Source organism: Leptinotarsa decemlineata, unplaced genomic scaffold, assembly GCF_025532065.1.
Source record: "Leptinotarsa decemlineata unplaced genomic scaffold, Ldec_3_MD MMD2_tig00003335_RagTag_RagTag, whole genome shotgun sequence".
Lineage (NCBI taxonomy): Eukaryota > Metazoa > Arthropoda > Insecta > Coleoptera > Chrysomelidae > Leptinotarsa > Leptinotarsa decemlineata.
The window spans coordinates 86,403-158,491 of NW_027412587.1; positions in this window are offsets into that span (position 1 = coordinate 86,403).

Genomic DNA, 72,089 nt, shown 5'->3' on the forward strand with positions numbered 1-72,089 from the left:
TTAATTCGAACATTTATTGCGCCATTAATTTTTTGGTGAATATAAATTACTGCATTTCAATTTTCATTACAATTATAGTGTTGGTTTTGGATGTTATTATTGCTATCATATTGCATAATTTCCCCCCACCAGGAAACATAAAACTCATAAAACAAGTCAATAAGGGAAACCGTATGGACCGTATGACCTTACTTGCAGATGTTCCTGTGAAGAAATTTGAAAAAGACACAACTAATTTAAAAAAATGTAGAACAATTTTAATAATAAATGTAAAAATGTTGAAGTCAAAAATATATAAATCACCAAAAGAGAAATTTACTTAATTCTAAAAATGTCCTAAACCTACACCGAACTAATGTAGTGTGAATATCGGAAAGCACTCTTTGTCTGTAAAATGTCAGTTGATTATTCAGGATCAATGTGATTAATTTGGTTTGCAAACGTAATTTCTGGATTCAAAGTTTGTTTTGATTGTCCTGTTATTTTATTCTTGGACAATTTCTTTTATATATGAATATATTTTGTTTGAAGTGGAATCGGTAAATACCTGGTTTTTCTCCAATGTTGGTGGGTTGTGTGAGTTTTCTAAACTTCGGAGCTGAATCGTGAAAATTTCACTGGAAATGGGCTTATCAGGTTGGTCCTCTCTATATTAACTTTCAATTTTCCGTATACAATACAATTATATTCTATTTATAACTTTTCTTTATAATAACTTTTTAAATTTCTGGAGATAGAAAATTCACGTGGCGTTCACCTTCGTCGCCTTGAGAAGAATCCGGTTGTTGACAAAAAAGTTGAAAATCTCTTACTTTCCTTAGTTACCGTCTCTCAATTTTCATAACCACAAATTTTTAACTTTAATATTAGAAAAATTATCTATTCTATGATTTTCACATTTATTCTTGAATTTAGATACCATCTTCACTTAACAATTTTGTACAGAAATGGTTAACCTCAGCACTCATGTCTAAATATAAATATTCTTCAAAAGCATCACTTGATGTCCGTATCTAAGGAAATGGTTCACACCAATAATTTTCAATTTTTTTTTATCATGCCTGAATAATTACAATTAGTTTATTATGTCTTTTCCAATTTGATTTCATCTGACATTCATTTATAACCTATATAGGTTACCTGGTTTTTAAATTTAATAAAATTTGGTGCACAAATCTTGAAATTTAAATTTCCCACTCTTTTGTATTTGTTTCCTGCCAAGTTCGTAAATTTCAATACATGTACAGGGTGTCTTCGCTGTACCTCTGTATCTGAACTTTTCTGTGATGTTGTCAATATCTCTTACACATTGTTGTTTTTGAGCCATTTATAACAATATATATATATATATATATATATATATATATATATATATATATATATATATATATATATATATATATATATATTTCTGCTATGAAAAGCAGAAATTAATTTCGTTTGGTCGATCCGTTTGGTTTTGAAAAAACTTTTCTTGATATTATGATATCAATCGTTTGTTACAGATTCTTGAAACGAATTTGAAATTGAATTTTCTGTTGAAAAAACTTGTTTTTTGTTAATTATCTATTGTCCCCCTGCTAACGACAACCCTCAGAAGTCGAAATTTGTCCGAGCTAGGGATTAACAAGGTGAAGAAAAGAGAATTGCGATTCCTAGCAATCGAACAAAATAGAATAAAAACTCTCTCGGCGACCTGTGATGCAACACTTTTGTCTTTCTTATCGAAAAGAACTGAAAATGATAAGTTTTAACGAAAATTTTGTCCGACTTTGATTTTTCGTCACATTCACAACTTATGAGGGGTGGACTATTCACCTTCGCTCTGTATAATAACATCAAGGAATATATTCACCATGATAAAATACCAAATAGATTATTGAGAGAGCTTTGATTGGATGATACGGATGATATTTACCTTGTTAATTATATAGATGGGTACTACGTTACTGAATTCAGACATTTTCATTCCTTAAGGCCATCAGGGCACTCCTGCAGTAGTGAAGTGTATGTACTTTTACAAATGCCACTTACGAGTTAGTTGATACTTTGAATTTTTCATTCAGTATTATAGCGTTTAGAGTTTCATAGTGTTATTTACTGAAATTATTCAAATGAATTCTTGTTCTTACACATGACACCATCTGAACAATTACGTGTATGGTTAATTGCATGTTTTCAAATTATGCGAAATTCTAAATCGCCTATTTTTATTTGATTGCTAACTTATGAGTCTCCCATTTTGAATTATCTGTTCATTCATTAACTCTTAATCGTAGTCAAATCGTTTTTTTAATCAAATTTAGTTGAATCCATTATATGTGTTTTTTTGTTGTCATTATATTGCGTGAGTTGCCTGTTTTGTTTCCACTGAAGTTGACGAATTCGAATTTTGCTTTTCACCGAATTTGATAGTTGCCGTTCCTGAATTGAGTGAAATAATATACTGGCTAATTTGTTATTTATCCCTGGAAATTCCGGTTGTTTTGCCTGATTGAACCATGAAGTTGCTAGTTTTTGTTAGATGAACTGTTTTTACAAAGGAGGTTAGTCTTTGAGAATGCCATCTCAGAAAATATTTTTTTTCCCCATTTTATTGTTAACCTTCTGAATTTGAATGTGGAGAGAAATTATTATATTCACCCTATTGTAGAACAAGCAACCGGAAAATAATATAATCCACATCCATGATAGAGACTGTACTGATACAACAAACTGCAAGTGTGCTGTAATAGAATGTACAAAAATTATTGAGTAACTGGGAGTTTTGCAGATCGGCATATGAGAAGGTATGACCACATAAACTATGTTGTGAAACGGCTCAGACTTTTAACGAAAAAAATTCTATGAATTGAAGAATATCCTGAAGTATGAGAACTTGATCACCATATACCAGTTCCTAGCAGATTCTGTAGTAAGATATTGTATTGATGTCTGGGGTGGTACTTTTAACAATTTCCTCAATATCTTTTCAAACTATCTCAAAACGCAATTATTCAAAAAACCCAAACTGTCCTCTACCAAATGTCTGTATGAGGAAGCGCAATTGCTGAAAACGAGAGCACTTTGTATTCACCAATATTCAACTTGGGTGTAAGCAAACAAATTCACAATTCAACCAACAAACAAAGAAAAACAAACAAGATTCGTCACTTCCATAAATCTATCAGCATTTAATAAAAGTCACACACAGGGATGTATTTTCTATCATGGTCCAAAATCATTCAATCTTCTGGCCGTTAGCATATCAATCTCAATTAATTCAAAAAATCAATCAGAACATCCAGTAAGTTCAATACCGAACTTTTCCATTCATTCGGTTAAACAGAAACGATGTTTAGCAAACTCTTCATCATTACCAATATTCATCAATTCAGTAAATCCATTATTCGACATGTATGTATATAGATATAGATTAGGGTAGTTCATAACATATTGAATACCTTGAATGATTAATGGGAAGCACAACACAAGTACTTCGACTACCTAGGTGCATCCATCTTCACACTTAGGGTATTAAAACTGTATGTAAACTGTAAATGGGGTAAATAATTTTATTTTCAAATGTTTGAACGAAGCTACAGTGCTCTGGCTGAATCATTGAATTATCAATAATTGCTGCAATATAAGCTAAACATACACAATCTTTTTTCTTGAAGTCCTTTTTTCTCGGCACGTGAAATTACTGATGTATTGAAATGTATGCTCACTCATATGCTTAATTTTTTGGTAGATTATGTTTGTCATTGAATGTTAGTCTCCAAATACCAACATATTCACGATCTGAAACTGAGAAAATATTTTGGAAGGGCAATAATAATATAATGGAAGATATAAGGACTCATCCTAATATTTGATTCTGATGATACCAGCCAATTTTTCCCCCAATTGATTATTTTCTGTTGATTTTTTATAACAACTGACGACAGAACCAATAGATTTATTTTTATGTTGTATGTTGTTGGATGTTTTCATTAATATATCATCTAGAGAAGAGAAATGAAAATTTCTATTTCTTGTACAATAAAGTTTGAAAATGTCTGTATAGGACGAAACTGCTGTAACGTAAGTTACAAATAGAAGTGGTGAAAAACATAGAAATTTTAATTACTTTTTTCATTATGATTTCATACCACGTAGTAACGGCTACATCCATCAATTTAATATATCATCTTACTGTATTATAACCATACTATCGTACTCTCACTTTCTATACCATACCAGGTTGAATTGCTAAAAACAGTATTCCTAAATAAAATAGTTGGCTATTCGTAAAATATATACAACTTTCAAAAATCATCTATAAGTTTGTTCTGATTCTAACATCCGAAACTGTTTGGACACTGCGCAAGATATGATGCGAACAAGCAAAAAATCTCAAACAGTCTGAAATAGTCTCAGACACTTGGTTGAACCAGAACGCATTTTGAGGAGACCGCTGTGCCACCTATCATATATATGAAGAGATATAGACGAGAAAATATTTTTGACCATGTCCATTTTGTTATGTAGCGTATCCTTGTAGTCATTTCAAATGTTATCTAACTTCAATAATAATAATGGTAATAATAATTCATTCATTTCGCTTGATGAAAAGTACATAAAAGTGGGTAATTCTATCAGTACAATAACAAGGAAAGCGTCATAAGATTCTTTGCTTTTCATATACATATATTCACACACAAGTATTTATCTGAATATTTTAAAAGAATTGAGATAAAAAGATGAAAAATATATGTAGACAGATAAAAGTAGCAAAATACTACAACAGTAAAATTGAGGGTCATGGTTATAATTATAGTTTAAAATAATGGTAATGTCGAATAGTTACAAGAACGATGAAGAAGACAAAAAAAAAACTAACCTAAAATTCCTCAAGGGCGAAGCAATTTTTTTCTATGAGACCCTCTTACAGTCTTGATTTGAAAATATTGACATTTGGCGGATTCTCTACCGAATCATCAAGCTTATTGTAAAATTTTGGTAAGAGAAAAAGGTGGCTTTTTTGGTATATAATAATAATAATAACTCCGCAGACTCCGCAGACTCTATCCAGATCACTCTGTCAAGATGGTCGTTCTGATTGTTGGAGTCCTTGGTGGAATGATGTCTTCTATACTCTCGAATCTCAAAATCATACCGGCTTCCCGCACTAAGGCAGAAATCTTAGCCGCACAGATGCAGAAGGCTGTCATTCTTGTCTCACTGCGTTTGCTCAGGGCACATGGTTCTCGGACCCAATGATCACTTACCCCACGGTGTGGGGAGTGGTCATTGGTTGATTATGCTGGCGCGCCCTCCCGAATGTATCGGGGCTTCGGGGGATAGGGCCTGACCAGCGCACACTACGGTGAAAAAAATAATAAAAGATAGGCAGGGATGGCCACTAACACCCTTGGCCTTTGGTGAGTTGCGACATCACTTACCTGAGCAACTGGTGCAAAACCGGACCGGCAGCCCATACGCACCCGGGAAGGAGAACTCTATTCTCCCTCCGGTGCCGGCCGTGGGTCCACAGGGCTGACCACCCGGTGGACCCAACACTTGGTGTTCCCAATAATCAAGGAAGATGCCTCCACAATCGACCCGCTCGGAGGGGTCAGAGGCAAGGTGGTGGGGCCCATAACGATGATTTGTCTACCGATGACAACCCTGGCAATGAAAACGGACGTTTTGAGTGGACGCATGAGCTAAGAGATAGTCTTATGCCTCACGGTGTGGGGAGTGGTCATTGGTTGATAATGCTGGCGCGCCCTCCCGAATGTATCTGGGCTTCGGGGAATAGGGCCTGACCAGCGCTAACTACGGTGAAAAAAAAAATAATAATGTGTCTTTATTCTGTCAATCTAGGATACATATAGATTTTTTTACAATTGGAACATTAATGATTCTAGGGCTGACGTCAAAGGCGAAGTTCAAATCTTAATACAAAATAATTGATTTGTTCTACCACTTTACCTCACACATGTTTAAGCCTATAATACAGAATTTGAAAAAAAAAACAATAATAGGTACTCTTAACAACTTGGGGATCTGAAATGTATTATTTGATTTATTGCTTCCACATTCTTATAGTAGTACATTCATTTTTTCAATTCCGTTTGGAATACTCTTGTACACGTTACCGATTTGGTAACTGAAGGACCGTTTAAAGAATTCATGATGGTGAATTGGTGGTGTTAAAATACCTTTAAATAGAATATTGATTGTATGAACATCGGTTCGAAATAATTTTTTTTCATATAAGTAAATCGGAATCTTCGTTACGATTATTCTGTGAAATAAGCACCTTGCATGTAACCACCTACGCATTGCCATATTTAACCAACCCGTTTCATCCAATTTGATTCGGTGCATATGGGGTATTAATAAGTTTTTATAACGGGTCGGGTATTTATGCTGATTAGATATAAAATTATGACCATTCTTTTACATGTATATACATAATTCATAAATATAAATACCCGCAACAGTGAGTATTTCGAGTGCTTTGAAAATGTTTTTACACGATTGCCTCCATCCTATACGAGCAATAGTTCTGATGGCATATTTCTGTAGTGTAAAAACCCTCATTGCAGACGATCCAGTGCCTCAATTCAGTATTCCATATCGTATATGTCAGTGTATTGATCAATAGTACAGATTCAATGAAACTTGTTTACTGCAATGGTTTGACATAAATCTTAGCGCATAGCAATTTCTGCGAAGTTTGTCGCAAAGAGTTTCAATGTGAGGGATCCAAGTGAGCTTGTAGTCAGGTGTAAGGACAAGCATCTTTGTTGTTGAGCAAGATTCAACATACAATTCCTCGTTCTCATAAATGCTAAAATTGTCATAAGCAGAATTCTGCGAGTATTTCATTAATGATGTTTTCGTGATTTTCAGTGATAGTTGATTTTTTTTGCCCATGTTACTACCTGCTCATAGACATTCTCTGTTTTCTCTGCAAGTGCTATTGCATTGCTCTCCTTGATGAGGAAGTTGGTGTCGTCTGCATAAGCAACCACATGCATTTCCGTGAGACTATTCATGATTTGCAACAAGTCATTCGCATATATCAGAAACAGTAAGGGGCCAAGAATGGAGCCTTGTGGAACACCCTGTTCAATGGTTGCTGACTAACGTACAGTTTTTCGAATCACTACTTTTTAGGTCCTGCCATGCAAATAAGACTTCATTAATTTCAATGCGGTTCCCCTCACGCCATATCGTTCCATTTTCTGAAGTACAAACATGTGATTCACACTATCGAAGGCTCTGGAGAAGTCAATAAATAAACCACAGATACTAAGTTTGCCATCAAGAGCATTTATTACGTGTTCGTGGAATTCATACAGTGCCGTTTCAGTACTTTTGTTCTGGGTGAAACCATGCTGATTTGGTGAAAATTGTTCATTAGCATAAAAAAAGGTAGTAATTGCTTTTTAATATGAAGCTCGAAAATCTTTGAAATGCTGGGACGCAAGCTCATTGGTATAACGAGTGCAGCTTTCAATTTTTCGGGAAAAGTTCTTCGTTCCATCGATAAATTCAAGATGTAAGCCAAAGGTTCACATACCTGAAAAACACATTTTTTCAAAAGGTTATTTGAGATTTCATCGCGACCACGTGCGTTGGAATTTTTCAATATTTTTACAAGGTCTACAATGTCATGCCTAGTTATTGGATGTAAGAAAATGGAGTTTTGGCATACTTTTATGTTACTTTCCAAAAAATTTAAATCTATAACTTCTTGTTTATGAGCTACGGAAAATTTGAAGTTGTTGGTCATTTCAATTTCTGGGACAGTTTTATCACCATCGTGAATTATGATATTGTGAAAATTGTTTGCTTTTTTCTGGATTTGGTTAATAATTTGCCACATTGTTTTCGATTCATTGTTCGAATTTGTTATTATGTAATCTACACTTCGTTTGTAATTATTTTTAAATTTTTCTCAATAAGTCTGCGTTATTTGCCTACTAATGTATACATAACGCTCATCAACTCTTACGCAGTCTGAGTATAGGGACACTAAGTTTTTCAATTCTTGAAGTTCTGATGTTAGTAAGCTGGTGTGGAAATTTTTCATTTGTTTGTGGAGTGGCTTCAGAGGAAAGGAAACTTCAATGTAATGTTGAACTATATTATGGAAAATTTCATAGGCTTTATTTGGGCAGATTTTGTTGTAGATATCCTTCCATGAATCATTTTTCAAGTAGAGTTTGAAGTTATTTATATTATTTTCCGAAAACACTCTACCGTAGCTTGAAACGTTTTTCACCTGTTTTTCACTTCTTATAGTCGGAATTCAAATAATTTGGGCAAAGTGATCAGACAGATTGTAGTTCTTGATTGCCACTTTGTACTCAATATTTTCACTAATTATAAAATTATCTAGGCAAGTACTTGAGTTAGCAGTTACCCTTGTTGGTTCATCAACAGTATATTTGAACTTACGATGCACTGTTTGGAACCTTTATTAATCACTTGGTGATCGAAACACGTATCGAGGTGATAGAGATAACGATTTGGTGTTGGGAAAAAACTCCAGTAATATTCAGTATATTTGAGATTAAAACTTGCTAATTGGTCACGAAAGAGGTAGAGTACCCCAATGGCAACAGAGAAGTTTCTGTTGAAGTCAGATGATGATGATGGTATTATAGTTTTGACTCACCAGAGTTAGCATTCTCATGAAAAGTTTAGAAAAATATTTTAGATTACCTGATGGAGGCCTATAAATACACACACAAACCTTACAAAATTTTTTTAATGTAATATCACAAAATTCGGGGACTTCTTCCTCGCAAAAGCCCGCTAAGTCTAGTTCATTAATTTTTAGACAACTTTCATCATGTTCGTGAATTGCTACAACCCCGTTTTTCGTGAACCTTCTGCAGGAGTTTGTACATGAATCAGAGTTTTTCAGTTTTATGACATCTATCTGTATTTTTTTCTGCCTATGTTCAGAGATCATTAACAGATCACAAATCAGTTCACTTTCTGTTAACATCTATCTGAAGAATTTTATTGCTAATGCATTGCATGTTTTTATGACATACAGCTAAGACATTCCGATCCTTTCCACTCGGTTTACTATTCTGATTTTACACCAATTGTGCTCATCTATATTAATCTGATTCATAATGGTGTCATTTTTGGAGCAACCTGCGAGAGTCGTGGATATACAAAATTTGACTGAGCTTCCTCTTCAGGATTTAATATTGTTTCCTGGAGTTCAGTGGCCAGGGTTTCAGATAGTTCAGTATAGTGCATGTTAATATTTTGCTCAAAATGGTTCTCGTGTTCCTGGTTGGGGTGGCAGCAGATTTCTTTCGTTATTATTAATTTCCAAATAGCTCTACCTTTATACTGCTTTCCTTTTGCCGTAATACTGTACCCATTTCGGTGGTAATTTGATTTTCTCAGAATGTTATTACATTCTATTATATTAGTGTTCTATTATTTAGTGTGCACCGTTTTTTTCAGTTGTAGATTCCTTAAGTATATGGAGTTGTTAATTTCCTCGCAGTCATATCAAAAAGGTTATTTGGATCATATATTCAAACTCATTTTGTAATATCAAAAATTTGGCCAAATCTCTACTATTGTGACCCGCCACAACCAGTATTCTATTGCGATCCGTATAGTTTTTCATTGGTGCAATGGTAGTGAGTGTTGTTTTTTCTTAAACTGTAACTGAAGTTTGCACTTGCACATGTTGTATTCCTGATTTCGGCTCATTTTTATTCACCAATACAGGCTTTCTCTCGACTACGCCACTGGCGAGAGATTTCTTGCTCACCGCAAATATCTGATCGACATGAAAATATGTTTGGGTACCGATGTTTTTTGTTTCACATTCTTTATCAATTACTTTTTTTTGTAACTCCTGTATGTGAATCTTTAATTCTTCGATGTATCTATTCTGCTGACCTATTAGGTCATGTAGCTCAGTTTCAACCTTTATAGCTTCTTGAGCGAATTTTTCATTTTCATTTCTCAGTTTTTGAATATGTTTACTTTTTAGTTCCGCTTCTTCCGCCAAATCTTGTATAGTTGTCTCGAGTACACTGATTTCTTCTATGTCATCCTGAGTTTTTTCTTCCGCACAACAGATAACCTGATTATTACCAAGGATTTTGTAGTTTCTCCTAGCCCTATTCAGGCAGGTTATGTGAAATATCCCAAGACACTTGATACACGTTGAGTATGTCAAAACTTTTTTACAACACTGGAAACGATGTTGTTATTGTTCTGCATAATGTCACATAAATGCCAGTCATAAATTATTTAACAGTTCTCAACAGTTCAGCCTCGAGAACAAGAACGATTCGGGACGGTTCAAGACAGTTTAAAATCATTTCGCAGTCTAAACCAGAACAGAGGATTCATCAATCCGAGCTTATCCTCAATAAACCAGAACGCTCTATATCAACTGTGCATGATCCTGACTTCCTTGAACCTGAATTTCGTAGAACCATAACAAACCTAATGAGAGAATTCCGTGAAAATTATTGAATTGAATGAGAACGTTAACAACAAATTAGTCACCGATGCACCAAATCATGAAAAAATTCCCTTCGGATCGTAACTGCATAGCGAATGCCTCACCGACAAAATATGCTGTTCTTCTTCCTAACTGTAAATGGTAACACACGAGTACGGCATAGCCCAAGAAAACAAATTCCGTTAAACGACGGAATCTAGAAACCTACATCCCTTGAAGACCTCTGAACTCCGTGTAATCCGATACAATGAATATCCTTCACAAAGGCCATTAGGTTTAAAAAATTACCCCGGGCCCCGGGCAGCGCGGTGCTGTTCGACTAGATCCTCGACCCATTTGTCAACTTCTACATTGTGTAATATTCATAAATGGGAACACCTACTTGGCTAGAGCTCATTATATCTGTAACATGAGCAAGCGCTCTTGCATAATATGCATGTATAAATTTGCATACTACCTCGGGATCTTCCTCCTTTTTTTGTTACGCTGAAAAATATAGTTGCCTATTAAAACCATTTATGATACCGCATCTAATAAGCAATTATATTATCCTTATACATCATACGCGCGTATGTATATGGTTGGCAAATAAATGGTACCAAATGAGCATATTGTATTGTAATTGTTTCGCAGGAAAATTGCGACGACATCGGCTAATGCTTACAATAATACAGTTCGATCGCATTGTTGTAAGATATTATGTCGATATGTTTGTTCATTGTTAGGTAGCATGAACACGGAATACCTAGTCGAAGTATCTTTCCTAGTGAGTGGGTGATTTTATTGGGGAGGATGAAATAATAATACAACTTAAAAATGTGACGCAATTCAAAATGCCCTTTTTCATCACGTATCTTTTGGGAGTCATCTGATTCATTCTGCTGGTATGTATATTTGACATATTGTTCTGGGCATAATTTGGTTTGTCCATAATTTGTTTATGATTCAGTATCACAAATGTCCTTTCAATGAATAACGAAAAAACAGATTTCAAACAGACATAATGTAACAGTACCTAGTTAGTGACCCAATAATTATTCTGAGCTTATCCCTGCTTTGTTGAAACAGTTTTTCAATTCTCTTTATGAAGGTTTTCCGTGTGTTTTCTGGTATACTTTCCCCGTATTCTCAATATTTCTTTCGATTTCACAATCTGGTTCCATGCCAAAGATTTTCGTAACTCCATATTTGGTTCAGAGCTTATAAATAAAGCTGATAATCCGTGTCACTCAGTCCAATCTAGTTGTTTGTGAAAACATTGATCTACTCATTTGGTAAGGGCCTCAAATTGATGTTGATTGTATAATAAAAATTTGCATATAACTTAGCCTGTTCCGTACGGATATAGTCGAAGTAACCGTGTGCATAAAGTGCATACTTAAAACTGTCGGCGTTCTCAAAGGCCAAAAAAAAACAATACAGAAAAATGAAGCTGCTGCCAATTAGTTCACGTGGACTGAAGAAATGGCGGTTCGTATTGGATAGTTTTTAATAACCAAATTTTATGATTGGCTGAATTGAATTTGAAGTTGTGTTACGGGGATGAAAAGAATGCGAGGATGGTTATAGTATTCGTGTTGCCAATGTTCAGTTCAGGAACTGATCGCGATTTGAGTGTTGAAATTTGATATTGGTGCAGTTATAATTACTGAAAATTTTTGTTATCTGGTCAAAATGTGGCGTCCTTGGACAAGTACTAATAGTAATAACAAGTGTGATAACAACGCAGCCTTTTACCTGTGTAGTGATTCCAATCGCGATGGTGAACAATGCGTAAAAAAGATACCAGTAAATAGGATTCGGATGCATTTGAATATTAAAACACAGAGAGTATGTTTCATTGTATATAAGAATCTACATCTCAAGTTTGGTTTCGAGGAAAACAAACTATTGCAAGCAACATCAGATTTGACCGAGATTCCTTTCTCAAATATACGTAAAATAGTCAAAAACAAACCTTACGAACGCAATACGCGATGTGATACGAGATTTCCAAAACCTTTAGATGTTCATCTGATAAAATCATTGGGAAAAACAATATATGACTGTTACATAACTAAATATAGACAAGAACAACATCAAATTTTCTATTTGGACGAAACTTGGTATGACACTCACGACACAGTTACAAATGGGTGGACTGATGGTTCGAAAATGTGTACGCCTAACATGTCTGCAAAAAAAAAGGGATCGCGAATAACCATTGTCCATTACGGAGGAGGTGAAGGATGGGTTTCGAATTCTTTGAAATTACTGAAAAAGTGTATGCCCTTGAGAGTATTGCTGAAATGTATGAACACACCACACTGAGACCTTCTCTCTATTTTCGTGATTTGAATCCCATAGAGTTGATTTGGAGAAAATTGAAACAAAGCATCAGGCGTAAAAATAATTTTCCAAAATTTGATAAGAAGGTGATAGAGCTAGTTAAAGAAGAAATATCTGATATTATCAAAGAACACTACAGAAAAGGAATAAAAAAGTAATTTGAGTTGAAAAAGACGATATGGAGATCAGGCACTTCCATATTGATGGTAGGAATAAATTCATCATTTATTTGAATGACGACAGTGATAGTGAAACAAAGAATATGATAGAGGAATTATCGGAAGCTTTCGAAGAAAGTTAGTGAAGTGTTTTTGAAGCGATCGATTGTTTATATATGTGAGTAAGTAGTATTAAGAATTATTTTCACTTATCACTCTGCTCAGTTCTCTAAATGAAAGAGTTCTCAAACAGTGAAGTTCGGAGTGTACTGAGTTGAACTCTGAAAGGATGAGCAGTCACAGTCCGTCACATATTTTTGATATATACCGCTCTGGGTGAAATCAAATGTGCCAAGTCACTTGATCAACTTCCATGAAAATATCTTTAAAAAAGAGATAAATCTCCAACCTATCTTCGATGTTCCAGACTGGATGGAATCCAGCAGCTCAGGGACGGCACTCCACACATGAGTAAAATACTGCAACGGTGGTCTAATCGTAGCTTCATAAAGCATTGAAAGTTGCTGAAGTGTGTACAGTTTTCTGGTTCGAAACAGTGTTCCAAGCTTTCCAAAAGCAGCCTTTGTAATCCCAGCTACATGATTGGGCCCTTCTTCATCATTCCTTCTAGGGTCTGCTCCAGCATCAATTCCTGGATTACTGTATTCGCCTTGCCTAGGATGACTGGGGCGTCTGCATAGACCAGTACTTTTTATACATTTTATTTCAGAAAAATGTAGTAGCTCCTAGGTTCTATGACAGAGAGAACAATAATCCCCCGAGGACAAACCTCTTGCTACCAGTGCCGCTATTGTTTCTTCCATAATGTTTTTATATACCAACCTTTCTCTAAGCATGAAGTCTATTCCCCTGTCGTCAGGTGGATTGAACTTTGTCTCAAGAAAATACACAAACAACGTTGTCAGCAGTGTATGTGTGAAATTAACTATATATATATATATATATATATATATTGATCATCACCAGGAGATGATTGCAAGAATTCAAATAATCATCATAATATATCAAAAAGCAGCAATTTTTCTGAAAAAAAAGCACCGTTCTGGTAGTATGTCCATTATCCTAGCCGGCGGTTTGTTTCATGTTTCTGTACAGTTGTTGTCAATGACATTTTCATGTTACCAATATGTATATTGTTCCATCAGTACAATGTAAGCGATGTACGCTGACTTGACGGAATCCCTTCCATTCTTTGGCATTCTAAGATGAACTTCTATAATTTTCCACAGTTGAAAATCCGTTTCTATATCCAAAATTCTGAGAATTCAGCTTATTTAGATATACTGAATATGGAATATATGAAATGAATACATAAAGTCCTTGGAAAAGCTCCATACGTTGTCTTTTGTTGTCAATACTAATTGTGTCATTAATAGTAAATCTTTTTCAGTACGATCACATCTCTTTTCGTACATTCATTTGCTTTGGAGACCTGGAGATCAACAGAAAGACCAAGATCCGCTAAAAAAATATGTGTTGGGTGGTTGAAATTCCTAGACAATGAATAAAAGAAGAACAGCAGCTTCGCCATTTCTAGTTCGTTAAAGTTAACAAGTATATGCTGGAGATCAACAAAACGGCCTGGTCTTCTGTAACTGACTAATCAGAAAACATCTTTGTTAATGAACTATTATTCGAAGATGGAATGAATTTCAATTTTTTATTAAAAAATCAATAATGACAGAAAATATTCAAATTTCTTGGAAAATTATTCAAATGAACTTCCGGATGATATGCTCTTGACAAAACCAAATCATAGTACCTACATGTATGATAGTAACACACTCGAGTATGATTGAATCATCACTTCAACTTTCAACTATTTCTGAGGACTTTGACCGTGTGTGGCATGATGATTTACTGGCCAAACTTTGATGTTATGGCTAATCGGATCATTTTTGTGTATGACTCTCCAGCTTCCTGCAAGTGGTAGTCGATGTATATCTCTCGAATACCTTCACCATCAACGTTCCAACCCTCTTCTTATTGTATATCAACGACTCATTGGAAGTAACCTCAATTACAATATATTGCTTTGCTGACGATAGCACACTTGTCTCGTCATTCCATTTGGATTCCATAGCATCGGCTGCGGATGCACATCTTTACCGCGGCATATTGCATATTTTAATGAGGATCTAGAGGTGATTTCGAATTGGGGTGGAAGTAACCAGGTTTAATTTTAATATAAAAATGTCAAAACAGACAATTCCGCTTTCTGCTTCGATAAGTTTGTTGAGGGTTGAAATGGACAACAATATGTCTTGGCAGAATCATGTAGCTGGAATTGCAAAGGCTGCTTCTCAAAAGCTTGGAACACTGTTACGAATCAGAAAACTGTACACACCTCAGCAACTTTTGATGATTTATAAAGCTCAGATCAGATATTTTTGGAGTATTGTTCTCATGTATGGAGCTTCGTCCCCAAACATATAGTGAAGTTGCTGAATTTCATCCAGAAAAGAGCCATCCGCCTGTTTGGAGACGTAAACATCACGTGCAACCTTGCTAGCCTGGAACATCGAAGAAAAGTTGGAGATTCGTCTCTCTTTCATAGATAATTTCACGGGAGGTATTCAAGTGACTTGGCACATTTTATTCTACCAAGAGCGGTACCTATCAGAAATTCGCGACAGACTGTGGCTGCTCATCGTTTTGAGGTTCAACTCAGTACACTTGGAATTTCACTGTTGAAGAAATGTTTCATATGCAGAAATGTTTCATATGCAGAACTGCGTTTGTGTGGAATAAACTTCCTGAGAACGTTTTTCCAAATGGATTTAATCTCCAGTGACTGAAATCCAATGTTAATCGCTACTTTCGCACAGGCACTGCTCTGAGAACGCCTTTGTCCTTAAAAAAATATTCCGCAGTCTAAATGCATCATGGCCTCGTTGGGGAGAGTCGATTTTCTCGCTTGTGGTATTGAGATGGATATTGTTGACTTTGCTTCTATTATGACATTTACAATTATTCATTCTACCGTCTTATCTTTCAACATGACAACCGTCATAATTTAGCAAACCCAACGTTGTCAATTTGCCCAATCTTCAATGTTTTCAGTGATTTTATAAATGTTTCAATAGTAATTCTGCTATTCCAGGCGAAGACAAATCAAAAGTAATGAAAATCGATCCAGCGTTCTTCAGTTATGTATGATGTAACTTAAACGATTTTGCGACATAAATGTTGGTTGATTTTTTGAGAGTGACTTTTTCTTATATCAATGTAAATGTTAATGATTCCTTGAGAACTGAAGATACTGATTGAGGTTTTGAAATTGATTATTCATACAAAGTCAATCTAAGTTTTACTTTGTTGCTGTGGTCATTTATTCACCCAGTTATATTAACTCGTGAAATTCATCTACGAACTTGAACTGAATGAATTTTTGAATTTCAATCCGTTAACTTCAAGAGAGTACAGTAATATTCTTATCTGAATTATAACACTAGGTAAATTAGAAATTCTCCAAAATGTACTAGTGTAATTTCGTCAATGTTCAATTTAGTTGTGATGTAACTGTATATAATAACGATTGAAATTCAATTTGATTGTCGGTTCATTTCTTCTTGTGGTCGGAAGGCCTTATTTTACGCGCTCTTTTGGTATTTTGATATTATGAGGTGTTATTGCCTGGTTTATTCTTCAAATAACTAACAGTCTAATTTCACTTCTTATTTGGGACTCGTATAATAGCTCGGATGTTTTTCGAAGACAAAAGGATAAATAGGCCAAAATGGCTATAACTCTGGGTTTAACCTCTTACTTTCAGGTAAATTTAGTGAGATACTAGTTTTGTACGTATTCTGAAGTAGTAGCAGAGTGATTCAAAACAATGTATTTTGTTGAGGAATGAACAAGAATTTAATCTACATCACCATGTATTAGGTTTTGTTTTATTGATAAAAAAAAGTTGTTGATAGAGTTGTCACTGTCAAATTACTTGAATCAATTTTTTCTGAGATTTGCAGATTTATTTTCATTAAGTTGTTTACTGTTGAATAATCCTGTGCTCGACCTAAAACTCAACATATTTGTTCATTTCTGTGACTACTCAACCTGATGACTATTCAGAATAACAGCACTATGTGACAAAATATCAACTGAAGATTGATGAAGGCATATTTTCCAAGATAGATTAGTTTATGGAAAAAAACCTTTTTGGCTGTCTACTTGTCCATTTTTCAACTCGAAAAATTTCTAAAAAACCATGTGTTGATCATGCACACATGCAAACTGGAAGGAAACCTTCCATTCGAAACAACTACTTTCAAAAGTGTGATCAAACAATTACACAGTTATCACTATGTCTTATTCATTTCGTAATCGAATGGATGTGAGAGATATTCCATTCACAACGTAATATAAGAAAGATTATTTCTATGAAATTTCACTTGAATGGGAAACTGTCAATTTCCATGTAGATCTAGAAGTTTCAGGTGGAAATATTCGTTGACGACTGAAGACAAACTTTTTCCCAAAAATCGGCTACAAACTTATGAAAGTGGCTCTATTTGTAGGAGAAAAACGCTATTGGGAAGACAATGTTTTCAGTAGTTGTCATCAATGAACACCTAGATGGAAAGAAGATCTACTTCCGCCAAAATCTTTCAGGATTGGTTCATTCCAAGGCGTTCAATCACCCTTCGAAGCTTGAAACCAAACAGTTGTTGAACTACTCTCTGTCGCACTGAGTACATACTTTGTGCCTGCCCCGTTGCGGACTGAATCAGGTTTTCAGAGTTTGTCAGAGCCGCACTCTTACCATCTTTTTTGAAAAACTACTCACCATATAAACTAATCGGCTTCGTTAGGTAGCCGGGATTATTTGGTAGAGTATGAATAGGTGTGAGCCACAATGAACCCTTGCGGGTTGCGGAGGAGGGTCGAATAGACCCAGCACTCACTTTTGACCTAACCTAACCTAACAGTGGGATTTGGAATTTTCAGGTATCACACTGAGTACAATTGAAAAGAAAATCCCGTCAAATCACAATGATGATAATATTGAAATATAAACCTTGATGAGAACAAACAATTAGTTCATTTGGAAACTACAACGAGCGTGAATATAAAATATTGGAAACTTAAAAAAAATAAAATTTTATATTTGCAAAACATAGAAAAAAATCACAGAGTTATTGTAGGATAGAAAGAAGAGAAGCGGTCTTTGGAAGATTCAAGAGGATTTTTCTTGATATAACATTTCCATTCTTCAAATTCATGTTTTTTTGTTATGTTGTTTTTGAAAAAAGTGGGTGCCATGTTGAATAACTTGGTTCCTAAGTAGGTATGTTGTTACGTTTTCTGTTCGACCAGCACATTCAATTTGCTCTTTTATTTCGTCTGGTGATCATGTGCTTTGGAAACTAATAATTGTGCCTTATCTTTGAACTGCTTGGGTTGGAGAATATCATATCTCAACATGAGAATGTTTGGCTGAGTGAGTTCTTGGTTTGTGTTTGTGTATTTCAGGTGTGTTATTGAGATGAGATTCATCGGGTATTCGAACTTGTAGAAAGTGTTTGAGTATTTGTTATCTCAATGACACAAATGGAAATATTATATTTCACCCTACTAGAGTCTCAGTTGCCATAAGTCCACATTGCTTGGGGTGATAACTTAACTTTCAGTTATACCAGAAAAATCACCCATTTGATTTTTTTCTACGTCACGTTTCAGTGACCCAATCTAGAGCAATCAACTGAAAATAGAACAGAGCCGCTATCAGGAACTATGCATCATTTCAGGTAAATACAAGGTCCTGTAATTTTTTGATTGAAGGCGACTCTTTTTTTCATACTTTTTTTGCCCCACGAAACGTGAGTAACAATCATACATGAATATTTGAATCGTTGGAGGTCAAATTAACTACATTTCAAAGTCCTAAACACTTTCCTAGTTTTACGAAAAAATAATTATGAAAATTTTAATTAGATGCTCTGACGCTCACTCACCACTCAGTTCCTAGATTGCAAAGAAAGACCCTGTGAGCTGGAAGAGTTCAAATTACTGGAAAAATCCATCAGGATTGGCTCACTTCAAGGTAGAGAGCTGCCTCCTCTATGTACAATGAACATTGTCTCATAGTTGGGTCGCGATCAAACAGATATGTTCCCTATTTCAATTAGGATCTAACACGAATTGGACAATGAACTAAGGAGGAGCTTTCGGAAAATTAAGGAAAACAGGGACCATTACAAAAGTTGCCGTGCTGAATATAAGAAAACGCTGAGAAAATCCAATGAAGACACATGGAAGAGGCAATTCATGGAGATTGAAGAGAGTCCATTTTCTTAGACTTCACATGACTAAGCAATGTGATTATGAAAAACATCCATATTCACTGTTAAGACTCATAAATTACAAATTCAAAATTGAAACCTGCAACAATTCAAAACTGAAGACCCTCCGAAAAAAGGATTCAGTAAGAAATATTCCGGTCAATTTAGACCTGAAAACAGTAATGAAATAACGAAAATTGCGACAAAGCTAAATTTTGGTGAAGACCTTTATTTTACCATGAAAAAATGAAAATTTGAAAGTCTCAGTCTGTCCCATGAGCGCTCCAAATGTTGTTCGGGGTCAAAGGTGAAAATTTCAGATTTTTTGAGTTTTTCTCGAAAACCGTGAGTTTTATCAAAAAAATACTTCAAACCAAATTTGTAGATCTCAAAATTCTCTACAAAAATGGTTTCGATGATTTTTCTGTTAGTATCACCGTTCCTGAGATATAGCAATTGTAAAAGTCACGTTCTATGTAAACCACGAGTACACCACCTGTGAGGTAGTGTACTCGGCGCGTTTTTTTAACGTGGTTTCCCCAGTAGGCCTATTCCACGAATCGTTATCACGTAATTTTCAGTCACAATAATTATTTAACTGCATGAAGATTATTTATAATGTTTATGGAGTGTAATTGTCAGTTTGATTTATTTCGATACTTTAATTTGATTCATACTCGTCATAGTTAACTTCAACAATCATGCCTTCTACGATTTCTTCTTCGTCTTCTTCCTCTTCCTTTTCTTGCCAGATGTTCATAAATTGTTCAAATAATGATGTATCAGTCGTCTCTTCATCAGTATCACATTAATCATTCTCTGTTGTACTCAACTCAACATTTACACAAGAGTGATCTGGCAATTGGTACACGCAGGTGAACACTGTAATCCTACTTTTCTACAGCCGCATTTACAATTGCAAAAAATTGGAAGCAAAGTTTCAATTGGTTCCAGAGTATAATTTATTAATTTCCAACCTCAGTCTTCAGGGTTAAGTTGATTTCATTGCCATGTCTGAACTTGATAATATACCCGATACAAGTGTTGAATAGCAGATGCCGATGTTGGAGGAAGACAAGATAGTTGTACTTGCTTCTTGTTTCGAGTATTTTTGACAAAGGTTAAATAAATATTTGTACTTATGAATGCAATTTCCTTTTTTTGGAGCTCCATAAATAGCAAGAAGAAATCGAATTCCTTTCGTAATAATTGTCTGAGGTGGAGGATCAATGTCCGTAAAGACTTTCGCACAGTCAATTAACATTTTTTTTCAAATAATTTAAAAACTGAATTTTTGCCCCTTCTGTAAAAATAAAATATAGTTTTGACATTTTGGATGAGGTGATAAACTCTTTGAAGAATATATTTCTGTTCGCTGTTGAGCCTTTCCAGATTTCAAAAATAAATAGTTTCATCAATTGGAGTCCTTGCGGTAAGTAGAACCAACAAACCAACATCTTCACCCAATGGCTGACTTTGCTGTTTTACGCATTCCAGATGTATCGAAGAGTGATAACGGGTAAGGGGCCATTTTCGTAGAGAATTTTGAGATCTACAACTTTGGTCTGAGGTATTTTTTTGATAAAACTTACGGTTTTCGAAAAAAACTCAAAAAGCCTGAAATTTTGACTTTTGACCCCGAATAACTTTTGAAGCGCTCATGGGACGGATTGGGACTTTCAAATTTTTATTTTTCTGGTAAAATAAAGGTATACACCAAAATTTAGCTCTGTCGCAATTTTTGTTTATTCAGTATTGCATAATGACCGGACTAAAATGGCAGTTGGCGAAGATTTGGATAAGAATACTTGGCCTCTCAACTTATTCCAATCATTTATGTCGCTCGAACTAGATGGGATTTTTTTTTTTACAAAAACTAGTGACATTCTCAAAACAGGTTTGGCTCTAGGGTTGGTCCTTACCTGAAACATGGAAACTAATAAGGACCATTTTCATACCGTAACCTTATGAAAACGAATAAACACGCTCTGAATAACCGAATGACACCCAATTATTAGCAACTACACGAAGGTAACATGACAAATTATATAGGGAAGCCATAAAATTATGTAAACACTAAAATTCAATGAAGCAAAAGAAATTCAATATTGCTTGACTACCTGTTCTAACTTCGAAATTGTGTCATTAAAAAAATTTCTCAGAACCTTGTCCAATAATTAATCAACCGGGGGTAACATGAATGTCTAATCGCAAATATGAAAATCGACAAACTTAATGGTGGCTTGGGGGACTTTTAACATTGTTTACATAGAACACGATGCTGATAACCAATGTAGTCGATGCCGTTGATACCAAATATAGAAAATAAAAAACAACATAACTCAATGAGTAATACCAAGAATTCATTCAATGACTCTCATCAGATTGAGTGATGGTACGGTACGTTCAGATGTATATAAAAACAAAAAAAATATTGACATAATCTCGAAAGAGGGCTAATGGAGCAAATTTATCCCCATTGGGGAATATGCCAGAGAAGAGAATACGAAGGAAAACAGTGGATCGTATACAGATTGTTGCAAAATTATTTCAACAAAAATAAAAAAGGTTTATAATAATAAGAATAATTGTAAGTTATTCAAGTAACATTTCATTTGTGAAGAACAATTCCACATTTGCGAATCATCTTCTGACAGAGAGGCATAAGTTCAACTACGACTATGAACTACCACATTCGAAAAAGAAACATTTGAAACTCAATATTTTGGAATGGTTGAAAATTGATTAAGGAATTCCAAAAACCTACAGAATGAACGAATATAACTGAGTTATTCTCTTTTTTATTGTGAAAATCGGTAGTTTGTTTATTACATGTTCATTAAAGAGTTGTTGCAAATTTTTTGATTTTTAAATTTCCAATCAGTTTTTATGTGAACACAGGTAAAATTATCAGTCATTGAGTAGGTAAAATATCACATAACTCAAATTGTCATTATATAAAGTTCAAATATAATAGAATTAAGTCAGTATGAAATTATTTGAGAGAGCGGAACACTTATTGCGATTTTATCAACTGTCCAGTGTTACTTAAATAAGTTATGAATTTTCATCAAGTATCGGCCAATTCCATAACTTTCATCGTTTTGTAGACAAATATCAGTTAATATGTTATTGAGTTTGCCCCAGGCTCTATGAATTTTATTTGACGCTCATAAATTGTACATTCAAAATTGGGATACTTCATATCCAGATTACGTCACTACCGTTAAACACCCATTTGATTCATCACTAACAAGATGTGTAGCCACTAACTTTCTGTACAAACTCTAGGTTTGATGATACAATAATCATGAGAAGAATGTTTTCAAAATATGCCAGTCATCAGTTTCACAGTCCTGCGATAAAAACGTCTCAAAAGCTATTCAAAGTTATAAACAGTCATCCTTTCAGAGAAGCGAACGATATTTCATCAACAGTTGTTAGCGCCGTTTCTAGAAATCTTCTTCCTACAATTCGTGTCACTGTAGGTTAGGCCCAGTTTATGACCGCTTGTGAGTTCTTGGTAATTTGGAATGGAATTTACATAATCGCGAAGGCATAAATAAGTGGGATGTTCGGATTCGTGACAAATAAGGTACAACAGGAAGATTTCACGTTGGAATATAATACCGTTATCAATATACAATGATTGAGAAAAGAAATATTGATGTGCTGACTCTTTAGAAATATTGTTGTTTCTTAGACTTATCAAGAATATTTTCATGTATCTTATTTTTCTATGACATCACTTATAAAAAATCAAATTTTCCCATAAAATGTCAAATATTCAAGGACTCTCAATGGAGTTTCAATTACTAAAAATCGGACACATAAAAATTACGACACACTTGATGGGTGCGCTACCTTCCTAAAATATTTTCGAGATGGTAACGTTTCTGAATCGCTAGAGACGTTTTATCAGATTTTGATGATGTATTTGACAAATTGGCATCTAGCAGGAAGTTTGAAGTCTGCTGGAACTGCAGCATTGTCTGGCGAGAAATTGAAAAGAAAAAAAAACAAAATCTTAGTAACAACTATCTGTTCTATCCAGTAGCGGTTGAAACTTTTGGTGTTTATGGCCCGGAGTCGCTGTTATTCGTTCATGAACTCGGGAGCAGAATAGGCCAAGCAACGAAAGATGACCGTTCTGCTTCTTTTTTGATAGAAATAATTAGTATTGCTGTTCAACGTGGTAATGCTGTTTCGGTCTTTGGAACTATTCCTTCTTCACATATTTTTGATGAGATCATGCATTGCCCTAATTTCAGTATGGAACTGAAATCTCTCCGGAACAGGCCGAGATATGTGGATATTCATCAGTCTCCTATCAAGGTTAATTCACAAGTGATTGATCCACCTTCTTCTTTTTCAGTGCAGTCAATGGACTTAGGTCATTCTTGCCTCCCAAATATGAGTTGCAGTCCTCGTAGTTCTGGTTCCCTTTCAGTGGAAGAGCTTCATGAAGCAAGAGCCGAATCGATCCCTCTACGAAACCCTTCTTCACTTGGAAGGATCGATCGCAGCTTGAGAAATGGTTCTTATGGAAATTCGGTGAAACAGAATCAGTAGAGGGTTGTCCTGAAAATCTAGAGAAGAAAATTGGATTAGATAATTTAGGAAACACTTGCTACATGAATAGCATTTTACATGTGTTTTTCATGACGAAGAATTTCAAGAACGAGGTTAAAATGAGAACGAGAAACAATAGCAAAATGATTCCGTAGAGTCCATCTCGTCTTGCGTTTGTAAATCTTTTGCTGGAAAAATCCTCACTTGTTTACTTTGTAGTAAATGTTCAAGAGGTAGCGAAAACTTATGTGAATTTCTGGGACTTCATCTAGTATTTCCTAATATGACTAATAACCAGTCCGTGCAACGGTTATTGTTAAATCACCTGAAAATGGAATTTTCAACAGGTGATAATCGACTATATTGCCAAACATGCGCCAAACTAGCTGACTGTTATAAGGAAACAAGTATAGCTGAGGCACCAGTCAATCTGATAATACTGATGATCTTTAAACAAGACTCAACCTCTGACGGAAGGAAGAAACTCTCTCGAAGGTTCAAAATGGATGAACATTTCAATCTAGCAGACCACTGTTATAATATTCATGCAGTCATTGTTCACTGTGGTTCTAGCGTTGAATTTGGTCATTATAACGCCGTCGTCAATGACGAAACGGGCTGGTTTATGTTTGACGATAGTCGTGTCACGAAGTGTTCTGGCGATGTATTGAATCTATTGGAGACACCCTACATTTTGATAATAAATAATAAATAATAAATAATAAAGTCTTGAGATACTCGTAAACTAATACATAGACTATCAAAATGTAGTGCTAATTAAGTGACCACTAGATATTCATAGTAAAACTAGATTCTTCAGCACTTAATTAGTACCTAATAGTATTCCCTTAACATTTATTATTTTATTATTATTTTCATTACGTTGCCAGCATCACATAATGCAACGCAAAGCAACTTTTAGTTGCGGTGTAAGTTACAGAGCACCTAATTTTTGAATTCGGTACCTAAAAATCACCTTAAAAGTACCTAATTTTGGCATTTTCTAAATGCGATTTCCGTACTTTGCGTTGCTGGCGGAACAGAGCTAAAAACAAGCTAACTAGTCTAGTAAAACGCGAGGTAAGAAAATTACTTTAGTTATAATGTGTAAAATCAGCAATAGTAAATAAATACAAATTTCATTGATTAAATCATCCCTATTGAAATAAAAATTTGAATGCCAAAACACCACTAGATATCTCTATTGAGAATTTTCGAGTAGCAACAACACATAAGCATATGTTAGAATATACATACATCGTTTAACAATAATAGCTAGTCAGACAGCTTCGTCAGTTAGCTTCAAATCCAAATTATGAATAAATACACCGTGGAAAGGGAAGAAAAAATGCGGTGGCTTGATTTTACTATTAAGGGCATTCTTCGAGAATTCTTTCCTTCTGAATTTTTGAAAAATTCATGTTTAACATTTCTACAGACTTTGGAGTAAGTGGAGTGGAATTGAATTTCATACAAATTTGACTCATTCAATAATTATTAGAATTGAATAACACCGCGTTACTGAATATTTTTCCGAATGTGGAAACTGGTACAAATTCAGGTACACATAAAAGTTTAATTGGCTAGGTAAAACCCAGGTACTCGAAATTAAGGTACTTCAAATTGTGAAATGGATATTTGTATGAAGCAATGATTATGTAGAATTTTGTTAGTAAAGACACGTCGGAAGAAGCCATAGTATGGCGAAACAAGTGTTGCGTATTTGTGAAACTGTTTAGTGAGAATCTCACATAAAAGGGTTTTTTGAATAAGAATAAGATGATATCAAATGTGCATCTTGATACATACATACATACATATAGGCAAACATATATTCAGGATTTGCTGAGAAGGATACAAAAAGTAACATGATATCGCTCTTAATCCAACTTGGAGGACGGCCCAATATGGACTTTGTTCTTTTATGCCTCCCTCTAATATGAATATCAAATGAAAAGTTTCAAAATGTCTTAAAAACAACAATCATGAATTTTGATCAGTTGATCTGAAGTGAATCTGTGCGTCATTCTTCTTCCAGAAGTATTCAATAATGTTATTTTATTATAACGATTCGAGGGTAGGGACAAAAACCGTCCTCGTGCGAACTGAAGAGACAGGACAATTTAATTTTTCTCTAATTATGGTGTTTGGCACTCGCACACATATTCTTGGCACTTAGATCTCGCATCAGAAAATTACTACCTTACAAGGCTGATGGTATCTTGTGAAGTAATTTGTTGATAATAATGCAATACTCTGATGCATTCGAAGTACAAGTGATATGACTTTCAATGGCGTTGTCCTGAGTATAAGTAAACGGACGCTTGTTTATTCAAGAGTGAGTGAGCTAGTGGTAATCATAGAGATATGGCCGAGGCACAATTAATCATTTAGTGCAGTTTTCTTGAATATTTCATATGAAGGAGATATTTTTTTGCAAATATGCTAATATAGTGATAACAATCTCTGGATGCTTTTTCAGAAAAATATCCAGGTTAATATATGTCTTGAATGATTTTGAACTATAGTGTATTGGAGTCAAAACTATTATTGTGATAACTTTGGTGCCACCTCAGATATGTTTTGAAATGTAGTTCACATTTTCAATGCATCGAAAGGTATTTTTTGACGTACGGATTTCTCATAAAAAATAAAAATCAAATCAAAACAAAAGTTATAAGTGCTGTCAACTAAGATAAGTGAAATTTCGTGTGTGTATGTGTGTGTAACAAGCAAAAATGTTTTCATCCATGAAGTACTATACCATAAGAACAAGATAAAATTCATAAAAATTTGAGATGTTGCAGAAAAATGCTGCCAGTTGGAAATACACAGCAATGATTTCCAACAAATGTCACTATATCAATATGATACGATATTTCAATATGAATAGCATCGTTTGATATTGAAGAGACATTGATATTGAATATTGAATATTGAAATATTGAAGAGACATTCATGGTGAATATTGTTTCTGTTCAATTGAAAACTTGAAAAGTATTATCATTGTAGAGTCCAGAAGAAAAAACTATCCGTTTAACTCCGGTTCTCTCAGTTCAATGGAAATTGTCAAATGAGTATCTACTGTTCGTACAGCGATCACTGCAAACCCCAACAATAATACGATTTATCGGCAAAAACTTTTTTTTGACGTTAGTACGCTGGCAGAAATTGACAACTCTCTTGACAGAAATAGTATTTTCAATATAAAAAAGTATTACAGGGTGGTTTGCTATAAAACTCAAAATAGATTTCTTAACATTTTCGTAACATTCTCCCACCTGAGAAATATTATTATTCTTAATATTATTTCCCACACAAGGATTGAATCTGGCAGGTTTTTTCGAAATTCTTCCACTACGCGTTTTTATAACGGAATGGTGTACTCTGCTTTTTGATACTCCCGATTTGCCCGAATGCACTTGCGGAACACTATCGTAATCGAATACTCTGCTCTTTGAATTCACTCCCGCACTATCATCTTCTCCAACTGGAAGACATGGCGACTGTGATTCTTCTGCAACATGTTCCGATCGTGATTTCACAGAAACATCCGGATCCAAGCATTCCAAAGGATACAGCTTCTGTACTGGTCGAAGAATTTGACCCTTTTATAGTTTGAACTCGAACCAGGCGAACTACACCATCTTTCCCAGGTAAAAGTTCAATAATTCGACCCATTGACCACTCAATGCGCTTCTGATTGTCATTACCCACGAGAACAATCTCACCAATTTTCAGCAATTTTCAGCGTCCCCAAATATTCATTTCTAAAACGTCGACGCAGATCATCTCTCAATTTCTGTTTGTGCCTCATTTTACGATATAGAGACTTTCTGTCTATTTGATAACAATCAGGCATACCATACTCATTACTGAGATCATTTAAAAACATAGCAGGAGTCAAGGCAACTAGATCTGCTGGATCGTTAGACACATAAGTAATTGGTCTACTATTCACCACAGCTTCACACTCGCAAACCAAAGTTGTTAAATCCTCCCACCATCTCGAGCGAAGTAAAATTATTTTTGGAGAACAACCACGTGATGGAAGGTCTGCAGGATTGTGAATCCCAGGAATATGTCTCCATGCATCTGAAGGAGTTAAACTACGGATTTCAGCAATTCTATTCCACACAAATGTGACCCATTCTTCTTTTCTTTGTATCCAGGAAATCACCGTAGACGAATCACTCCAGAAATAGTTCGTTATTTGTTTGAATTCAAAATTATCTATGACATTCCTGAACAATCTTGCGTCGATTGTCGCTGCAAGTAACTCTAGCCTTGGAATTTTTAAAATTTTCCCTTGCTTCTGTACAGGAGCCAATCTAGACTTTGCCGCTAGGAGATGGACAGATAATTATTGATTCTTAACAACATGTAGAAATATATCTGCAGAGTAGGCTGTATGTATTACTGGCATTACAGAACGTATGAGTAGATCAAACGAAATTAGAAGTTGTAGCAATATCTACTCATCTAGATATATCTATTTCTAATAGACTAGGCAGTTCATGAAACCAATTTCTAAATTCAACAGATGTGTCTTCATCTACAGGCTCGTCCCAGGTAAGGTTCTTATTCTACAATTCTTGTAACAGCAACTTTGGAACTAATGTAACAGGGCACACAAAGCCTATAAGATCAAAGATACGTTGAGCCACTGAAAAAATTATTCTTTTGGTAATGTATTCTTCTTGTGAGATCACTTCTTTTAGGAAGCTTGGATTGATATTCAGTGTATCTCGTACTGGATTCCACATCAATCCCAATAGTGGCAAAGGTACTATATCTTCATTGTTGTAGTTACTGTCCTTTCTAGTGGATTCCCACCCTCTTAAGTCAAACTTCTGCCATAATCATAGTGGCTTCTTGCAAAAACATATTGAGAGTCAATTCAACAGAAACACTTGTAACGTAGTTATCGACATAAAATCCTTTATTTGCTAGCTTCAATATTACTTTACTGGTATATCTCGTGTCGCCGCTTTCAGTCTTTCTTCACATTTCTTCAAGGTGATGTTCAATGGTTGCTCCTAAGAGGAAAGTGCTGCTTTTAATGTCGAAAACAACTCTACAGTGGCGAAAGGTCAACTCATTTCCATCTTGACCAACCCATAAGAAGAGAAGAAAATCTCGATCTCTTTCGTGAAGACTAATTTGCAAGAATGCCTTCCGGATGTCTGAAACTACTCCAAACTTGTACTCTTCAAATTCAAGCAAAATTAACGGAATCAATTCGATGTAATCATTCAAAGAAGACTTTTCTTTTTCACGAGCAGACGCATCAAACACAGGCCGGATTTTTGTTGTAAGGGTATTTTTTTATGACTGGTCTGTGAGGCAGATAATAAATGCCGCTTTTGTCATGTTCAGATGGAATTATCTCAAGTATTCCTTCCTCTAGCCACCCTTTGAAGACTTGTTCATAAGGTTGAACAAGTATTGATTCTGTAATTTTTGGAGAGTATTATGTAGTATCCTTTTGGCAAGGTGATAATTTTTTGATAGTGGTGGGTGACCATCAATCCAAGGTAACCGGGCCTCATAACGACCTTCATTGTTAATTGTCACGGTGTTTAAAAAAATATCTTTGGCGACTGATACCAATTCCTCCCGTGTTCTGAGCTTGCTTGGTTCTTCAATACCCAATACATCAAGATGTCACAAAGAACTGATGATGAAATCCCTCACTAGAAACGACAAGGTTGAGCTGATCAAAGAATTGGCTACATTCAGATTCTTGTGCATTGGTGTTTTTCCAAGCCAACCGAATAAAGTTTCGTAGGCTACTAGACTATTGGATATTGAGTGACGATTTCCTGTGAAGATTTGACTGACCAATCAAAATCTCAATAGGTCCAGCAGATCCAATGTCTGACAACTCAATATTGAGATTTCTGAGCTCTACAATCCATGGTCCAGAACAGACAAGCGAAACCTCACTGCATATCATTGGTTGGTCTAAAACCTCTAAATCATATAAATAATTTTGATTCTTTAATTTGACCACATAACATTCATGAAGTTGTTCATTTTGAGAACCCCCAAATAAACAATGAATAAGTTTTTCCTTACCCAGTGATTGGCATCCCAATTTTTCAGCAGTTGACTTGAGAATGTATGATCGTTGAGAACCACTATCGCTCAGAGCCCTCACGTACTCTGACCCATTAGCACCAAATATGTTCACTCTCATAGTTTGCCAAATTACATGGGTTTGTGAGTTGTTGTAGGTGGCTAGAGATTTGTCAATGTTAGGATCCACCTCTGGTTTTTTACTATGATCAAGAGTATCAAGAGACTCCTTGTTGCTAGGCAAACCAGGGCACATTATTACCAGATGAGATTTCTGACAGATAGCACATCTAGGATGTCCATGACATCTTTTTGAAGTATGACCAGCTTTTAGGTATCTAAAACAAATTTTGTTACTGATCAAAATACGTTTCTTTTGCTCCAAAGACATCTTCTGTTCTTTGAAACAGTGTTCCCCAATGTGATTAGAACCCCCACAAAATGCACAATTTGAATTGAAACTAACCAAGTTTGCGGCGGTGAGTACCGGTGAACTGATATTTTTATAGCCGAAGAGTTCGAAACGTTCTCGATAAATTAGCACTGGCGTTACCTTGACCGACTAAACCGAAACCCTCCGAAGCCAATGTAATATGCTGCTCGTTTTCAACTTCGGTTTTCAGAAACTTCATGAGGTTTTTGAAACGAGTGTCTCACTTACCCGAACCTGACTCCGTTGAGACAATTGTAGCACTTCCTGAATTTTCAGGTTCAAATCTATGCGGGAAACGTTGCCATGCTCTCAATGGATCTTGAGGGAGTCATGACTCAATGACAGGAAAAAGCATTGCAGAACACTTATCTGATGTAATGCCTAAAGTATCTAACGCTCGAATCTGTGTCTCGATCTGGTCATACAAAATTACCTATTCAAGCTTAAATTTGGATGTAGCATCATTCAAAACCAACTTAATCAATTCTCTGACGTAGACCTCAATTTGAAGATCTTCTCTGCCAAAACGAGATAACATGGCTTCGATAATGTGATGATAATTTTCCTCAATAGCTGGATAACTACTAGTTGCCTTGCTCTACTAAAAAGTATAGTTGCTTGAATCAAATAATCAGTGTTGTCGACTGACTCGATATCTGTGGATTCGTGTATCTTCTTGAATTGAGACCAGAATGGTAACCAGTTTCGAATGTCAGCGGGTCTACGTGGAAGCAGGCATCCGATGGTCGGTTTGCTCAACCCCCACATCCCAAGCCAATGCACCCGCCAAAAACAAAACAGCATGCACAGTGGTTCAGGCAGTGAAAAATGAACAAGGACAGCCAACCCACCTATCCCACACTAACATTCAGGACTAATTGAATACGAGTTTATAAAAATAACTTTCTTCAGAAAATTCAATGACTTCACTTTGTGTCGGAGTTCTGATGTCTTTCAGTACCACAAATCATACCATAAGATCAGTCCACATTCCATATACCAGGACCTGCTGGACTTGTGAATATATTTCAAGAGTGAAATATATTTAACGACTGAACCATTCGGCTAACACCGCCCCTACTACTGTCGACGAAGCAGGTTGTAATTTTTCAAATGTACGTCTTGAAATTTAATTAAATCCTATTATTTCCAACATTCCATTCAATAATTCACTGTCGCTATATACATAGATATTCCTAGAGCAATCCAGAGCAGTGAAATAGAATCTCATTAAAACTACTGAAAACTGAAAATATTATCAATATTCCGATACTGAGCGATAAATATGTACAAGTACACAATCAGGAACTTATAAACCGTGAACCAGAAAGATCTATACCGGCAGTTTATTTGATTATCTTGAGGCGTATTCCATCCGTTTGCAGAGAGAATTGTTTACTTTTTTCTACATCTTGTAATTTATTGAAACCAACAGATTTCAATCTGCAAGTGTTTCATAGATGTTGGAAAAAACCTCACTCGCAACATATATATCAATGCAATCAAGATGTACATAAATATTAATTCATACTTCTATTATTTAATATTCAATATGAATTGAGACATTAAGAATGTTATTTCAGTCTATTCAGATTATAGCAGATAACTGAACTGATATTTTGGTTGTTTCAAAAACAAATAGTGAAGAGTTTTTCTGTTGTTTTTGAGGTACATCATCCAAGTTGACGTAAATACGAATTGATGAGTTGTGTAGAAGCCGTGTTCGTTTTGGAGTTATTCTACAAAATAGACAAACAGTTTAGTGTTTTCAACACAGGCCCTTTTCCCAGACATGGTTAATGAAACGCTCGTCGAGAATAGTATATTGCAGTTCTGGTGTTTGGGAAAAGTGGTCGTTTCACCTTTCATTAGTTTAGTGTTTGTTGTGATATATGGGCATGATCAAAAATTTATTGTTAATACTATTTGTTCATTCCACGTGTGTCACCTTCTTTATGCACATCTTTGGAGATAATTCTCAGGGACACTTCCTTCCTGAAGATGGTAGTGAATACTATCGAAATATTGTAAATATAGTATTATGAGTATACACGTTTCTTGCTTGTTGCCTCAGACTCAGAATTACGCACGGATTGACAGCAGTGATATGATCTCGGATCGCAATGAAATTAGCAAAAAATAAGTACTGGTGTTCCTTGTTGGGATGTCGCACTCTAGGCCTTCTTGGGTTCGATAATCGTGTGCCCCCAGTAAACGCAACGAGTCTGTATTTATTTGGCCAACATTACTGCCTTAGTGCCGGCATGCCATGCCTTGAGATTAAAAACAAGAGATTCCACTAGGACTTCCATAAACATAATAACCATCTCAACAGGGTGGTCCGCATAAAGCCTGTAAAGTTCAAAAAAAAAACTCAATATTCAATCTGTTTTCCTTCCGATATTGGAGCGATATTAGTTTCACCGGAGTTGAAAAATCCACGACGAATATTGCGTTGCTCTGATGCTCGAGGAGAATTCCATATGGTTTGTTAGCTTGTATGTCACTGTTTGGAATGAACAGTTCCAACAAATTCGTCACTTTTCCTTCTCCACAACAGATAGAGTTTGCGGAGTTCAAAAAGATCTCGATATATTATCCAAAATTCGCCAGAATTGAACTACAGGACGAATATCGTTTATCAGCATGAAACTTCATAAGGATGACGATTGAGTAGTTTCAATGAATGTGTCACCTCTCATTCTCTACAACGGTTTCGATATCTCCCAAAGCATCAGGTAACAACGATGTTCAGTTAATTTCATAGAAATCGTATTATGTTGACGACTCTAGTTTATGAGTGTACACGTTTGTCAGAATGTTGGTTCAGAATCAGAATCATTCATAGAGCCCTAGCAGTGATATTCATGAAGATATTGTTTTGGATCAAAATAAAATCAACCAACTACAAGTGACGGTGTTCCTTGTTGGGATGTCGCACTGTAGGCCTTCTTGGTTTGGTAATCGTGTGCTCCCAGTAAACGCAATGAGTCAAGAATGATAGCCTTCTGCATTTAATCGGCCAACATTTCAGCCTCAGTGCCAACAAACTATGTCTTGAGACTCAGAACAAGGGAGGGCAGCATTCCATTAAGGACTTCAATAAACAGAATAACCATCTTAACAGGGTGATCCAGATAGAGTCTGTAGAGTTCGGAGAGAAAATCTCGATATTCCATCAGATTTTCTTCCGATATTGGGGCGATATTACTTCTACCACAGCTGAAAACTCAACGACGAATATTGTGTTGCTCTGATGCCCGAGGAGAGCTACATCGGGCTTATTAGCTTGTATGACACTTTTCATTCTACATAACAGATGGATAACTTTTTTCGAGATCAATTGCCTTAACACCAAACTGTAGTTGATCTCAAAAAAAGTTATTCAACTTTCACACCAAAGGTTCCAATCTCATCGTTATAACAGATGCAGTTTACGGAGTTCAAGAAGATCTCGATATATTATCCTAAACTCGCCTCATCCAGAGCTAAACCCCACGTAGAATATCGTCTAATGTTGATGATATACTACGTCAGGTTTATCAGCATAAAACTTCCTGAGGATGTCAATAAGTAGTTTCAATGAATTTCTCATTCCACAACGGTTTAGATATATCTTAGAGCATCAGGTAAAAACGATATCTTCTTAGTTCCGTAGAAGTCGTGTTATGTTGATGGATCTAGGCTGAGACCGCATATGCTGAACATGCCGGCAGTAAATGCATAAGAGACACAGGCGCCTCCGTACCCATTCTATCAGACTAATTTCTTTAGAGTTATTGAAGAGAAACTCATGCATCGGCTTATCCTTGAGTTGGCGTAGGATCTCTCAGGTTTTTATGTAAGTCCCTTGCTGAACGAGTTCCACACTGACTACACAGTTGTAGTTATCTTGTTCAGCGTCGAAAACCAAACCGAGACCATCAATACCTTGGTCAGCTACTTCGCAGAGAAATGACCCTATTCTTGCTCCTCTTCACTTCATGTGTGTCACTTCCTTTGTGAATATCTTTGAAGATAATTCTCAGCGACACTTCCTGGATATGGTAGTGAATACCGTCGAATTATTGAAAATATAGTGTTATTAGTGTACACATTTCTCGCTTGTTGCTTCAGAATCAGAATGAATTTATCAAGTCTCATCCTCCACAACGGTTTAAATTTCTCCCCGAGTATTAGGTAACAACGAAGTCTCGTTAGTTCCGTAGAAGTCGTGTTAAGTTGATGGATCTAGGATGAGACCGCAAATGTATAAGGGAACAGGCGCCTCTGTACCCGTTATAATAGACTGAGTTCTTGAGAGAGGGTTGTTGAAAAACTCATGCATTGGTTAATTCTTGAGTTGCCGCAGGATCTCTCAGATTTTTATGTAAGTCCCCTACTGAACGGGTTCCAAACTGATTACCGAGAATTTTTTTTTCAGCTAGTCCCTTCAATCTGCGAGTAAACAGGCTTATACCGGATGATGCAGAAATGCGGAATGTATTTTGACATATCTTTATTACTAACAAAAACTAAGTTGAAGATACGGGGGCATATATCCGAGAACTCAATACACTTTTTGATATACATTGGCTTACTCAACATTACCATCTGGATTCACTAGTCATTATTGAGGAGTTGTGTTTTTCATTTACATGAAAGGATATAACAATGGATAAGACAATGATAATTCGTAGGTTTGTGACTGAGGATCCTCATGTCAATTAATTATGAATTCATTCCCTAATTCTAAATGTCATTACTGCGAGGTCCCTCGAATACACAAATTTTTGTTAAACCATTATTTTACTTTCAACTTCCAAATCTTCATCTGGTCGTCTTTTTAGTGCACCAGCATGCCTCATTAAAATATAAACTTCAATGTGATTCGATATTCTCAGGAGATAATATCATGTCACAAGTACAAGTAATTAAAGAGGCGATCAACGACAGGGCCCATACACTTGCTTCCGTATCTCGTTACCGAGTACCCGGAGCAATTTCTCGTGTGCCCCATTTGATACGGCTTTAGTGGACACTGTCAACTGTTAAATGGCACGCAAGCCTATGAGAAGTAGGAACCAGGACTGGTTACCGCAGATTGTTGGGGTAATTTACATTACCGATAGACCAATCGAGTTGGAATAGAGACCGAAGAGATAATTTTGTTAATTCGTTTGAATTGTACATGTATGTGTTGTGTATAAAGAGCTTATATATTTTTCCATACCGTGGAGTTGCTTGGAGTATTATTTTTTACTTTGACGTCATTTGTTTCACATACTGTGTTATGAAAATCAACTTCGATACATGAAAGCATAAAAGCATCCTCCCTGGGATACAATTTTTCAAATTTACGATTTTGCTATGAAGATAAACGGAAGTTTTGTAAAATTCCCCTTCAATGACCCCATGGACTTGAAAATGACCCTATTTTTTTCTGTTTGTAATTGTGAGAATAAATTAGGGAAAACGTTAATTCGCTCTTTTAAAACGCAACTCTTCCAACAAAAATTGAACTGAAAAAAAACTCTCATCATATGAGCAATCATTTGGACGGTATAGCACCTGAAAAACTTTATACGGATCAATTTCTTTCGAAAAATAATGTTTGTTTTTCGAATAGAATATTCCTGCGGAACACACTACGTTTCTTCAGGTCCACCCACTTCCACACTACTAACCCCACCCTATTATCTCCCACTACCGGTCCACCTCTTCACATGACCAGAGACATCAATACAAGCCTCAGTACAGTGTGTTCTGATACTAATTTGACTTCATTGGTTTTTATTCTATGTTCTAGTAAGAAACTCAAAATAATATAAATCTACGACAATAATTAAATAATATTCTGAGTGACACGAATGTGTGTATCATGTTCAAAGGATCCTGAGATAGTTGCTGGATATCTTTTTCTACAAATGCAGTACTGCCGGTAGTTTTCACATATACGACAGTGTTCAAAACCGACAGTTACAGTGATATTTTTTAATGGACTGAAACTTTTTCTGCGATAAAGTTAGCCATAACTGATTCATCAGCTAATAGAAACCTACACCAAATTGTGGAGAGAAGCTAAAATTTTTAATGATTTTTCGACCAGACTATCGATGATAATATAGAAAAGTCTATATTTGGAAAAATCATGTAATCAGTGATCGTTAATTGAATTTTTATCAACGGAATTCACTAGAATAAACTCATGACATTTTTCATTCACGAGGAATTTTTTTTCACTTTAGCAACTGAGAGAACGTGAATTGAAATCACTACCTCCGAAATTCTGAAATTATTTAAATGAGGATATAACAATAGTTTAGTACACAAAAAATCACAAATTACAATCATATCTTTGAGAGTAATGCATTTGACGAAACGAGAATTCATTGCAAATTCATCATTCATCAGATTGATAAGAATGCTTTCATTTTTTATTTCATTTGAATCTTTTACTATTTCAGGAAAATGCAAGCAACCTTTCAAATCATTGAGAAATATTCAGTTTGTCTGAAATTTTTCATCAAATTTACAGTGGACGGTCGAGTAGACCCATTAATTTTGATTTAATGAATCGAAGAGGTTTTGTATTAAAGTGTATAATATTTTAAAATTCTTGCAAAGCGCTTTCGACTTTCGTAATCATCAGTGCTCACCTGAAAGTAAGTGATCTAGTTGAAGAGGGAATTTAGTGAGATTGAAGTTGTAAAATTTTTTAAGGTTAAGAAATTTGGAAAAATTGTTTGAGATTACTTACTTGTCAGGCAACAGGAAGTATCAAGATAAGTGAATTGTACATTGTAATATTTGAATTATATAAAACAAAATAGGCTTATAGCCAAGAAAATACATTTTTGGATTGAGGCCATGTGGTTCAGTCAAAGTATCTTATGAAGAAGGACAACTTGAGACAGAATGTGTCAAGTGTCATGTTAAAATAATGGTACCAACTTGAGGAGTGATCCATTATGGGTTTGAATGAATATGTAGAGGAAAAATATTGAATAATTTATATTAATAAACTGTGATTAATTAATAATTCATAATCCTATTATGAAGGGGAAGGAAATCTCTGTTTGAGTTTACTTGAGTATTCAAACAATGATCATTGTTGGAAAGTTCTTTAGAAATCTCCAACTCTTCAAACAAGTCAAGTCTGAGGAAATTTTTATTATCTATTTTATGTAATATTTTGGAATTTCTATTGGGACTAAAGTTGTGATTGTGAAATTTTATGTGGTGGCCAAAAGCAGATTTATCAGGTTTTTTTATATGTTCATTGATACGAGTGAAAAGAGGTCTACAGGTTCTACCAATGTAAGATGCCGAACAATCAGAACAGTTAAGCTTGTAGACTCCACTTCTGTTTAATTTGTTGATTTTGTCTTTAGAATTTACTAAAAAGTTCCTTAAGTTGTTTTGAGATTTAAAGGAAATTTTTGTACCAGGTATGGTATTTTCTATAAATTTGGAAATAACAGTACACAAATTTTGATCAAAATAAGCTAAGGAAAAATATCTCACAGAAGGTGAATTAACTAAGGTGGTGGAGTTGAAGGCCAATCTTCTATCTGATCTGAGTTTAAATTTACTAATTAATTTGTGAATAATGGATGGTTGATAACCATTGTTGACAGCAATCTGTTTTAAAGTATTTAATTCTAAATTGAAATTGGAGGGAGATAAGGGAATGTTCAACAATCTGTTGACATAACAATTGAAGGAAGCCATTTTATGTTGCATGGGATGAAATGAATTGAAAGGAATGACATGATCAGTCTGGGTTGGATTTCTGTAAATGGAAAAATCTAGTTTGTTGTTAGTTTTTGTTATAGTAAGATCTAAAAAGTTTAACTTATTGTCTTGTTCTATTTCAAGTGTAAATTTGATTTTTGGATGTAAGTTATTTAAGGAGTCAAGGATATCATGTGCTACATTAGAGTTGCCATCTATGAAAACCAAGCAGTCATCAACATATCTGTGCCAACTGAGAATCTTATCAATTTTATTAATTATGAATGAATTTTCTAAATTTTCCATGAAAATGTCAGCCAGGAAAGGTGAAAGAGGGTTACCCATTGCTAGGCCTTCAGGTTGACTGTAAAATTTATTGTTAAAGACAAAAAAATCTTGGGAAATGCAAAATTTAAGTAAAGTTAATATATCTGTTTTAGTGGAGTCAGAAGTCAGAAGTCAGAAGTTTCATTAATTTTGAATCTAACCCACCTCCCCACCTCAATTACGACTACAGGTCGACTTTCTGCTCAAATTGGCTGTTTCTCTGAAACGTGAGGGTTGAATCTTTCGTGATTTCTCATTCAATTTAAGACTATTCAACAATTTTTCTCAAATGATGATGAGGGATTCAGATGCACGAAGAGCTCTAAGTAAACAATGATTTTCCTTCACAGTATAATCGCAAGAAGCGAATTAAAAAATCATCACTCACTAGAAATTCATGAAAATACAAAATACGGCTACAATTAAAATTTTTTGTTTCATTTTTCACTTCTTTGAAAAATTGTATCATTAAGGTGTGCTTTTTGTCGCTAACATTCCGAAAATGTTTACAAAGACTTTGTGATTAGTGATAATAGTAGTATTTGGTAATATACCACCGAGAGTAATAAAGAGGTTGCTTTAAAAAGTCAAATCATTTGAGTTATGATCTAACTTTCAACCTGAATTTTGTGAAGTTTATCATCATTCTTGATTTTATGATCATTGATAGACACTCCCAAACCCATATCGTAGAGAAATCATTTCTCTCTACTTCTGCTCTGAAAAAGCCAATAAATACATGAGAAAACATGACCTGAAAGTAACTGATGTCATACAGCTGCATTGAATTTTTTCGCTCGGTTTGGGCTGTGAAAAAAACCTACATCGACATTTCCGCTGGATCGCTGGACCGTATTTTTTCCTCGGCTTATCGAATGAACCAAACTTGGTGAGATTTTGATCCGATAACTTGAACATAGTTAGATGTGGTTGTCGTCTTTCGGGATACAAGTTCAAATACATTTCCGATGTGCTAACACTGTTTCTATCGTATATGTAATAAATTTGTATCGTGTCTCTTTTTTCTTCAATCATGAAAGCCATTTTCCGCCAAAAATTCAATGACTTGTACAATAACAAAATGTCATTGAGTGTAACAAATTGAAAGTCAAATTTAGAAACATCAAAGTCAAAGCCTATTATGATAAGAATAATTTTTTTTCAATATCTCCAATTTTTTGAAGATAACTTATGGTCATTGAAAAGGAAAAATCTGGTTCTCTTCAAAACAAACAATCCAATGTAGCGCCCATAAGAAAAAATAAAATTCATGATGGTGACCGGAAGACGAAACGTCGGATAGCAAATCTGAAAACACTATTATGTAGCAGGGAAAAAGTGGCAACATGAAAATGCCATTTATTCTTGAATCCTTCGAAAAATAATACCAGAAAAAAAATAAAAACCATTTTCCGAAATTTCTGTTTTTTTCGGATACCTCCGGGTATACTCGAAATTTCAGAACTTTCTCAACGGCATACTGTTATTCAGGTAAATGCGCAACTTCGGTCCAATTTAATCATCTTCCTATCCCTCATAGTTTCCGAGATCCCAATCCCAGATAGCAAAAAATATTTTTTAAGTATTTAAAAAAAATATTGGTTAAATATTTGTAGCGACAGATTTTTAAATAATAAACAAATATTATATTTAAATATTAATTAAATATATATATATATATATATATATATATATATATATATATATATATATATATATATATATATATATATATATATATGATACTTATTAAATATAACATTTAAATAATATATAAATATTTCTTATAAATATTTGTTATTCATTATTTCTTATAAATATTATAATACTGTGAAAAAATACAAAATTTGTGTAATTTGAAAAAAAAATGTAATTCTCAAAAGGTAGGTATCGACATGTTTGTTAATTGAAATTCTTCTTCGGTACGCTGCAAAACCATTTCACTAAAAAATTAAACACTGATAATAATATATTTTATTAGTACACAGTATTAAAGATTTTCATGCATGTTCTTGATGTACATAATGTTAAGCTTTTGGTCTTATTTCAATGTATAATAACTATATCATCAACTGATGATATCATGAGTAGTTTATTCATAGTTATTTATAAAAAGACCAAAAAAAGATTCAAATATATTTTCGTTAAAAGAGGTCTGACTTAACACAAGCCTACATAGAACCACTGAAATATTTGATAAAAAATTAACAACAGGCACTATACCTACCTGCCTAATGCATTCTGTTTATTCAATAATCTCGATTTCATAGTAGCTAAAAACAAGGAGATTTTTTAATTAATTCGTCAGTCACATTATTATGCCTTTTTCTAACTGCAGCTTAAGAAGAAAAAAAAAGCAATTATTTTCATATCAAATATTCATTCTTTTGGTTAAAACTGAACAAATCATACTCACAGACAACAGCTTCATAAGTCTTCATAGAGAAAAAGGGATTTTCTTCTTTTTGCCTTGTCCACTGTAGAATATAGCTAAATTTGTGGCAAATATCTTTTGCATTGCCATATATACACTTTTGTGTGAGTTGCTTCCTCCAGCAAGATATAGAAAAATCATCTGCAAATAAAACCATAATATTTTACCATATGAAGAGGTCAGGGGAAGAATGTACTTTGTCTAGTCTTACCACATTGCAAATAAGAGACAAAGTACACTTTTCCCTTGCCAAATTAGCACTTCAACAATACAAACATTTTTGGTACAAATAAAATTAGTTTTTGAGGTAATGATTATCGGCAACTTTAAAAATTTGTTCTCATAACAAAATAATGTTCAAATTGAAATAACTCAAAAAATTATCTAAAATGGACAAAGTACACTTTTCCCCTGACCTCTCTTCATATGTTATAATTTTTTGTTGATTACAGAGAACCATAATCAATTAACTTACTAATTCGTTCATATGTAATGGTTCTTGAATCATGGCATCTACTTCCTCTAATTGTTGCTTTGTCTGGCATGCTCAGTCACTGTGTCACTGATTGCGCAAGAGTAGAACTTGGTAGAACTCCGCTGTGTTAATGAATTTCAATTTAAATTATAAAAATACAAAAAATAAGCATTAGAAAGACTCAATTTTCGTTGGAATAACTGAATAAACGCAGGTTGTGATTTAAACTCTCAAAATATAAAGAAAACAAGATTAAATAAAATTTATGACTTGGGCAGAAATATTTTTCAAAAACGAGAAGTAAACTGTCTTTAGTCGGTACCTATAACATCTTGGTTCAAATTAAAACTTGTTATATATTATTCATTCTTGTCGGAATATTTATGAAATATTTTTATAATATAAGCTCTTGAATATTTTCTATACGTTAGAAATCGAATATTTGTTCTATATATTTAATAAAATATTACTTTTTGAATATATTGGAAATATTTATTGAATATTTGAAATGGAATATTGTAAAATAAATATTTAAAAAATATTTGTTTCAAATAACAAATATTTGTAAAAGATATAAATATTTATTTCATGCAAAGAAAATATTTACCAAATATTTGGTGCTATCAGGGATAGTGAGGATCGAATTTGAAACGCCCTGTATGAGTAGTCCAGGCTGAAATGTATGCAATCTTGCAATGCACAAGGCGGATCGATATATTCAATGACAGCCAGGTCACCTGTGCATTGACGAACTCTAAAGTGACTAACGAATTGATTGACTATATACTGAATACGATTCATCAACTTTATATACGGGTTCTGAACCAGCTGTGGCAGTATCAAAGTTTTTGGTACGGAACCAGATTTGAAAGTGGAGCTATAAGAAACATAGAGACCACTGGGAGAACATACCCTGGAACACACACGGGCAAGCCTGTATAAAGAGATCGGCCGAGAATAGAATCGAGAAACTGCTTCAACAAAAGAGGAATCATGAATTTTGTTTACTAGTGACAATGCGGATATGTTAATTTGAAAACCGGTGAGTGAACTAAATCGATTTGATCATTCAACAGGTTGTACCCGCAATGATGCTTGTGAATTTCCAAGGATTCTAAGTGATTGAATTTGCCACCCTTCCTTGCATAGTGCAAAATTTCCGTATCGTTTAGATTCGGGAACTTATGGTTGAATGCCAAAGAATGACTTGAAAACGACGAATCAATAAAGCCAAGTACTTCTATTATTACCTACAGAGGTGCTATATAAGGGCTAATGTGATCAACCATTGTTAGTTTAATGTATAAGTTTGAGAAAGTTTTTATAGGATGAAACTACAGAAACGTTAGTTACAAATAAAAGTAGTAAAGAACATAAAGAGTTTCAGTTATCTTTCCTTCTTTATAATATTCTACGACGTAGTAACGGCTACGTTAGTTACAAATAAAAGTAGTAAAGAACATAAAGAGTTTCAATTATCTTTCCTTCTTTATAATATTCTACGACGTAGTAACGGCTACATCCATCAATTTATCTAAAGAGGAATCGACTCAGAAAAATTACATGGATACTCAATAGATACTATTCATTGAGAGGATAACTGGAAAAAATAGGGCTGTCCAATGTTTACTGTAACTGCAGGCAACTCGTCGTATTTGATACGTACTGTATCACAAAAGGTAAATATAATTCATGGACAACACAAATTATGTTCAAAAGAATATGACATGCATTCTGCAACGAATCTGTAAAAATTAGTGAAGAGCACAATATTGACGAAATGGTATCATTAACAATGTGGGAGAAAAACGTAATAAGTCCATTAGGCTCATGTGTTATTCCAATACTTGGCAGAAACTGAAATGTACGACGGCTCTCAAGTGGTAAAAAAAAATCTGATCGTCATCAAGCCAAATTCAAAATAATTACATAAACTATAATACAATTATGAACAAAGATGAGGAAGAGAAAACAATTATGGAAGTTGAGTCGCATTTGAAATAAAGTTTATTCCAAAAAATTTGAGATTGGTTGATATGGTTGAAATTACATAGTGTTCAATATATGTTGCTAGTGGCCTGCATCCTCCATCCAGGCTCACTGTCATTGTTCTCTTCGACACTTGAACATAAACCTTGTTGTTGAAATACAAATAAGTTCACTACTTTCGCAAAAATGCGACAAACTCTATAACCACGTTTCAACCAGAAACCGTTATTAACTTATTTAGGAACTTACGGTATGTTCAAAATGATTAGCGGTTCACATAGGACTACAATTTCTTGAGTGATTATGGTTATTTTCTAGCATTGAGGCATCAATCCACGTATTATATAGAATAAAATAAACGTTCCTTATGAGCAATTCATTTACAATTATATACTGTTGTGTCCCCGCAGACTTCGAAAATGATGTCGACACGAAATTTGATGGTTATCGCAAATTAACAGTATACCAGCTTTCCGCAGAAAAATATTCGAAGAATATACGGGTCATCATGAAGTTATGATGATGAGAAGTAGAATATTCTTGCGGCTCTCATGTTTTATTCAGTATTTTATCCATGAAGACCAACCAATGGCTAAGAGTAATAATAAATTCACATTAATTTTTTCATGAACATGTTACTTTCGTTATGAAAATGTTTCAATTTGCAGAATGCAATTACTGCTTGGGAAGGAGATAATTTTTGGGTTTTTATTTCTCCATCTTCATAAAAAAAATATGGGAATCTTTCGAAGAAAGATAGAAAAAAATCAAATTCAAAATAATTCCTTCATGAGGATGTGTGAATCATGCATAGAAGTTACTTTCAACTGGAATAAAAAGCCCTTCAGAAACAACTACTTTCACGAGAACATTGAATTACAAGAAACAAAAGTACTATGAAACAACTACTTTGTCAAATAAGCCTATGAATGTTCTTAGGTACCGTCATCATGACATGAGTAGATTCCTCCCTTCCGGTGACATGACGTGAAGTGAAATATTATACCACTGGAAAATTTTATTCATACGACCGGTTTCGGGTTTGATCCCATTATCAAGTATAAAACTGAAATCTAAATTTTGAATCATCCATTTTATAGAATTTTCAGGTATGCTTAACTTAAAAGACCATCCTGAAAATTCTAGGGGTTGTTAAACTCCTGAATTCAAAAGAGGAGACCTACGTAAATCAAGTTGTTCGTTTGGGGGGAATCAATCAAAAACCAGAAACATATACCCCTCTTTTTGATGATCTTCATAAACTTATTGAAAATGAGATTATAACTGTGCCATATATTGATGAAAAAAATGAACATTTCCAAGAATGTATTCTCTCTGTCCCCAATAAAAATGCTCCTTTTGTTCGAAACAATTTTTACCTTGTGTATTTTCATCAAGTATCAGCAAATTCCATCACATTATCTCAATATTGATTATTTATTATTGATTATATGTTTTGTTATTGGCAAAAAAATCATTAAATTCCAAACTGAAATCCATACGATTGCAGATAGAGACAAATCTTGTTCGGTGATCGATATTGAAACTTAGCTTTCGGGAGCATAGTACTACGATGAGAGCTTTCAGGGTTTGAAACAGTACTACTTGCTGTTGGATCAGCAATTTTTGTGAGTTCTGACTTCATCTAGTTGCCTTGCAGTGAGAGCTACAGTGGGAGATATATGTCAAATCTTTTTTTGCGGTCGATGTTGGAGCTTTGCCTCACAAAGAATCACCTTGGGAGCCTTGTGTATCTTTGATTTCACACCACTAATGAGCTTCCAGTGGGTCGAAACAGCAGTGCCTGGTGATGAATCACCAATGCTTAATTTTTGGGCTATAAAATACACATTACAGAATCACTATCAGATATTAATTCAAACAATTCGAACATTTATTGCGCCAATAATTTTTTTGGGTACCTATATGAATATTAAAAATTTTATTATTCACAATAACGATGAAAATAAAAACAACAATGAAAATTAATTGGCGCTCCGGGGCGACTTCATTGATACCAGTGGTGCATTTGCTTTTTCAGCTACAGAAAAACCCGGAAAAACTTGCAGCACCACATCATCTGAAGATCTTGATCCACCAATGGATCTCTTATTGAACAAAATGTAGGGTGCCTCCAGAGGCTCCAATAGATTCAATGCATTGCCAGAACACTTCGTGAGGGGACTATTGTCAAACTTAAACCAGTCCGTTTCGTCTTCGACCAAGGAGTAATAATGACCCAATCCAATTTTCATTACAATTATAGTGTTCGTTTCGGATCTTATTATTCATTCCATTATCATTCCTTTTTCTGCTTATTGAAACACATATAATATATTTTTGATGTAGATATGCTTTAAATGATCATAAACGGTTTTCTTATTCGAAGTTCATTGTAGAAAACTCTCAGAAGGAATGGAAAAAATATGAATAGGTACCTAAAACTGAAAAAAAACTCTATGATACATAGGGAGACGTGAAAGTTGCTATTATGTTTTTATTCAACTCAGTCAACCAATTTCCAAGGCCGTAATTTAAAATGGAATAATTCACACAATTATAATCGAATATTACCGAAACGTCCTGAAATATAAAATTGAATTTGATTTCTCAGTATGTAGTGAACGTCTACGATCCAAAAACTATAACAAAAAATACAGGTCCGTATTTAAAAATTCAAAGAGGGGGGTGGCCCAAGTCAGATGACACCCTGTATAAAAGATTCATGGATATATTCTGAGAGCCCACATCAAGTGCCAATAGCAAAATGTGGACTGATTTTCAATATGTCTGGGAATAAAGAATAAAGAAGATATAGACAAAAAAATAATTTGGGATTTTTTTGTTTTTCCTGTATATCTCCAGAACTGAAAGAGCTATATTCGATTTCTCCACATCATTGAAAAGGTCTCTGAAATACACAACTTTGCCACGGTTTAACCGTGGCAAAGTTGTGTAGGTACATGTAAGAAATTGACAAATAATAAATAATAATTGCACAAAGAAACTTTCCCTCGGTTATCTTGAAGGGGCGATTTTGTTCCATCCTTTACATAAAGGAGGACGTATGCTTCTCCACTCACAAGTGATTTTGGTGAAATTGGTGACACGTGTAAATCATTGTATTTGTGCCACGATCCAGTATCCGGGTGTTTACAATATGCTGTATAATGTCCTCTGTTAGTAGTCCCACTGTGTGCATATAGATTATAACAACAAGTAGCCACATTTTCTCGCTCCATTTTTGCGTTCCATATCCAATCCTTCTAGAGGAAATTCGATAACATCATTCAATTTGCCTCTATTTTCCGTTGGAGAGAATCTTTTTAAATGTATTACTAAAATATGGGGAAACTTGTGGATTGATAGGGACTTTGTGCATTTTCTCCTTTCCTTGCATTTCGAACACGTCGGTTTTTCATTTCCTTCCAAAGTTTTTCCTTTTGTAAACGAATCCAAGCATTGCCACAAACTCAATTGGTCGGTTCTTTGTGGTATGGAGAGAGACAAATCCCAGAAAGGATAAAATGTTACTGATGAGTGTCCGCAGTGTGTGCATTTCATTGTGGATTTTAATTGGCCAACGAAATTATCTACAATCTTAGAGTTATGCATCCTCAAATATGTGAGCCATGACTCCTGTGCATTTCCGCTGTCGCTCAATTTTTCATCAATCTTTGTTAAAATTGGTTTAGGTGTCTTATCAATTATATTAACGTCTTCATGTAAACCTTCTAAAAGATAACGAAGAAACTCCTGGGCTGACCCATGAATCGAGGAGCAAAACTTTGAATCTGATTTTTTAGAGATGCTGTATTTACTACTTTATCAAATGAATCTTCAGACTTCTGCAAACGCTTTGATTGAAGCACCCTTCATAATAGAGATACTAGTATTTATATCTTTCATGAATTCATCCTTTTTCAAATATTCCAAATACCATCTCGTCATTGATAAACATTGAATTACGCTGTTCATGAAACAGGTGTTACCAATATTTTTTAAACCATTCAACCCAAAGGTTTTGACTGAAGAATTTATCACTGAACAATCCGAAATATCTTTGAAAGCCATTTGAGAATTTTGCTGAGAGAAAGTATTTTTTCCATTTGCATTTATTTTAATTTCATAAAGTGGTTTCTTATTATCTCTCTCTTCTTCATAAAGTTGATTTTCAGGAAACATGTAAATTTCATCAAGTTTTTTGGAATCAGGAAGAGTACCGAAAAACGAAGCTGCAATTTTTTTAGATGGCTGTACTAATTTTCTGAATGAGAAAAGATGTGGCTCCTAATTCGTGGGTTTCATCGGTTACCTTTTTTCCAATTTCATTGATGAAAGAGAATGCTTCAGAGCCAAAAACACCAAACGTTTCAAAAGCTATTGGGCGAAAGATATAATTATTTTCCAAATTCCGATATTTCCGTAGTTTGGAACTTTCTCCTAAAGAGGCAGCAGCACTGGCTTTCGCAGAAGTAGCAGAAAGATGGCAAGTTGCTAATGTAACTACACAAGTGAAGCCCCAAACAACAGATTTACCATTTTTTCATGGAACAAGTGTCATACCATCCGGCCGTTTTCCGTCGTCTCGACTTGTGCCTATGGGTTCTAAAATCGCAGGAATTTTGGCTTAAGTTGAAGCCCTTCTGTTTAGATCATTAATTGTATAATGGCGAGATAAACGACCAGCGCTAAAACGCCGGCTCAACCCATGAGTCCCTGATTCATCCACAAATGCACCACATTTACAAAAGTGTTGAACACACAGTGGTGTACCAAGTCAAAATCCGAAGGCAAGTCTGAAAGAATCGTCATCCAATAGAGTCCCAAGTGATGCTACAGAAACAGCATTTAACCAAGCACCAGATCCTTTCATAGTTACTGCGAGAAGACGAGCCTTATTTCTTAAAGTGTCAGAAGCTCTTTTCAGTAAAATACTAGTTGCTTGATCTAGTAATGGTTTATCCCATGCCCTCTGGTTTTTCATATCTTCAATTTCCATTGTTTGGCCAGTTCTAGATTCCCATAGAGATTTTCCCCGCTCAAAAACACAATAAGATATTGGCTTTGGGTATTGTAAGATGATTTCTATCAGATAGGAAACATTACAAAATGAGGACAGAAATGATGTCAAAGCGAGTGAAGTGGCTGAATGAATTCCTGATCCTCCTCTAGAAACTGGAAGTGATGCCTGTAACCAAGTTTCGTCTTCGATACGGTTATTAGTGATGGGTTCCAGCATCCGTGTTAACTCGTCATCGATATGTTGTAATATATATATATATATATATATATATATATATATATATATATATATATATATAACTTCACAAATATCTATATATATATATATATATATATATATATATATATATATATATATCGTTTGATGTCGTCACTCGACGACATCAAACCCGCTCGTCCACCATTATTTGAAATGAATAATTATCAAAGCAGAAATAATAATGATAACGTTAATTCAACAACATTTATCCTGAGATGTCTACCATTATTCGAAAATATTAGTTTTTAAGGAAAATAGAAATGATAGATGAAATGTTCATAACGAATTTTCATAATGCAAACACGTTTAACTAACGAAACTCAAGAGCCTCAAGAGCAAACAGAAATGAAAAATCCGCTACAGAAACTGCTCGATATGACCACCTTCTCTCTCTATACATTTTCTTAGTCTGCGAAGACACCCTTTCTGTACATGAAATAGCATTCCAGGGTCGTTTCGTATGGCTTCACAATGTAATGTTATTCTATTCAACAATGCATCTCTTGTGTGAATAGGTGTAGCGTAAACAAGGCTTTTTAGATGCCCCCACAGAAAGAAATCCAATGGATTTAAATCCGGAGACCGCGATGGCCATGAATATGGCCCACCTCTACCAATCCATCTATTGTGGAAAATATGGTTCAGATGGTCACGCACAATCAAACTAAAATGAGGAGGAGCGCCATCATGCATAAACCACATATCTCTTCGGGTTTGCAATGGAACATGTTCCAAAAGTCCATTCAAATCTTTCTGATTGAACTCCAAATAACGTTCTCCATTCAATCGGTCCTGTAGAACGAATGGTCCTATAAGATGGTTTCCTATGATACCAGCCCAAACATTCACGTTGAATTTCCGTTGGTGTTTGGTTTGCAATATCCCATGGGGATTTTCTTCGGCCCGTATATGGAGATTATGAGAGTTGATAACTCCATCTCTACTGGAACCTGCTTCATCAGTGAATAAAACTCGATTAATAAAAGTCATATCCTCTCTTTGCCTATCCATGAACCAATTGGCATATTCCAGTCGTGCTGGAAAATCTTGAGGTGTCATGGCATGTACCTTCTGGATGTGAAATGGGTGGAGCAGTTGTTCCCTAATTATTCTATGAATAGTGGACTTGGATGTATGGCACTGTTCTGATAGATTTCTGATGCTCATTGAAGGATCATCAGCGACGGCTTCCAAAATATTTTCCTCCAATACAACGGTACGTACAGTCCTAGGAGCGCCCTCACCACCTCGTTTTGGCAAAACTGTACCTACAATCATATCGAAATAAAACAACGTGCTCAAATTAATTATCAATTATTACATACCTGTCTCCCTCAAGCTGCGATCGACACGCTCGAATGTTTCTCTTGACAGTACCGTTCGATTGGGAAAATGCTCGGAATACAGACGACGAGCTTCTGCAGCATTACAAAATGCTCGTTCATAAAATACATGCATATCTGCATATTCATTGAATGTAAACTGTTCGGCCATATCAAAAAAATTCAAAATATCCTATAGAATATTGACAATACAATGATAGTCATATGACAACGCACCACTCAACAAAACAAAATCGCATTCCAGTTTCTCATTTTTTATCAAAACTTTCTAAAAGGTTTTTTTGTCAACATCTGTGAAAGAAATGGAACATAATTATTCCCTGGATATTTTTCACCTGATCATGTGCAGCCGTTTTTGTAGTTCATTCGTTTGCTTTTTATTAGTATAGTAATTTTTTTCCGATGTGCGTTTTTTTCAGCTAAATTTAGATTCGTGTTAAAGAATTTCTCCCATAAAATTATAATTATCAGTGAAACTCCTCAACAGTTTAGCTGGGAAGAAGAATTTGAAACATTCGAATGTTGAGTTTCATGAGATTCAGATAACTGATCAACATGAAACGTGATTATTCCACACGTATTATGTACATACAAAATATGGAATGAATTCGATATTTCATAGTAGAGTAGCTTGCTAGTTTAAAAACACCACGAATCTACAGAACTTGATATTTCTTTTGAAAAAATATCTGCTATCACAATTGTGACTTAAACTTCCATATAGGTACTGTACTTTTTGTTTACGACTTCATTTTAGCATACTTTGTATTATTCCTGTTATAAATGTTGTTGAATTAACGTTATCATTATTATTTCTGCTTTGATAATTATTCATTTCAAATAATGGTGGACGAGCGGGTTTGATGTCGTCGAGTAGAACTACATTTTTATCAAGACTCGTTGCTCCGATCGACTTTCCACACGAGTACTTTTATTCATAAAATTGTCCAAGTAACCTTATTTTGTTGAAAAATATTGAAAAATATCTGTCATTTCAAAGTTTTGGCGTGTGGACCATCGGGGGTAGTCCGTTCCTGACTTTGTAGCAAAACAACTGACTCCTGACATGGAAGCTCATCGACGGAATTCATTTGTTCAGTCAATTACCAAAATTTGGATGATTTTGAATATTCACTTGAAAAGTTATCAAAGAAAAACATTTTTCATTTTGTAACTTCGAGGGCCCGTAACTTGGTTACGAAGACTTTTAGGAAAAAAAGTTATATAAAGTACTGGTGATATTTTGACCCCATCTATACATTCCCGAGAGGAAAAGAGGAAGTCCAGGGACACCCTGTATATATATATATATATATATATATATATATATATATATATATATATATATATATATATATTTCCAAAGTGAATTTTATATTTGGTTGGGGGTCATTGAGGTGCTCAAGGAAAATATGGAGAGTTTAGGAGCCGTGGGGCCATTTGACTGTCATCTACGTATCTGAAGCAGCAAGAGGGTTTGTGGTCGAACCTGTCGATAGCCTTTGTTTCGAAATCTTGCATGGAAGGGCTGGTGAAAGAGGAAAACTTTTGAGGGCGCCCTTCACTTGTTTGTAGAAGGTACTTTGGAAGAGGTAGTATGTGTTGGACATACAGTGACTGATGAAGTTGAGGGTGCCTTTGGAAATTTGGTGTTTCGTTTCGAAACACCAAATTTCGTCGAAACTCACAAGGATACCAGTCTCTTAAATGTTGAGATTTTTGAGGATTTCATTAAATGAATTTCGTACATATGACGAGGACTGTTCTGCAAGAGGTTGGAGAGTGTTTGCAAGGTGTTGTGTGATGTTGGATTTGAGAAGATTTGAGAAGAGTAGCGATATCTTGTTGGGTTTCTTCGGTTATCATTTCAGGAAGGTGATTCGATTTGAGTGATGTGTGTTTCGGTTGGAATTCCTTTCCTACATTAAAGATGTAACTGACAAAATTGGCCGAATTCTCAAAAAACAGGACATGAAACACCGCCAACAATCAAATTTCCAAATTTTTCTGTTCTTTCGAAGACAAAATTGTCAATGAATCCCAGGGTATATATGAAATTCTATGTGTATATATGGGGTATATATGAAATTTCGATAGTAAATATGTAAATATTACTTCTGGATATAACGTATGGTTATGTATATCTGCCAAGAGAAATTCGACAGCTTGCAGCTAAAATTAGTGCTACTGTGTTGGTCGAGTAAGTCGAAATTGAACAAAATAAATGTGGAAGATGTGCCTTCTGTAAAGATCGGAAAACAAGGTATACATGCCGGTTTTGTAAAAAATATATATGCCTAGAACATTCTGTATCTGTTTGTCAAGCATGTACGGCAAATTTTTCGAAATAATTGTTATACATGGTGTTTAGTGCAATTATACTAAAATGCATACCGTTTTTATTTTAATTCGATTTTTTTTGTTTTAAAAATAGGACATTGTTTCCCGTTCTTTTCATTACTATTTGTCCATATAAATGATGTATGTAACACCTTATCAGAAATAAAAATTTATTTAGAAAATTTGATTTTTCTCCTTTTGGGTATATTAGACCCAACGCGTTCTTTGATGTAAAAGTTGATGACGCGTCTCCTGCAGGGTTAATGACCTTCCTATACACAATAAGACTGAAATTATTTCATACGCAGATGACACGTCTATAGCTCAAGAATCTCGAACACAAGACTAGTTAGTCAAGTCAAGTCTTAGTCAAGTAGTGAGTCAAGTCTCAGTCTAATGAAACTGCGTACGTTTTCATAGTTTGGTGTAATTCCAATAAAATTATTGTAATTATTGTAAATGCAAGCAAAACAGTATTGATTTTTTTTGGAAAAAAGTCACAAAACTTTTCTTTGAATGTTTTCGTTAATAATGAGTCCATCAAACCATCAGAATCTACAACATTTTTGGATACTTGGGTCGATTATAATCTCAACTGAAAGAAATCTATTGAGCATACGTGAAAAGATTGAAACACATTTTATGCTATTCAACAACTCAAAGGAACTTGGATAGAAAGTCCCTAATTGACATTTATTATCGTTTGATCAACTCTATCGAATTACTGTTTTACAAAAACGAGTATATCAACAGTTCTAGCTATTCACATATAGAATTGTCTAATATACGTAAGTAAAAATGAAAATAGCATCGGAACGACTTCGCAATGGTACAGTTATTTAAAAAAAAAGGAATTTAATACGACTCAAACAACATAAAACTAGTTTATACGAAAAAACTCAGTTATATGCTGGATCAAAGTTTTTCAATTGCGTACCTTTTTGTGTCAAAACACAGAAAATATTAAACAAATTCAAAAAGGAATTGAAATCATTTCAAGTTCAAAACAGTTTTTTTCAGGCTCATAATATTCAGAAAAGAAGTGGTTGGTTTTGTTTAGTTGAAGTAGGTAGGTGTTATATTTCCTAATTTATTTAGTAATTGTGTACGAGTATGAATATACGTGTGATTTGTGATATGTGACTATGTATATCTTATATTTGAAGTGTATTTTAATACTGTATGTATACTGTATCTTCAGTCTGGTTCCAAAGATTTGGAAAACGGCTCTTCTCGTCCCGATATATAAAAACTCAGGCAGTAGAAATCTAGTCAATAACTATCGGGGTATAAGTAAACTCTCTATTTTCAGTAAAGTATTTGAAAGCATAGTTTATGATTCACTATTTTATAGTTTAAAGACCTCACTCTGTGACATTCAACATGGTTTCTTCGCTAAACGTTCCATCGAAACAAATTTAGTCATTTACACCGAATATATCTCGAGTGCAATGGACAGCCGTGAACAAGTTGATTCACTGTATACTGATTTCAGCAAGGCCTTTGACAAGGTTGATCATAACATACTCATGTCGAAACTTGCTGGAATTGGTGTACAGGGCGATCTTCTTAGGTGGCTGTCCTCTTATGTATTTAATCGTAGTCAACTTGTTAGCATCAATGGATTCAAGTCGACGCCCTTCGTGGTTACCTCAGGGGTACCTCAGGGCTCACACCTGGGTCCACTGTTGTTTTTAGTATTCATAAATGACATACAGTCTTGTTTCCTTTATTCTAATATTTTGTTATATGCGGACGACTTGAAAATATTTAAAAAAATTACCTCTATAAGAGACTGTTTAAAAATTCAGGAATACCTTGCTAGATTTGTAATATATTGTGATATGAATAAGCTGAAACTCAACGTGGAAAAATATACATGTATTTCGTTTTATAGAAATTATTCACCCATATTGTTTCAGTATTTGTTGAATAGTATTGCATTAAATAGAGTAGAATATATCAAGGACCTTGGAGTATACTTTGACACAAAATTGAATTTCAATCGCCATGTTGAATATGTCATAAATAGAAGCAACAGAACACTGGGTTTCTTCAATAGAATGTGCAGAGACTTCAACAACGAAGCTGCTATTAAAACTATCTATTATGCATTTGTTTATAGCAAGTTGAATTTCGCTAGCATTATATGGAATCCTTGCTATAATACATTCAAATTGCGTTTAGAACGACTGCAAAATAGGTTTGTTAGACATCTTCATTACCGAATCACTAATGTCTATGTAACTCACGGTATTAATCAAATCCGTAACTATTATAACATTCAGCCTCTAGAGCAACGGAGAATTACTTCGGATCTAGTGTTTGGCTATACAATTTTAACGAATTTTATTGACTCACCTGAGTTGATAGCAATGATGTCCTTTCATGTACCCCAGAGAAACACAAGGAATGAATATTTATTAGCTACTTCCACATATAACACCAATGTGGGAAAAAACTCTCCAATAAATAGAATTACAGACTCATTCAACAGATACTGTTCCAATTTGGATGTTTTCTCCATGTCCTTGGAAATGTATAAAAGTAACATAAGGAAAATATTCAATTTTTAATCATTTATGTTTTAGATTAAGCATTTAGATCATTTACCTGTTGAATACCAGTTTTGTTAGCACAATCTGTATTTTAGTGGATACTTGTTTGGGTTCTTTTACCTGTATGTGTCCCGAATTCAGAATAAATAAATAAATAAATGAATATCCATAGTATATATGTATATTTTATAACATTGAATCGATCACTTTTGTGATCTATGGTTAATAAATAATTTGAATTTGAATTGATTCAATTAAATGCCGTTTAATTGTTTCCCGATAACTGTTCGTCGTATTCATCTGTCTACTACTTACGTTCAATGGGTGAATGACAAAAGTTATTCATTTCGATTCATTCACTGTGAGAATAACGTAGTTGTTGCCCACTAGGTACACAAACACGATCAAGATGATACAACTATTCACTAAGTGTGTCAAAACATGAAATATGAGCATATCGGCTAGTAAAATGTGGCCTCTAGCGAGTGTAAAACATTTCCGATGGAGAACCGCCCCACAATTTACTAGCTTTCCAAAGAGCTTTGACCTGGTGCCGAAGAAACACTGGTTAGCGATTACTACCCCAGGCTAGAGCTAAGTTTGTCGACCACCCGCCTACTTTCAGACTTGTACTGGTGATAGCTATAATACCAGGTCTCTTCTTTGACATAATTGAATGAGAAACTGGGCGAACCCCAGTTACATATTCTATAATCAACTGAATAATACGTATGAGTTATATATTGCTCATATGAATTATCAGACGTCTACGTATCAATAAATTGTTTCAATTATCACTTATACATGTCTACATGTATAGGTAGACATAGGTAGACGAGAGATAGATAGATTTATTCCTACGTAAACTGTTAGAGTGAGAGGAAATCAAGAGTGAAATATTGAATAATAGAACTGATGAAAATTGGAGTTTCAGTTATACTTTATTGGTCAAAAAGTGGAACTCTTCCTTACGATAGAATACTGAGTATTCAAAAAATGTTAATGAAAATACCCAATTTCACAGGTCATTACCAGAAATTGAGTCAAATGTCCATGTTGGCAGGGAAACCAAGCGAATGCTCCAATCTGAGAGACGGAAAATCTGAGAGTCGGGTATGCCACTAGAAATATTAGTGAGAACAAGCCCCTACTGAACCGTGAGAAATATTCAGCATATATCGTTCTAATCTGAAACAAAAATGACGTTCATGGAAAACTCCAACCAGAACTATATTCTGATTCTCGATCAAGCCGAGCTAGAAATTGATCGTTTGAGGAAAAAATGCTCAGAATTAGAAAGAGAAGTCAAATCCAATAACGTAGTTGTTTTTGGAATTGAAACCTCCGTCAATGTAAATTTACTGAAAAAAACGCTGTCGCTACTGAATAGAGTTTTGGAGACTGATATTAACGGAAACCATATAAATAATATTCATAAGTTGGGAAAAGGTGAAAATGCACCAGTTAAAATTCAATTTATATCTTACCTAAAATAGAGAACATTATTTTCTGATTTGAATAAGTTGAAGGAATTGAGAGAAGTGGGTTTATCAATAGCTGAGGATTTGTTTAAGGAAGCTAGAGAAGAGTTCAGAGTGCTGAATATCATCTAAGAATTGCCCGGTCCCAAAATCACAGCGCCAAAATGAAAGGATTGAAACTGATAATAAACGATAGGTCATATACAGTACCAGAATTAAACGAACTGGAGAGAAATCGAGAAGAAGCATCAAGTGAGGAAAAAAATCCAGAAGAGGAGCACGAAGAGAAATCACAGAAAAGTGATTCAACTGTCAAAATTACAAAACAACCAGCGGTGGAAAGTGACTACAGTCCTGTATGTAAGAAGTCAACATGAAATGTAAATGACTGAATATTGTATACGAACTTGGTTTTTATTCTGGCATTTGTATCTGTTGAAACTAAGTAATTATGGATTCTTTTATACGTGATTACGATAATGAACCCATTTCTGCACAAATTATTGAAAATTTGGAAGATTTTCAATCATATTACAAATCACATAATCACAAAATCTGTCATATGAATATTCGTAGTATTGCAAACAATTTCGATGAATTAACTATTTTCTTGGGTGAACTGAATACATATTTGGATATTATTATTTTGACTGAAACTCATCAATGTCATAATGTGGATATACAGCGTGACTCACGGTCGATGGTAGGTTAGACGTTTCTGGAAAACGCAGAGCATGATTCTTCTGAAAATTTCACCTCTCACATTTCCTTACCTTTTCTATCGATCTAAAATATTTTCAGCATTGCGGCGTTGCCACTTCCATCAAAAAGTCCTAGCAACTTTATTTTTTCAAATGGAACACCCCGTATATTAATACATTTTTGGAATCGCTCTGGTATTTTGATACTTTTTTGTTGATAATGTCCTATACCTATCTCTATCAGTTTTCAGGACAAAAAATAAATTGTGCTAAATATGGTCCAAAACATAGCCTTAATTGAAATTAAGTACATCAGAACTCTCAATTCATGAAAAGTTGATATTTTGATGATAGTTTGGACAAACTTGAAATATCCAAATAACACCAAGAAATTGACTCCATATCATACAGGGCGTGCTAAAATTACTATTATTTCCATTGTGCATAAAAGTAGTCAAGAGTTCATTTTTTAAAATGAAACCCCCTGTATATTACTCAGTAAATTGAAAGATGGTGAAAAATGCTTGAAGATAATATGTCATGTCCCTATACCTAAGTCATCAAGTTTTCTCAATAAAGTCGCTTCTTCTAGAAACATTATTTTTTTTAGAATTTGGATTTAGGTAGCAGTGGAATTATCGAGCTCATAGCAGTTCGGTTACTTTTATAAGTAATTTACAAAGAGTTATCAACGGTGTTTCGAATCATCTTCCAAAATGAATGCAAATATCGAGTATTCAAACGAAGTTCTTATGAAATTATTTATCATACACGTGAACAAAGTGATCAAATCATTGTCAGAACGTGTAAAAAATTCAACCTAATGTATCCTGAATTAACATCAATGAGCGAGAGGAAGTTTGTAAGGTTACAAAATAATTTCCTTAACTATGGCTCAAAGTTTCCAGGGAACAACTGTACCAAAAATCAGTAATTCCTAAGTAAAAAGTAAGATTTTGTGGGCTAAAACATGTGAAAGTACAGACAATAACAGTATAGGATGATTCAAAATAACAAAATTGTAAACAAAATATCACATTTCCACAATTAATGCTGAAAATGTTGTCCATTACATTCTAAACACTTCAAAATGTTTTTTCGTACGCGACTTGTGGTTGCTTTTTCAATTTCCTGGGGATCCAAATCTTCAATACTCCGCACTATTCGCCGTCGCAATTCTTCTTTGGTAGGCACTGGAGTACTGTATATCCTTTCTTTTAAAACACCCCATAAAAAAAGTCAAGTGGCGTGAGATCGGGTGATCTCGGTGGTCAATCCCACGGCCCTGAACGCCTAAACCAACGATCGTCGAAGAGTTCGTCAAGTTTCCTGGAAACTTCCTGGGTGGCATGAGCTGGCGCTCCATCCAGTTGAAATCACGAATTCCCATATTCCTCTAAAGACAAATTTTCAAGAAAATCGGTTACAGCCGTCCTCAATATTTGGAGATATCTCTCTGCATTCAGTGTGTCTTCATAAATAAAGAAGCTAATTTTATTGTTCTTCAGAATACAGAAAACATTCAAGTCAATTTTTTCTTGAAGACCCATTTCTTTTGTAACATGAGAATTAAGATCACCCCAAAAATGTTTATTTCTTCTATTGAAAATACCATCCCTCGTAAATTTTGATTCGTGGCTCCGAATTATTTTTGACAAAAATTCATGACCTTCCTGTGTATGAATCAAAAGGGATTCACAAAAATGCATTCTACGTTCGAAGTCTTCTGCTTTTAGAGCTTGAACTTTGGTAAATTCATACGGATGCATTCCGTGATTTTTCAAAATTCGTTGTACTGAAGCATGTGATACACCTGAATATTTTTCTGCACCGCGAACGGAAGCTTCCGGATATGCATAAAAATATGCCAAAACGTTAAAAGTATTGTCCTCATTTGAAGTAACAGGTTTTGGTAGTGTCGTTATACTTCATGTAACTTGTACAATTTTGGCTACCATATTAATGGAGCATAGGCAGGTAGGCTAGTCCAAAATGACAGAGTCTATGAGTGATTTTTCAGATAGCGAAAGTGGAACTCTGCCAAACTCAGAAGATCCGATTCATTTTGCGGCGAAACCGGTACAGAGTATGTGCTCTGCTGTCCCTCCATCTTCCAAATACAGTCTACTAGCAGTTCGAAGATCTTTATATCATGATTCGGAAGACCTGTAAGACAAAGTAGATGCAATCCTGGTGTTATCTAACAATTGTTTTGGTAAGGATGTATTAATGCTTTGGAATAGCCAGTTCAGCTTTAATTTCTCCAACCAGACACGCATCTGTGGCGTTTGTTCACGCTATGCGAGTTGACTGAGAATATGCGTCAGCACGGTGATAATAGTTTCAAAGATGCATTAAATGCTTTGAGAATCGGTGAACTAACCGCCAATCATTTTGAAATTTTGATGTCAAGAATTGAATTCGAGCACAAGGGTGCTCGAATTCAGAAAATAAAAGCACAGGACTAGTTAATTGACGCCACATAAAATAGAGATAATTTGAGTTCATCTAATATAATACCGGCAGGCATTAACAGGACTGGATGCTTACCAACAGAACTCGAAAAGAGGAAGAGCCAAAGTTATGTTACCGTCCAATATTGATGTATCGAAAGGATTGGTAAACGGCGCTATCGGCTGAATTGCAGGAATTATTTGGTCCCAGTTTTGTCGAACTCAAATGTACGAAACAGATGTACACCAGTTCAGATTAACTTTGACGTACATCTTTTCCAACCTAAATCCATACAGTTCAATTATGGGACGGCTGAAAGAAGGATGTTACCCTCAATTTTGTCATGGGCTTCCACTGCAAGGCAGCACTGTAGACAACGCAGTTGTGTATTTAGGCTCGAAATTATTGAAAAAGGACAAGCCTTAAGTCGAGTAAGTCTTTGGAAGGTTTATGCAACAAATTGTCGGAAAATGAACCTTGTGATACTGAGGCACGAAATGAATCAAACAAAATGTTAAGAACGGAGTAGCGGTATTAGAAACTGAAAAATTGAAAATGAAATAAGTAAAAAATAAGTTGAAAGATTTTATTGAAGAAATAGAAGAAGTGAAAACAGTTTTGATGTTGAACAGTGTTATTGAAAAAAATATGTGAAAATGATGTAGATAGTGTACTAAAAATTGAAAAATAATTTGGTGGATCCTAGGTAGCACTTACAACAACACTCTCCTCAACAATCTACGGTATTTATCAGATGAAAGAATAATAAAATATTTGGCGTAGTATTAATATGAATGAAAACATGTCAACAGAAATAAAACGATTATTTTTCTTCACATAGCTTTTTGCTAGGCATCGGGATTTTTTTCCCATTAACATAGGTAGGCGAATAATGAGAATCAAAAACTGGTTAAACTTATGGCCATTTCTAGTTAGCTCGGGTGATGACACACCTCCTTTCGCTGTCCTGCTTCTTTGAAATTGTTTTCTAAGCATATGTTTATATCGTATTTTTAGAATAACGTTAAGATTTTATTTTTGGAATCAATAAATGATAGTGAACCTATGGCTCAGAACTAACAACGTCCTGTATCAATATGTATTGAAATAATTTTGTTGGTTTTTGGTTGACTACAAAATTGTTTCGCCGCCACCGGCTCTACAACGGACAATGAAAGAATGAAAATATGCTTCCGGGGGCTCTGAACACTCGCATTAGACTATTTATAACCAAGTCGCAGAAAAACTGCTAGCACGAGTTGCCGCAGAAACGCTTTCTGTAAGACCCCCGCCGAGCAAGTCTTCGACTGATCGTTCGCTTTTCTGAAGACTAAATAGAAAGAGCGAACATCAATAACGATAGTATTTTTAATTGTGGTGTGTATTGAGAAGAGGCGAGCAATTATATTTAAACAAACATGCGTTTAAATCTCGCAAGTGGTAATTCAGCGTAGGTAATGATGCAGGTAGGCAATAATAGTGTACAATTAGTCGATATCGGTTCGCGGCAAACGCCCACCAGGAGGTTGGTATCGGTTCTCACTCCCCGGGCGACACTACAAATGTCGGAAATAGGGTAACATCTATTTATCAATAGTAAAATTCTAGAGGCGTCGTCCGACCGTGGAGAGATTGTATTGTCGTGTAATTTAAATCACCCCGATAGTGTCGAATCGTCCACGGAGGTTGTTGCATCGCGAGATGCGGATGAGATCGCTATCCGGCATATTCTTATTCTACTCGTTTGCTATACTGCGGCTATGAACTTCCATCTTTATTATTCTGGATTCCTACATATCCATTTTATTATTGCAGCGAACCATTAGTCTTAATCAGGCCTCATTCCTTCCCGTGATGAAGTTGAAATATAATGTACTTAATTGGGGCTATTTAGACAGCCACGCTGGGCAGTCACAGCTTTATCATTGATTTTTAATAGGCGAATATTTATCACCTCGCCGAGCTGCTAGATGTCTATTTGTTTGTTGTATTCGCCCGATTCATTTGCACTCTTCATTCACGTAGGATATCATTTAATTATTCTACTGTTAGCTCCAAACCTAATCAGACAGAGAAATTGTACCATTACAAAAAAAAATATAATCATTTCCATTAACAAACTTAATTGGATCTCAACAAATTTCAATGATAATGATAATAATAATGAATGCTTTCATTGAAAAGTTATTCAGTACAAGATATACTAACCCAACCTCTTCCATCCAACCAGCAACAGCAATTTTTTTACAATCGGACTTGATGAAAAAAAAAGGAAAGAAGATAAGAAAAGAAAAGAACGGGTGAAGAGCAGGAAAGGGAGGTAAAAAACGAATAAATGGGAATTTGATATTTTAAATGTGAAAAATCATGTTATAAACTTAAAGAAAATTAAATATAATTTTATAATGATAATTTTGTGATGCACTGTTTGGAACCTTTGGTGTAGTTATGAATATTACTGGAATTTAATCCCAAAACCAAACCGTTGTTTTTGTCACGCGTTTCGATCACCAAGTGATAATCTACAAGAGTAAGATCAAACTGTTCAATATTCTTGAAGATAATCACTTGGTGATCGAAACACATGTCGAGGTGTTGAAATAACGGTTTCGATCACTTGGTGATCAAAAGACGTGTCGAGGTGTTAAATAACGGTTTGGTGTTGGGATGGAACTATTGAACTGTTTAATCTTCCACTTGAAGATGATCACTTGGTGATGGAAAGACGTGTCGAGGTGTTGAAATAACTGTTTGGTGTTGGGGTAGAACTCCAGGAATATTCTAATGATAATTTTTGTTTATAAAGGATAATTATCAGGTACAGGTATCAACTGATCAAATTTTATAAAAGAAGAGAACCGGATTAAAACATATATCTCTTCAGATTTTTCTTGAAACTAAGTGGTGGTAGTGATTTCAATTTGATGATTTGATGGCCGATTATATGAGCATATACTGGTATAAGAATAAGAACCTCGAAAAAGAGAGGTTTTATGCTTAAGTGCAGTCAAGAGATGTTCAAATCTCAAATTTAGATTATGCATATCAATTCCTAAGGACAATTTAGTTAATAGGTAAACAGATTTTTCAGTGGTTATGACCTTATGAAATATACTAGCAGAATACAATGTGCGCCCAGCATCCATGTGCAGTCACCCAAGTTTTTCCAAGTATTGAGACACCTCCTCACACTCGTTTACTTGCGCCTGTGACGAGTCCCATGCACGAATTCTGCAGTTTTTGAAATCTCTGACTGTCAGATTTCAAGAGTGCTAGACCATAAAAGGTATCTGCATAATTGACATGAGATAGTACTAGTGCGTCGCAGAGAAAAATTTTATTTATTTTTCTGTTCAAAAGATTTCTATTCAAGTATACAGGTTTTACATTCTGGGAAACATGTGTATTGGATCGCAGAGAATTATCGAAACTTTTCGTTACGTTTCTATTTGGTAATTGAACCCCGTCGATGGAAATAATTATCAATTCGCCACAAAAATTATTTGCAGCTGGTCTACCGAAGGGCATACCATGAGATTTAAATAAGTTCACAGAGAGACATTATTTATTTCATTCAGTTATCAGAGAGTGCAGATCATGACTCATTTGATCGAGTGCCGTATTGAGTGAATTTTCATCGAATTCGTAATACAACTGTGTGTCGTCAGCGTAACAATGCATTGTGTGAAGTATCTGTGAAAACTGAGGAGTATATAAAACAAAGAGGAGTGGACCTGAAATGGATCCTTGAGGAAGCCCTTAATTAATTTTTAGGGTAGCCGATTCAGCAGGTAATTTTCAAGCAGCGGCAAAACTCAGGTACTTCAGTATTGGCAGAAGTAGGGAGTGATTAATGGGATCAAATGCTTTAGAGTAGTTCAGCAATATTAGAAGATAAAGTTTGTTATTGTCGACAAAACAATGTTAATCATTAACAACTTCTAAAAGATGAGATGATACGATATATACGAAACTCTGATAATACACATATATTTTGAGAATTTCAAAATAAAATAGTCAATACATTTTTTTCTCGAAAATATTTTTTGACTGAAAAAATTTCCGTTTCAAGTAATAATGAAACTCTTGATGGAAGAAAAATTCAATTGAAATTGAATAAAAAATTTTAAGAAACTAAAATGATTGTAAACAATTAGGTGGGAATTCAAAATTCAAAGAGTATTGTTGAATACGTTTCATGGATGAATTGAAAGGGGAATATTTTTAAGAGAGATTCGTCTCTCAAAAAAAACTTTTGGCTTCCACTTCTACATGTCCAAATAAAGATTGGTGGAAAAGTTTCATAGGAAAAAATAAATCAATTTAGTTAAAAATGAACTCTTCGAAAAGAAGTGTTGATCATGCATTACAGTTACTTTCGTATTCGAACTGGAAGAAAAAACCCTCTCGAAACACAACTTTCACATGAACATTAATTCCACGAAATAAAAAATATTTTCAAACCAACCATATGAACATTGAATTATACGAAAATTTCATTTTTCTATTCAGTCTATACGCCATCATTCATAGGAACGCTACACAATACAATTTATCACCTCGTCAATACAGTTCCGAATAATGTTCCAAGATGAAGCAATAATTTTATTCAACATCACTGATCTATGTCATGGATGAGATAACAGTACGTAAAGACATCATTCACGCGCTTATTTGCTTTCATCCCAGTCATAGGAACCTTCTGAAAATGGAAAAAGAAGGAGATATATTTTTTTATGAGATTATTCTTGGTGAAGAAACTTCTGAATTCACTTCTCCATCTTTTTACAAAAAATTGTCGAATAAACAATTAGGTTCAAAATAAATTATTCACAAAGATGTGTAGATCATGTATAGAAGTTTCAGGTACAAACTGGAAGAAAGTGCCCTTTGGAAACTACTTTCCCATCAACATTGAATCACACAAAACTAATGTCTCCTTAAAAACACCCTTTACCATTCAAACAAGATTCCTATGGCTGGGATCGAATCAAATCAGTGTATGAATGTCTTCACATACTGTCATACGAACATGATGTAGATTAGTTCCATCTGTGGTATTGTTATGACTTGAATGATTGCTTCATCTTGAAACATACGTTTTTTCAGGTTATTCAAATTATTATAATTTTTCTGATCATTTGATCATCCTCTTTTATAAAACATTTATGTTGATTTTATATTTCAAATCAGTGTAAAATCAGCACTTCAACTCTCGATTTAGTGAACTCACAAATGAGTGTTCAGCCATGAATGTATCAGAATTCACTTCACTGTGATAATATCGTTTTTTTATAAATCATCTCAACATGATCTTTCATTTAATCTAGTCAATACTTGCAACATTCAAGGACATGTACAAATACATTTCAATGCGATGAAATAATTGCAGAATGATGTGTGAAACAGTATAAATTTCAATAGAAGTTGATGACTCCTACAAGTTCAACTCAGTCTCTGGAAAAGATACCATTTTCAGAATCAGGTGATATACTTTATGGTCCTGCAAGCATATGTTCACACTTTGAAAATTTTATCAGAACTACTTCCCAACTCGTGAAACTCATAAATGAATCTTATACTAAACGAATACCGTATCGAAAACATCATTCCCAACACGATCAGAAAACTCAACATGATCAACAGGACAGATCTAAATAAGATAGCAGTGTAACAAAGAGAAAGTACCTGGTGTAATGGAATCAAAACAGAAATTCAAAATGAAAAACTTTCGTATTCAAAAACCACTTTATTGTAAGATTTTCACTAAATAGTTTTACAAAAACGCAACACGTGTTTCACCATATACTCGCTTCTTCCATCGCATGGCGAAACACGTATTGCTTTTTGTAAAACTATTCAGTGAAAATCTCAGGATGACGTGTTATTTGAATACGTTTGTCATGGATTTTCATCAAGTATCGGCCAATTCCATCACATATATAAAACTATCGATTTGGAATTCAAAACATTCGCCCCTGTAATGTTCCTGCTGACTAGAATCTGGCGGATATCCACCGTAAACAACGACTTCCTTTCTCTTCTTGATATCTAAAAAGATTTGACTATTATGGCAGACTTCTCAATAGGCTGATCGAGTTGAAACCAGATGATGAAAGTCAAAACCTCTGGAAGTCATCAAAATAACTTTGGTGTATTTGGGGTATCAGTGGATAGTAACAAAAACTATGTGATTGATTTCAAAAACGTAGGGCTTGCCAATATGCGTAGACTTGTTCTTCAACAACTGGCCAGCAACCGTGAAAAACTTATTTCTTTTGAATATAGGACGAAAACATAGCGAAATTAAACTATATTAACAGAACTGCTCCTAAACACCAGAACTACAACTCTTCTTGTATTCGAATAGAAAGTGAAAAAAATCCCCAACTTCTTACCCGTTATTATATTCTGCCAAAAAGAGGCCTTCTTTTAAAAGTCATATTTCAGTTTTGCATACCCTGGAGCTGCTGGATTTCATCCAGAAAAGAGCCATCCGCCTGATTGGAAACACAAACATCACTTGCAACATTGATAGTCTGGAACATCGAAGAGAGGTTGGTGATTTGTCTTTCATTTATTGATACTTTCACGGGAGCTTTTAGTGAATTGGCACATTTGTTTCCACTAAGAGCGGTACATATCAAAAATACGTAACGGACTGTAGCGGCTCATCGTTTCGAGGTTCAACTCAGAACACTTCGAACTTCACTGTTTGAAAACTCTTTCTTCTGAAGAACTTCGTTTATGTGGAATAAACTCACTGAGAACGTTTTTCGAAATAAATTCAATCTCCAACGATACAAATCCAACGTGAATCGCTACTTTCGCATAGGCACCGCTCTTAGAGCGCCGCAAGGATTTTCTTGTAGTGCTTGTGTTTCGTCCTTGAAGAAAATCTGATTGTCTAGAAACAATTTTCAGCGCAATGTTAGTAACATTGCACTGATTTCCACTTTTCGACGTAATCTTCGAAATTAGAAATGTTCACCATTGCAGCACATTAGTTTAGTATATTTTTTCCAATATATCATAATCTCGTCCTCAATTTTGATATAAGAGAATATATATTTGCTATATTAGCATATATTAGTTGTTTCATCTGCGATGAATTGAAAAATCTTCTGAAGCTTCATGAAATGATTATTATCAGAAAAAGTAGTTTGAGGTAAAGTCGAATAGCACAGATGGTGAAGACGGTAGGTATGCCTTTTTATTAGAAGCGTAATTTATTTTAAATTAGATTTTGAGGTTAATGTATGAAATTACATCCACTGGTATACATGAACGATGATTTCGTCTGCATTCCACAATAAATTGCAGTATATCGTAGCAAGGGCTCCCTCCCATATAGGTTTTTCCACAAAGTAGCAGGGAAGTGCATGTGATAATTTCCGTGTCAAAGACTGGAAATATACTGAAGTAATCAAATGAAAGGTCAAATTTATTCTCGATGTTCAAGAATAATTTCAGTTTACATGATCAGTTCCTAATCAAAGAAAAACATCCTGATTTTGAAAACATGTGATTGAACTGAATATTATACTCTCTTAGATTGAGTCAACAGTTTCTGAAAAGAAAATAGTCAAATATGTTATATCAAATGATAAGACACAATATTATACAGAGCGCTCCAACGAAAACTTGACCCCCCTCTAAGTCAGAAATGGACGTGTAATCGAAAATTTCAGAGAACACGTCAATTTTTATTTCTAGGGAGACTAATGGAAATCATACTCGAAACTTCATCCTCCTGCGGTCAGAAACTAGCCCCTCCTATTTTTTTCGATGGCATGGGGGTTCAAGTGTATTTTTTTTCGAAATCGATTCATTCGTTGTGGAAAAATTGAATGTTGAGAGTTTTATTTAAGAAAAACCAGAAAATTCGTTGTCGCTTCATTGAGGATATCAACAAAAGTAATATCAATGGCAACACAATCAACGAATAAAGTGTTCAAATAACCTCCATCCAATTGCATACAGTAATACAGTCTACTTTCGAAAGCGTTCCCTTCTAGTATTGAAGATGTCCGGAGTCAGAAATCGACATTTACGAACAATTCTCTGTCGCAGGTCTTCTAGATTTGTAGAATTTATTTAATTGATAGTAAACGTTGAAATGGACGACATTGTTAGTTTTTCCTGTACTGGTAGTTTTTGTTGAATCTACTTGTCGCAGAACAAAAAATAGGTAGTTGGCCACTGTCACTTCTTCACGAATTATTATTCAGTCATTCTTGTTCACTGTGTTCCAACACAACATGGTTTCTACTGAAGAAAGAATAGAAAGACCTGCGGCAGAAAATTGTTCGGGAATGCCGATATCTGACTCCGTATATCCTCAATAATGAAAAAAACGCTTTCGAAAGTATACTGTATTATTGTATGGAACTACATGGGGGTCATTTTGAACACTTCATCTATTACATGTGTTGCCATTGATATTACTTTTGTTGAGTTCCTAATTATATGAGCGACAGCGAATTTTCTGCTCTTTCTTAAATTAAACGTTTAACATTTAATCTCACAATAACGAATGAAACAACTTCAAAAAAAAAAAAAAAATACAGGAGACCCCCCGATCCCATTGAAAAAAAAGAGGGGGTAGTTACTGACCGCAGTTGGGTGAAGTTTTGGGTATAATCTCCATATCAGAATTAGTCCCCCTAGAAATAAAAATTGACGTGTGCCTAGAAATTCTCGATAACACATCCGTTTCTGACCTACAGGGGGGTCAGGTTTTCGTTGGAACGCCCTATATAGTGAAGCGGAATTTTTTCAGAAGAAAAATACATTTAACCAGCTTGGATTTTGTTCTCTCCAATTGAACAATTATTTCTTCATTATATTTGGTTTTCACATGTCTTTCACAATCATAATCAAATCGCAAGGAATACCCAGTTCATCAATATTTCAGTTGGAGTTCGTTTCGAATAGATGTTTTCATTTTTTATTTGAAAAATAAAGATTATTAACAAGACATGAAAAATTGAAAGATCCCAAGCCAAATTACTTCACGACGTTTCGATTGTTAGTATCCACAATCGTCTTCAGGTGATGACTGGACTAATTCCAATCGATCATATTCCGTTCAGTTAGGTTGGAGCCCAGCTCCCATGCGGCTGGCGTTTGTCAGAAGGACAAATGGGTCATGACTGAATGGTGGTGGCGGAATGAAAGTTCTCAGACATCCCTACCGCCCTTCACGGTGTACCCCGACCTGGGGTGAGATGGATGAAAAATTGTTCATCTGTTAAAGGGAACATGAGGGCCTCATTCGCCAGAGTGTCTGAGCCTCCTATATCGGGAGGGGTTGTCTATAGCATAGTCTATAAGTTCCCTAACTAACGGCTGGTTTCATTCCTCCGAGATCTGAATATTTATAGGTTGTTTGAGTGATTTCACCTATCTCATCTTCCCTTTCCCAGCTTCATCGGTTTTAGCGGGAGCTGACCGATTGCCAAGAGTTGGTCGTGTTCCGCTTGATTGTAAGTTTCCATATGTTGCGTATCTCTACGCTAGCATAGCTAAATGCGTTCGTGTTCCTCGTTGTGGATGATTTCAGCTTGGGATCATTTGATGTTATGTTGATGAGTCCAAACATGCTCTGCTATTCCTGATTTGCTGGTTTCTCCTCGCTGTGTGTGTTTTTTGTGCTCGGCAATGGGAACTTTCAACGCCTCTTAGTTTCACCAATGTATGATTCTCCTCACTAGCAGGGTATCACAATCCACGTTTGGTGGCCTGGTTTTCGTGGAGCTGCTACAGATAGTGTTCCCAAATCTGAAGCAGGTTCTGATGTTTAACTTAGACCCAATTCTTCTTATCCTTTTCGACAATTCTCTGACGTAGGAAGTACAAATACTGATTGTGGCGGCTTCTCTTCCTTGTGAGGCTCTTGCTGTCTTCTAGCCAAAGTCTGTTCCATCATCACTTTGGAGTAACCATTTCGTTGATGGCGATACTTGAGTAAAACTTCATTCTGAGATTTCCAATGGACAGTTCACAAAACCGCTGCAGTTCTATAAACTGTCTAGAGTAAATCTCACAATAAAGTGATTCTTTAATAAAAATAGAATGTATATGCACAATGATTGGTACTATATATGCAGGGTATGGTGGTCACAAGGTAAACGGTGAAAAAAAATTTCGTCGTGATGCCGGCATCATCGAGATTAGATTGAATTCAATAAATGACTAAATTAAATTAAATAAACGATTTTTCTGGCGAAAATAGCCGTATTAGAAATTTGAATCTTGTTTCATTTTATAGGATATGTTACAATTTTCAAGTTTTACATCAACCACTTTTTTTTAAACGTTTATATTTGAAGATATCTATTATTTCCAATACCGGATATGATCCGAATCCTCAAAGTCACTATTTTTAGTAAATAAGTGGAAAATGACAAGAAAGATTGGTCATTTTTTGTTTCCTTTGAGCATTATACATTATTGAACAATATGTAATTGAATATGAATCGAAAATGTTTTTCAATTTTTCAAATATTTTTACGAATTGCAGATCGGTTTGGTTACAAAAGAACTATCGCCAACGTATACTTATCAAACAGTGAACATTCTTATTGAATAACGTTTTTCTAGAGACTTTTTTTTTGGGGTTTGAGGGACTATCTTCTACAGCATCAATGAGCCATGCTCATTCAGGTTCAGGTTCAGAAATGGTGTATTTGATTGGCCCCATGTCTCTTCGAATCACTGGCAGTAAATTACCATCTAATTGTCGAATTTAACGCAGCTTACTTCATGATATACTGCAAGTGAAATTGAAGCTCGGAAAATTGCAAGACTAATGATACAGGAAGTTGTAATTTTTTGAGCGAAAGCTAAGATATCAAGCAGACACTTCAAATGTTTTGTTGTGAGGATTGAAAAACTGGACGAAGAGTGGAGAAAACTACAAAAAACCGACAACAGATCTGAAAGCACAGCTCGAAATAAAAAAATTTAAGGTTTCAAGTCAGCCCTTGATGACCTTTTTCATATTGCTCATCATGATGCATCCAAAAACACTGTTGAAGAAAAGCAGTTTTTGTTACTCCAGAGAAAAAAAGGAGTTCCTAGCTGCATGGGAGTCGTTGACATGAATTTTGTATATATTGGTTCCGAAAGTTGAGATATCCGAAATTATCATAGTGATATTGACTAACCATTCCTAAAAAAAATCCACTTTATTGCTGTAGACATGCGGGTGGTCAATCAAAAAATAATTGTCTGCGAAGTAGGTTATTTTGGAATAACTTAACACTGCCGCAATGAAAATAAAAAAAAAATCCCTAGAGAGATAAAAAAATATGGAATCGAGTAACGTATTCATATACTAGGTGTTTCATTTAAAAACAATGATCTTTGATGGCTACGCTCGGCTTAATCACCCAGTATGCGAGAAAATAAGCTTGAAAGATAGTATTTATTGATATGACGGCGAAAAAATTGAGCAATTCAAAAAATTGTTTTCCCTGATTGAACCGAGGGAGTCTTGTTGACTCACCTTATATATTTAAAGCTTTACATTCATTAATTGAGTTATACCAAATGTGGAATTCGATATGGAAGTTACCTCAGTTCGGTTTGGCTACTGTCAAAAAAAAATGATTGGCACATCGTATATTTTTCCCTCGATTTCAAGCATCAACTGTCTTGCTGGCTATGGACTGCTGAATTTGGCATTTATTGTTTTTATCGTTGATTATGAAAAAGTTTCTTTCTATTTTGAATAAGCCTATTATTAATTGATTCATTAAGTGTTGTTGTTTAATGTGTTTTCATGTTTTCTCCCATATTTGTAGTCTGATATCCATAGGAACCTCATGGTCATGTTGGAAATAACATTGATTTTTTGTGTTATTCGATGTTTGGAATTATACTTCAACAGTTATTAGGAAAATGTTGGTTTCCTGTACCAATTTGTAACTATTTGATTACAGTTCGATTTGATCATGAGGACATCTGAAAATGAAATTTTGTTGTTGGATTCAAGTTCTATGATGAACTGAAGTTTATTTATGATCAAATCAATTTTGTTTTTGATTATTGTGAAAATGTCATCTACAAATTTTTTTAAGAAAGTATTTTCCATTTTGACGCTTTTGAGACTTTGGTCTTGTTATTCCGACATTGTTATATAGTTGAAATTGGGTTTTCCATGTCAAAACTAGATCAAAAATTACCTTATAAATTGGAATAAATGCTATCTATATTGACAATATGGGGTTTTATATGGACGCCCTTGTTTCTGGCCGTCTCAGTGAAAGTGAACTCGTAACTCGCCTTTATAATCGATCGCTCGTCTGGTAATTATATTTTAGGAGTTGAGTTTATTAAATTACCACAGTTAGCGGATAATCATGATAGATAATAGCCATTATGTATGAGAGGTTGTATTACGACTCAGGGTTAATTTTAACATTTATAACAGATTACGTTGTGAGGTAATATTTCAGAAATGAATTTCCATTAAAGATTATCACTACTACCCACTGACATGAAGCTGAAGTTATCATCATTATGTTATCAATCTTTGGATTGCTACGTCTCCCTTTCCACAGTAGATACATTGAATGTTATATGGTAGAAGAAAATTGAGTTTTGATC